The following is a 60,948-nucleotide window of genomic DNA, read 5'->3' as shown; positions in this document are numbered from 1 at the left end:
GCATAGAAATCCTGGAGAGTCTGCCATTCAGTATACCTCTCCTTATACTGTCTGAGCAGATCCTGATCCTCCAGTAGGGAGCAGTTTAACCTCCACACTCCCCTCCCCATTGTTATATCTAGTTCAAGGGAAATTTTAACAGTTAACATCAGATGGTCAGAAAAAAAGACTGGCATCAAAGTGGCCTCTACTGGTGAAAAGTCTCTAACAAAGATATAATCAATTCTAGAGGCCCTGTCACCGTTTCCACTATACCAAGTAAAACCCTCCTCCATTGGATGAACCGTTGGAAAACAATCTATCAATTTAAAGTCTCTGACTAAACCTTGTAGTAAAAGTGACGTCTTATCAATCTTCACATCTTGTGTGGCTCTTTTTCTATCTTTCCTGTTTAAAATACAGTTAAAATCCCCTCCAAACACTAAAGGCGCTTTTCCCAACAAGTGGGGTTGCAAAGCCTCTAAAAGATCATATCTTTCGTGTTTGTCATTTGGGCCATAAATGTTCAAGAGCTTAAATTCCTTTTCCATATAAATAAGGTTAACAACAAGTGCTCTTCCATCACTTACTACAGTACTTCCCTTCACCGACACCAGAGGGTTTTTCACCAATATGGCTACTCCATTTTTATTTTCATTTGATCCACTCCAGATGGACATTTGTGGCCACATATCCTGCCACTGACCATATGCTTTTAGGAAAGGTATAGCACATTCCTGTATTAAAATAACATCTGATGTTACACTATTCAAGAAGGATAGAACACTTTGGGCTCTTACTTTAGACCTAACACTCCTGACATTTATGGATGAGAAGGTCAGAGCCATGAAGATTAATACAGAACACAAGCTAGTCATTATGAAACTAAGGAAAGATTGTTCTCTTCAAAGGCTCAACCCAAACTTTGGGGGGGCATACCATCAATTTATTTCTTGTGAGTGTAACTCTTCCTTCACCTCTCCGGGTTCCGAAGGGGGGACCGCCACTCTATTCCCTTTTCGTACTCTAGGTGACGGCCTTTGTCGCAGAGCTGCATTTACCATCCGCTCCTTTGGCGTTGACTGCAGAACTATGTTAAGGAAGGAAACCTCATTTGGTGAGTCAGAGGGGAAGACCCTGGAGTCCTCCCCTGAGGAACTCCCTGAAGGTGTTTCATGCCTCCCTCTCTTTCCTGAAACAATTGTCCCAGAAGACAGTTCTGCTGCAGTCCTCTTTGCCACCTGTGAATCAGGAAGGCCAGGGGGGACGGGGGGGGGGGCAGGGGGGGGCTGCCCTTGAGCATTTTCACTTTCACCACTTACTCCTTTCTGAACTCCACTCTCCTCCTGCCCTCTCTCCCCCTCCTCTGAGGGTTCTGGTTGGGCAGGTCTTCCATGCTCCTCCCCTTTTCCCTCCTCCTCCTGTTCCTCCCCTTCGTCTTCAGGTGCTGGGAACTGATTTAAAATATCTGTCCCAGCTGCATCAATCAAGACATCCTCGTTTACCATTGCAATCAGGTTTCCCTCATTAATCTGGTTTCCTTTTTTAAGTTTATTTGCAAAGGACCGCGGACAGTCCCTAAAGAGGTGACCTTCCCCTCCACACAAGTTACACTTACGGTCATTTTTACAATCAGCATACATATGCCCTTTCTCTTTACATTTCCCACAGACTATTTCCTCGCATGCCTCTATCAAATGCCCATGCTCCCCACACCTCCGGCAGAGCTTTGGTTGGCCCTGGTAATGGATATAGCCTCTATTATCTCCCAAAACTATCATGGACGGGATATGTTTTAAACCCCGGAACCCTTGGGGATCTTCCCATTGCTGTATTGGTACTTTCCATACACAATTCCATATTCCATCCACATCTCTCACCTTCCTCGGCTGACCCTTCACCGTACAATATCTCCCCAACCACACACAAATGTCTTGGGCATTCACCGTTTCATTAAACATTTTAACTATTACTGTTTTCATAGTATTGTCTGTCAGTTTCTCCACATTGAAAATTTCAAATTGTGGTCTCAAATTTTCGAATCTTCTCCAAAACTCTTCCAACAATTCGCTTGAGCTGAAACTTACATCAAAACCCCTGTTAAAAGGGAGGGTCAAAATGCAATTCAAGTCATTTGGTGAAAATCCCAACACCTGTTGAATCAATTTCCTGGAGAAATCCAGCCTGGACATCTTTGGCACTTCTCCAACATTTTCAAGCGCACACAGTGGTGCCTCCGCATACTGGCATACCCAGCCATTGCGGAGGCACCAAAGGTTTAGAAAAAACACCTGCTACAAACACACAACAGAAGATTAAAAAGGAAACGTTTTCAATACAAACAAATAATTTCTATAAAAAAACCACGTACCTTTGCGCTGCAATAAATAACCAAGGTTTCACCGCCCAGACACCCAAAGGAGAGGGTCGCAGTCCTAGCCTAAGACCAAGAATCAAGTGCGAAATGATAAGAACAGATTTTTTTTTTTTACTTCTTTTATTTTCTTTCCACAACAATTCAAAAAACTTTTTCCATTTCCATTACAAAGACATATTTACATTTCATTTCTTTCCCACATTCATTCATCGCAAACCAATCATTTTCATGTAACATATTCATATAACTTATTGCTTTTCATTGCTCCTTTTCCCTTTCTCCCTTCCTTACTCTTTACCTACCACCACTTTTTAGGTGCCTTCGCAGTAAAGAAGGAAGGGAAATCTTTCCATCTATCCTTGATCGTGTCTATTCCCCATTTTTGTAGTTCATGCCAGTATGTCTTTTCAAATTCCCTCTCTACAGCTTTAGTCGTACCTATTTCCCCCTCTTTATATCCTCCCGTTATACAACTCTGTCTTGCCTTCCACAATTTCATTTTTACAATTGTTAACAACATACAACGTATTTTGTATCTCTCTTTTTCTATGCTGTTAGCCCTGAAAAGGGTAATCTCTTCATAAGTCACCGTGCCCAAACCTTTATACTTCCCCTTTACCCTTTCCCATACCTTTTTTGCGTATTCGCATCCCCAAAGTACGTGTTCTATTGTTTCCTCTTCTACGCAGTTGTCCCTCGGACACTTTTTCTGTTTTCCCAAGTTATGTGCATACATGATGATCCTCACGGGTAACCTTTTGTGTAAATGCATCCAATTAAAATCCTTCAAAACATTTTTAAAGGTCTTATCCTGTGCACATTTCCACACTTCTGGACTCACCGGTACCTGGTTATAATTAGCTTTCCATACCATTTTCTTATATAAAAGTTTATGGTTTAGTACGGTATCCACCTCTTTACATTCAGCATGTTTCTTTCCCCATCCCAGCATCCTCTGAAAATATTTTGGTCTAGTTTCCGCCTTTGGTCCCTTATTTTCCCACCCTATCAAAAAACGGTATGGAATCGCTAACCAAAACCATAACAATATTTGACATTTGTGGACATAGTTCTGTTTCAATAGCTTGCATACATTTGCATAAAACATTGTATCTAACTTCAAAGGGACATTTGGTACCCCTTTCCCACCATCTTCAATTTCTTGATACATTTGCGTTCTTTTGACATACTCATAACCCCCCCAAATAAATTTAAATATCGCTCTGGTTATTTGCGCTCTGTAGATCTGAGGCATCGAAAACACATAGGCCAGATGTAATAACTTCGGCACCACCTCACTCTTTATAATCAGAACCTTCCCCGTAATTGTTAATTTCCTTGCTTTCCAAAGGCCTAGCTTCTTTTCTACCGCACTTAACCTTTTTTTCCAATTGCTAAGCTCATCTCCTTCCTTATTTCCAAAGGTGATTCCTAAAATATTCATTGGGCCTTGGCACAAAGTAAAATCACAGATATTGTCTCTTCTACCCTCCCATGTCCCCAAATATTTATACATCGACTTCTCTTTATTTATCTTTGATCCAGTCGCTTTTTCATAAATATCTAAAATTTCTATCGCACCCTTTAAACTATCATCATCTGCCAGATATAATACTGTATCGTCCGCATACTGCGATATCTTTAAAACTTCCCCCCGCGGCATCGGAATCCCTTTTACTCTCTGGCTTTCCCTTATTGCGCAAGCCAAAGGTTCAACATACAGTACATAAAGAACAACAGATAATGGACATCCTTGCCTCAAACCCTTTGTTTGATACACTTTTTCTGTAAGGAATCCATTTACTTTTATTTTCAGACTTATGCCGTTGTATAAATTTTTTACCCATTTTTTAAATTTCTCTCCCATGCCCATACACTGCATTACCCTCCACAAAAAATCATAATCTACCCTATCAAAGGCCTTTTGTTGATCTAGGCTCACACATAGTGCTGGCAAATTTCTATCTCTAACGTATGTGAGTATGTCTCTGTGTAGTTGCACGTTCCAAGACATTTGCCTCCCCCTAACCCCACACGTCTGATCCTTCTCCACTATTTGCATCATTACTCCCGCGAGTCTATTTGCCAATATCCTACTCAGGATCTTATAATCCACACATAGCATAGTTAACGGTCTATAATTATCAAGTTGTTGTGGGTTACCTTTCTTGAATAGAATAGAAACCACACCCGTCTTCATACTCTCTGTCATCTCCTTTCCCTCCATGATTTCCTTAAAAACTCCCAACAAATGTATCCCCACCATTCCCCAGAAAGTTTCGTAAAATTCCTTTGTTAATCCATCTATCCCTGGCACTTTGTTTGCCTTCATTCCTTTTAATACTTTATATGCCTCCCCTATTGTAACTTCCCCTTCTAAACTGTCGGCTTCTTCTCCCGTTAATCTCTTTTTTATTTTCTTTAAGAAAAAATCCCCTTTTTCTCCCTCTAATTTTTCTTTTCTAAACAAGACCTCATAATACTCCTTCGCCGTTTTAAGCATATTTTCCTTCCCTTCTATCATTTTCCCATCCTTCTCTAATTTTATTATAACTCCCTTTTTTTCCTTACTTTTCATCTTTTTAAAGAAAAAGGCCGAACATTTCTCGTTCTCCTCATACTCCTCCTGCTTTATCTTATATGTTTCAGCCCTTGCCTTCCTTTCAAGTAGTTCTTCCTGCTTCAATCTTAAACTTTCCATTTTCTCGTCCATGTTTTTGTTGTTTCCTTTTTCATTTTGTAGTGTATAAGTATATTCTATTTCTTTTTGCAATATACGAAATTCCTCTTTCCTTACGCTGGACCTTTCCGTACAGTAATCCACCGTGAACTTTTTTATTTTGTTTTTTACATCCTCCCACCAATCCAATTTATTTATATATAAGCTTTCCATCTCCTCCCATAAAGGGAAGAGCTCTGCAAACCTTTCCTTATATTCTTTTTCCATAAGTACTTCGTTATTCAGTTTCCAGTATCCTTTTCCATAATCTATTCCTTCTATCTCCAAATCCACCACTATCATTTGATGATCTGTGAACAAAGCCGGTATTATTTTCCCTTGTTTTATTTTACACTTTTTCTCTATCAAGATGTAATCTAATCTACTTTCCATCCCTCTTGTGTTCTTCCATGTGTACCCCACTCTTTTCCCTTGTAATGTGGCCATTACATCTATTAAACCGTATTTTTTTATAAAGGTCTTAAAAGGGAGCGAAGTTTTTATTTTCTCCAGTGAACAATTGAAATCCCCTCCCACAAAAATATTTTTCCTTGTCATAAAACAAGTGTCCATTTTTGAAAGAAGTTCTCTTCTTAATTTGGGATCCACATATGCATACACATTTATTATACGGTTTTGTGTCCCACTTTTTTCCACATCTACAACCATAACCCTTCCCTGTATTAAAGTATAACTGTCCTTTATTCGTATACTTTTATTCCCACATAACACTCCTACCCCAGTCCCATGTACTCCCCCTATACTCCAGACCGATTCACCTCCTCTCCATTCCTTCGTAAAGAGGTCAACATCCCCCTCATCTTTTAAATGTACTTCCTGCAACAAGCAGACATCAAAATTATAATACAACAAAAATTCATAAACCATTTTTCTTTTCCGAGCATTCCTAAGTCCCCTTACATTTAATGTTATTATTCGAAAGTTTCCCATGTCTTAAAACATAAATCAAATTTAAAAAAAAGGGTCTCAAAAACAAAACCAAAACAAATCAAAACCATAGGAGTTTTATTTCAGTATCCCCATTTTTAACTCTTCATATTAACCTGCGCCAATAAGTTCTTAATAAAGGAATCTTCCGATTTTTCTTCGCTTTCAGCCTCTTCCCCCGTATCCCCATCACTAGTGAAGTCACTTAAGGGGGTATGCATGCATTCAGTCTGTGTACCCCTCAAAACATGTCCCTCCGTATTTTCCACCTGCTCGATCCGTTCCTCCCTATCCTCTTTATTTTCCGTTTTTGTCTCTTCTGGAGAAGCACCTGAGCTCACCTTTCTCCGCCTCTTTGCTGATTTTCTCCGCGGCTTCGCTACTACTGCCCACACCTGTCCGTCCTCTGCTTGTTTCTCTCTCTCGGCGTCCGATTCACGTAATGTTCCTTCCTCCTTATTCCTCTGCTCTACTCCGCCTTCCTTGCTCCCAACTCTCTCCTCGTTAAGGTGATCTTCGGCAGCCGTTGACGCCTCCTGTGTTCTTTTTCCGATATCAGCTTCTGCATCCGATTTTCTGTAATGTTCATTTCCTGCCGCTTCAGAATATGACCTTGGCCTAGTACAGTCTCTTGCCATATGGGTCTCTGAATCGCACAAATGACATTTTCTAGGTTCCTTACAGTCTTTAGTTATGTGGCCTATCTTCCCGCAACTCCTGCACCTCATTTGTTCACACCTGTCCGCATTATGTCCGGTACTGCCACATTTTCTGCACGCTTGGGGCTGCCCAGCATACACTAGGAAACCCCTATCTGCTCCTATGGAGAATACCGCGGGTGGATGGCAATATCCGTCCTCGGTAGACGTATCCACATTTAATTTGACTCGGAATTGTCTTTTTCCGGTCCATAGTCCTAAGCCATCCTTTATTTTGCGCACTCCTGGTAGTACTGTGACGTACCTTCCTAAGAAGTACTTAATTGTCTCTTCCGAAACCCAAGGGTTATACATATGGATCGTTAAAATCCTATAATCATTTCTGTACAAAGGAGTTACCGTATATTTCTTTAGTTCTTCGTTTTCTTCTCCGTGAAATCTCCTTCTCACCTCCTCCGCACATTCTCCCGTGCAAAAGGTTACATCATAATGTTTACTTGCCGTACTCTGCTGGAGGCAGTAGATTTCCTCAGGCTTTATCTTTAAAGCCTCGTAAAGGATCCTTCGTCCGAAGTTAATTCTGTCATGAATCTCGTCCTCTTTCTCCATCAACTCGAATCTCAAAGTATTTCTTGTACCTTGCATCCATGTATTTCTCTCATGAAAATTGGCCGACGCCGCCGCCATCCTGCATTGCTTCTCGCCTTGTAACTGATAAGAACAGATTTTTTTTTTCTTTTTTCTTTTTACTTACAACACCATCTTACATTTCCATTTGCTCAACATTCCATTGAATACTTTTCATATTTCACAAAAACATCTTTTACATCATTCATAATAATCCTTCCACCTGTCCTTAATCGTGTCTATTCCCCATCTTTGTAATTCATGCCGATATATCCCCTCAAATTCCCTCTCTATATCCTTTATTGTTCCCATCTCTTTCCATTCATACCCCCCCCTTATATACCCCTGTCTTGCCCTCCATATCTTAAGTTTTGTAATTGATAACAACATACAACGTATTTTATTTTCCTCCTTCTTTTTATCCTTAGGCCTAAGATAAGTTATTTCCTCATATGTCAAAGCCTCTAGTCCCTTATACCTCCTCTTCATTCCAGCCCATACCTTTTTTGCATATTTGCACCCCCATAGGACGTGTTCAATCGTTTCTTCCTCTGTGCAATTATCCCTCGGACATTCTTTTAACTTCCCCAAATTATGTGCATACATCGTAGTCCTTACAGGTAATTTCCTATGTAGGTGCATCCAATTAAAATCTTTCAAAACATTCTTATAACTCTTATCCTGTGCGTATTCCCAAACTTCCGAACTCACTATCCCCTGGTTGTAGTTAGCATTCCTCACCAGTTTTTTATACAGAAGTTTATGATTTTGTATTGTATCCACCTCCCTGCACTCTATATGTCTCTTTCCCCACTTAACCATCCTCTGAAAGTATTCTGGTCTTGTCTCTGCCTTCGGCCCCTGATTTTCCCACCCAATTAAAAACCGGTATGGAATAGCTAACCAGAACCATAACAATATCTGACATTTATGAATATATGGCTTCTTTAACAGCGTACACACATTTGCATAAAAAATCGTATCTAACTTTAACGGAATGTTCGGTACCCCTTTTCCCCCATCGGCAAGCCTCGTAAAGGATCCTTCGTCCGAAGTTAATTCTGTCATGAATCTCATCCTCTTTCTCCATCAACTCGAATCTCAAAGTATTTCTTGTACCTTGCATCCATGTATTTCTCTCATGAAAATTGGCCGACGCCGCCGCCATCCTGCATTGCTTCTCGCCTTATCACTGATAAGAACAGATTTTTTTTTTTTCTTTTTTCTTTTTACTTACAACACCATCTTACATTTCCATTTGCTCAACATTCCATTGAATACTTTTCATATTTCACAAAAACATCTTTTACATCATTCATAATAATCCTTCCACCTGTCCTTAATCGTGTCTATTCCCCATCTTTGTAATTCATGCCGATATATCCCCTCAAATTCCCTCTCTATATCCTTTATTGTTCCCATCTCTTTCCATTCATACCCCCCCCTTATATACCCCTGTCTTGCCCTCCATATCTTAAGTTTTGTAATTGATAACAACATACAACGTATTTTATTTTCCTCCTTCTTTTTATCCTTAGGCCTAAGATAAGTTATTTCCTCATATGTCAAAGCCTCTAGTCCCTTATACCTCCTCTTCATTCCAGCCCATACCTTTTTTGCATATTTGCACCCCCATAAGACGTGTTCAATCGTTTCTTCCTCTGTGCAATTATCCCTCGGACATTCTTTTAACTTCCCCAAATTATGTGCATACATCGTAGTCCTTACAGGTAATTTCCTATGTAGGTGCATCCAATTAAAATCTTTCAAAACATTCTTATAACTCTTATCCTGTGCGTATTCCCAAACTTCCGAACTCACTATCCCCTGGTTGTAGTTAGCATTCCTCACCAGTTTTTTATACAGGAGTTTATGATTTTGTATTGTATCCACCTCCCTGCACTCTATATGTCTCTTTCCCCACTTAACCATCCTCTGAAAGTATTCTGGTCTTGTCTCTGCCTTCGGCCCCTGATTTTCCCACCCAATTAAAAACCGGTATGGAATAGCTAACCAGAACCATAACAATATCTGACATTTATGAATATATGTCTTCTTTAACAGCGTACACACATTTGCATAAAAAATCGTATCTAACTTTAACGGAATGTTCGGTACCCCTTTTCCCCCATCGGCAACCTCCTGATACATTTGTACTCTCTTTACGTACTCGTAACCTCCCCATATAAAGTTAAATATTCCCCTCATTATTTGTGCTCTAAATACTTGTGGCATCGGGAACACATAGCCTAGATACAATAATTTCGGCACCACCTCACTCTTTATCACTAACACCTTCCCAGTAATTGTAAGCTTCCTCATTTTCCATAGTCGTAATTTCCTTTCCACCTCTGCCATCTTCCCCTTCCAGTTCCAAATAGCATCACCCTCCTTATTCCCAAAAGAAATTCCTAGAATGTCCATAGGACCTTCACACAAAGTATAATCACAAATATTTTCCCTTCTACCTTCCCACATCCCCAAGTACTTATATTTTGTCTTTTCCTTATTTATTTTTGATCCTGTAACTTCTTCATATATTTTTAATATTTCCACAACTTCTCTTAAACTGTCGTCGTCCGCTAAATATAGTATAGTATCATCCGCATATTGAGATATTTTCAAACATTCCCCCCCCGGCATCATTATCCCCCTCACTCTTTTATTCTCCCGAATTGCACAAGCCAATGGTTCAACATATAATACATAGAGTACCACCGATAACGGGCACCCTTGTCTCAACCCCCTCGCTTGATGAACTTTTTCCGTGAGGAACCCGTTCAATTTGATTTTTGAATATATCTCTTTATAAAGGATCCTCACCCACCTTATAAATTGTTTTCCCAAGCCCATCTTAGTCATTACCTCCCACAAAATTTCGTAATCTAGCCTATCAAATGCCTTTTGTTGGTCTAAACTTACACAGATTGCCGCCATTTTTCTATCCTTTACATATGCAAGTATGTCTCTATGTAATTGTATATTCCATGAAATTTGTCTCCCCTTCACCCCACACGTTTGATCACTTCCCACTATATCCGACATTACCCCTACCAATCTATTTGCAATTATCTTACTTAAAATCTTATAATCTACACATAACATAGTGAGAGGTCTATAATTATCAAGTAAATGAGGATTCCCTTTCTTAAATAATAACGAAATCACACCCGTCCTCATACTCTCCGCCATCTCTTCCCCCTCTAATATTTCTTTAAAGACCTCCAACAAATGTAACCCTATCACTCCCCAAAATACCTCATAAAATTCTTTCGTTAATCCATCTATTCCTGGTACCCTATTTACCTTCATTCCCTTTACCACCTTATATGCCTCTTCCATCGTTATTTCCCTTTCCAGAAACTCCCTATCTTCCTCTACTAATCTCCTCTTTAATGACCCCAAAAGAACATCTCTTTTTTCTGTCCCTACTTTTTCTTTTCTAAATAAATCCTCGTAATATTCTTTTACTACCCCCAACATGCTTTCCCTCCCTATAATCTCCTTCCCATCCTTTTCCAATTTCTCTATAACCCCCCTTTTATCCCTACTTTTCATCTTTTTAAAAAAATATGCGGAACACCTTTCATCTTCCTCATACTCTTTCTGTTTTAATTTATATGTTTCTGCTCTTGCCTTCCTCTCTAATAACTCTTCTTGCCTCACCTTTAAGTCTTCAATTTTCAAATCTACATTTTTTTCCTTCCCCTCCTTTTGTATAACATAAATATGTTCTATCTCTTTTTGTAACATATTAAATTCTTCTTTTCTACGTTTAGATCTATCTGTACAATATTCTATCGTAAATTTTTTTATCTTGCATTTTACATCCTCCCACCAATCCCCTTTTTTTCCATAAAGTTCTTTTACTTTCACCCATAAAGGGAAGATCTCTAAAAATTTATCCCTATAATCTTTTTCCTTTAACACCTCATTATTTAATTTCCAATATCCCTTCCCGTATTCCATCCCTTCTATCTCCAAATCCACCTCTACCGCCTGGTGATCCGTGAGTAGAACCGGAATCGTTTTTCCCCCTTTAATTTTACACTTTTTATCTATCAAAATATAGTCCAACCTACTCTGTACCCCCCTTGTATTCCTCCATGTATACCCTACTTTTTTCCCCAGAAGTCTGCCCATAACATCCGTTAACCCGTATTGTCTTATAAATGTCTTTAATGGGAGAGAAAATTTTTCTTTTTCTAAAGATACATTAAAATCCCCTCCCACTATAATATTTTTCCTTGTAATAAAACAAGTGTCCATCGACAAAAGGAGTTCTCTTCTTTGTTTTGGATCCACATGTGCATACACATTTATTATCCGGCTTTGAACCCCGTTTTTTTCTACATCTACCACCATCACTCTTCCCTGTATCACCGTATAACTTTCTTTTATTTTTATACTTTTATTTCCACACAACACTCCCACCCCTGTCCCATATACTCCTCCTATACTCCATGCCGATTCACCCCCCCTCCACTGCTCCGAAAAAATAACAACATCCTTCTCGTCCTTCAAATGTACCTCCTGTAATAAACATACATCAAAATTATAAAACAACAGAAATTCATATACCATTTGTCTTTTTCTGGCATTTTTTAACCCCCTTACATTTAACGTAATTATTCGGAACCTCACCATTTTGTAGTAAAAAAAGGGGTATCTATACACCTAAGCAGAGGGCACTTAATCATTTTATAACAAAGAAACAAAAGAAAAAACAGATACCATCTCCTAGTTGTCTTTTTGATCTTCATCTCCCCTAAAAAAAAGGAAAACTTTACAAAATTAGAGCCGAAAAAGAAAAAAAAGAAAAACCTCTGTCGTCCATTTTCCCCTCCCTTATTAGTCCATGTTGACTTGCGCCAGCAAATTTTTTATAAATGAATCTTCCGATTTTTCTTCACTTTCTACTTCTTCTTCTTCAACGTCTCCATCACTCGTTAAATCACTCATTGGTGTGTGCATACATTCAGTCTGCGTCCCTCTCAACACATACGCTCCCATCTCCCCTCCCTCTTCCATCCGCTCTCCTTTACCTTCTTTCAAATTAGTCTCTCCTGGAGGAACTCCCGAGCTCACTTTCCTACGCCTTTTGGCCGACTTTCTTCGTGGCTTAGCTGCCACTTCCCATATTTGTCCTTCTTCGCACTGCTTCTCCCCATTTTTCTCCCCCATCTTATCGCCTTCTTCTTTTCCTTGTTCGGCCCCATCCTCTCCCCCCCCCCCTTCTTCCTCATTAGTCTGATTCCTTTCTGCTGGTGGCGCCTCTTGTGCGCTTTCCCCAATATTTGTTCCTATATCCGTTTCTTCATACCGCTCTACCTCGGTCCCTGCTTTAGCTGCTTCCGAATATGATCTGGGCCTAGTGCAATCTCTTGCCATATGTGTATCTGAGCCACATAAGTGACACCTTCTAGGCTCTTTGCAGTCTCTTGTGATATGGCCATTTTTCCCGCAGCTCCTACACCTCACCTGCTCACAATTGTCTGCATTATGTCCCGTACTGCCGCATTTTCTGCATGCTTGTGGCTGTCCTGCATAAACCAAAAAACCTCTGTCTGCTCCGATGGAAAACACTGCAGGCGGGTGGCAGTATCCATCTTCCGTTGTCATATCCATTTTAAGTTTTACCCGAAACTGTCTTTTTCCAGTCCATAGGCCTAGCCCGTCCTTTATTTTTCGTACCCCTGGGAGCACTGTAACGTACCGCCCCAGGAAGTACTTAATGGTCTCTTCTGTAACCCAGGGATTATACATGTGCACCGTTAAAATCCTATAATCGTTCCTGTATAACGGGGTTACCATATATTTTTTTAGTTCTTCGTTTTCTTCTGTACCACATCTCTTTCTCACCTCCTCCGCGTACTCTCCCGTGCAAAAAGTCACGTCATAGTGCTTACTTGCCGTGCTTTGCTGGAGGCAGTAGATTTCCTCTGGTTGTACCTTCAATGCATCATAAAGAATCCTTCGTCCGAAATTAATTCTGTCATGGAAATCCTTTTCTTTATCCATTAGTTCGAATCTCAAGGTATTCCTCGTTCCATACGACCATGTATTCCTCTCCGAAAAATTGGCCGACGCCGCCGCCATCCTACATTGCTTCTCGCCTTGTAACTGATAAGAACAGATACTACACTTGATCTTAGCCAAAAGGCCGAGAAGCGATGGCCTCCCGCAGGTTCCTGGCTGAGCCGCCTTCTCGGGACACTTCTCGCTTGTGACGGTGCGCTCTTTCACTTGGCTCACAGGGAGGGAGCCGCTTCAAATCTCCGCCCACCTACAGTACTTCAGAGGCCTGCGGAGCTTCCTGGAACTGTGCGTGTAGCTGAGATATAATATACTGAGTGTGAACATTCTCAAAACTGTATTGTATATAGTTGATTTATTTTTTATTGTGTAAATTTAATTTATGTAAAACTAAGGTTCCACGTGTCACTGTTGAAGTGGGGCATTAATCAGTGTGACGCCACTTGTAAACATGTTGCGTGTGTGGGGTTTCCCAGCCAGAGCTGCATGGACTCCACACTGGTGAGGCACACTTTCTGTAGCTCCTCTCCCTGTACTAAATTATACATTTAAATTTGGTGTATTTTTCTTTGCTAACTATTAGTTCTCATGGCTAAAAGCTCCCAAAGTGTTTTTGATTGCTTTGAACGAGAAAAATAGTAATTGGAACTGCGTTTTATCTGTTACACCATCCGTTTATGTGGTCCTTACTTGTGCTAAACAGGGATGAGGAGAGGCCTGCTGTTGCTGTGTGACACTGATTTTGCTGCTGCACTTTGTCTTCTAGGTATGTGTAAATGTATAGGTTATGTTTTATGTGTATAATGAGTTCATCACCTGAGGCTGCACACTGCATAGTATTTTCAGCCATGTTGAGAAAAGTTAAAGTTGTTTGAATATGTATTGTGTAATTGATCCATCTTAGTGGGGATTTAAATATTACAAGTTATTATTAGTGGCTTCATATTTGTCTCTGTTTTACCCCACTATAACATTTGACTTTAAAGTGGCTGTTGGGAGAATCGTTGTTTTGATAAATTGTATTTTCTTTTATATATTGTAAGCAGAGCTGCATGGACTCCACACTGGGATGAGGAGAGGCCTGCTGTTGCTGTGTGACACTGATTTTGCTGCTGCACTTTGTCTTTTAGAAATAAATCCAGTTTCCAGCCAGTCTGTCGTCACAACGCAGTCAACCATTTGAAATCTGCTACACGCGCTTTCTTCTATTTCTTCTTTTGAACAACGAGGAGAGGGGCCAGCCAGACGGCAGACCCTGCCAAAAATAGGTGCAACTCCTTAGCCTCACTCTCCACGGAAGTCTTTAGTAAAAGGCGAAAGACTTGTACGTTTTGAAGAGAAGCCAGAGTGTGTGTTTCTTTGGCCTCGCAGGAAGCCGCAGTGACTCCTCGTCCCGGCTTCCGGCGTCACGGTAGGCCCTGTTTGCTTGGCTGAAGGGGCAGATCTCAGGCCCCGCCTGCTCTGCTCCAGAGTTCCACTTTGACAGGAAAGGGGTGACTGGAGAGGAGCACATATGTTACTGTAATACATCACATCCAATTTCAAAGGGATGTATGGGACATCCCTCCCACCTTTTGATATTGTCTGATACATAGTTGTTCTTTTACATATTCATACCCCCCCCCCCCCCCCCATATTAATTTAAAAATTCCCCGTGTTAGCACCTTCCTATGAGTCTGTGGCATTGGAAAGACATATGCCAAATGGAGTAGGGCAGGTAAGATGTCAGCTTTTACGGCCAAAACTTTGCCAGTTATAGTGAGCTTTCTTTTTGACCACATCCCCAATTTCTTTAAGATCTTCGCTATCTTCAAATCCCAGTTGTAATTTGCTGGATTTCCAAAATCAATGCCCAGGACCTGCATGGACCCTTCACACAAAGAAAGCCCGCAAAGCGTCTGTCTCCTACCTGCCCATCGTCCCAAAAATGTATATTTTGATTTCTCCTCATTGACCTTTGACCCCGCAGCGCTCTCAAAGGTCTGTATTGTTCGTATCATCTCCCTCACACTTCCATCATCTTCCAAGTAAAGAACTGTGTCGTCAGCGTACTGGGAGATCTTCAACACCTCCCCCCTGGCAAGGGCACTCCTCTAATTTTCTCGTTTCCTCTTATTGCACATGCTAAAGGTTCTACATATATAACATAGAGTAGGGCGGACAGGGGGCAACCCTGCCGTAGCCCTCTCGTTTGTTGTACTTCCTCTGTTAAGTGTCCATTTATCTTTATCTTGCAGATTATGTCAGTATACATCATACTTATCCAATTCAAAAATTTACCTCCTATATCAAAATTTCTCATCACCCTCCATAAGAAATCATGATTGACCCTATCAAAAGCTTTTTCCTGATCAAGTGTTACGCATATTGTTGTCAAGTTCCTCTCTTCGATGTATGTAAGCACATCTCTATGTAATTGTAAGTTCCAACCAATCTGCCTGCCCTTTACCCCGCATGTCTGGTCTGCATTAATAATAGCAGGCAAGACTCGGGCCAGGCGTCTTGCTAGAGTTCGACTCAAAATTTTGTAGTCCACGCAGACCATTGAAAGAGGCCTATAATTTGAAAGCACAGCAGGTGAGCCTTTCTTATGTAGAAAACTTATCACACCCGTCCTCATACTCTTTGGCATTCTACCCGTTTCACACATTTCTTCAAATACCTCCAACAAGTGGTCTCCGATGACATCCCAAAAGGTGATGTAAAACTCCTTTGTGAGTCCATCTATCCCAGGTACCTTGTTATTCTTCATTGTCTTTATCGCCTCGTATAGTTCGTGGTTTGTTATGCTCCTTTCCAAAAGCTTCCTTGCGTCCTCTGGTAACCTCTCTTTCAGAAAACCTAAAACCATTTCTTGAGCCCCTCTATCTACTTCTTCCACACCAAACAATGAACTGTAGTACTCCTCTACCATCTTCAAAATATTATCCCGTCCAGTAACCGATTTCCCTTCCCTTTTTCCTCTTTCTTTTTCATTTGAGCAAAAAAATAGGCCGAGCACTTCTCCTGTTGCATATACTCCTCCTGCATAAATTTAAACATTCATGTTTTTGCCCTCTCCTGAAACAAAACCTCCTGTTCCTTTAATAATATATTCAGTTCCTCGCTATCTTCCCAGTTTTTTTCCTTATTTCTCTGAGCTTCTATCCCTGCACTTTCGCCGCTTGCGGCTGCTTTCTGGCTCTTGGTTTGGCCGACCTTACTTTGTTTGGCTTTCTTGCTTTTGCACAAAGTCAGCAAAGGGGGCACCGTTCCCGGAGGCGCTGCAATACCGGGTCGATGCGTGGAGCGAACGGAGCGAGCCCCTTATTCGGCTCCCTGTTCTAAAAATGCATTTAATACGTTGCCCCCAAATCGGGGGCGTATCAGATATTAAACTGATAAGAACAGATTTTTTTTTTTTTTTTTTACTTCTTTTATTTTCTTTCCACAACAATTCAAAAAACTTTTTCCATTTCCATTACAAAGACATATTTACATTTCATTTCTTTCCCACATTCATTCATCGCAAACCAATCATTTTCATGTAACATATTCATATAACTTATTGCTTTTCATTGCTCCTTTTCCCTTTCTCCCTTCCTTACTCTTTACCTACCACCACTTTTTAGGTGCCTTCGCAGTAAAGAAGGAAGGGAAATCTTTCCATCTATCCTTGATCGTGTCTATTCCCCATTTTTGTAGTTCATGCCAGTATGTCTTTTCAAATTCCCTCTCTACAGCTTTAGTCGTACCTATTTCCCCCTCTTTATATCCTCCCGTTATACAACTCTGTCTTGCCTTCCACAATTTCATTTTTACAATTGTTAACAACATACAACGTATTTTGTATCTCTCTTTTTCTATGCTGTTAGCCCTGAAAACGGTAATCTCTTCATAAGTCACCGTGCCCAAACCTTTATACTTCCCCTTTACCCTTTCCCATACCTTTTTTGCGTATTCGCATCCCCAAAGTACGTGTTCTATTGTTTCCTCTTCTACGCAGTTGTCCCTCGGACACTTTTTCTGTTTTCCCAAGTTATGTGCATACATGATGATCCTCACGGGTAACCTTTTGTGTAAATGCATCCAATTAAAATCCTTCAAAACATTTTTAAAGGTCTTATCCTGTGCACATTTCCACACTTCTGGACTCACCGGTACCTGGTTATAATTAGCTTTCCATACCATTTTCTTATATAAAAGTTTATGGTTTAGTACGGTATCCACCTCTTTACATTCAGCATGTTTCTTTCCCCATCCCAGCATCCTCTGAAAATATTTTGGTCTAGTTTCCGCCTTTGGTCCCTTATTTTCCCACCCTATCAAAAAACGGTATGGAATCGCTAACCAAAACCATAACAATATTTGACATTTGTGGACATAGTTCTGTTTCAATAGCTTGCATACATTTGCATAAAACATTGTATCTAACTTCAAAGGGACATTTGGTACCCCTTTCCCACCATCTTCAATTTCTTGATACATTTGCGTTCTTTTGACATACTCATAACCCCCCCAAATAAATTTAAATATCGCTCTGGTTATTTGCGCTCTGTAGATCTGAGGCATCGAAAACACATAGGCCAGATGTAATAACTTCGGCACCACCTCACTCTTTATAATCAGAACCTTCCCCGTAATTGTTAATTTCCTTGCTTTCCAAAGGCCTAGCTTCTTTTCTACCGCACTTAACCTTTTTTTCCAATTGCTAAGCTCATCTCCTTCCTTATTTCCAAAGGTGATTCCTAAAATATTCATTGGGCCTTGGCACAAAGTAAAATCACAGATATTGTCTCTTCTACCCTCCCATGTCCCCAAATATTTATACATCGACTTCTCTTTATTTATCTTTGATCCAGTCGCTTTTTCATAAATATCTAAAATTTCTATCGCACCCTTTAAACTATCATCATCTGCCAGATATAATACTGTATCGTCCGCATACTGCGATATCTTTAAAACTTCCCCCCGCGGCATCGGAATCCCTTTTACTCTCTGGCTTTCCCTTATTGCGCAAGCCAAAGGTTCAACATACAGTACATAAAGAACAACAGATAATGGACATCCTTGCCTCAAACCCTTTGTTTGATACACTTTTTCTGTAAGGAATCCATTTACTTTTATTTTCAGACTTATGCTGTTGTATAAATTTTTTACCCATTTTTTAAATTTCTCTCCCATGCCCATACACTGCATTACCCTCCACAAAAAATCATAATCTACCCTATCAAAGGCCTTTTGTTGATCTAGGCTCACACATAGTGCTGGCAAATTTCTATCTCTAACGTATGTGAGTATGTCTCTGCGTAGTTGCACGTTCCAAGACATTTGCCTCCCCCTAACCCCACGTCTGATCCTTCTCCACTATTTGCATCATTACTCCCGCGAGTCTATTTGCCAATATCCTACTCAGGATCTTATAATCCACACATAGCATAGTTAACGGTCTATAATTATCAAGTTGTTGTGGGTTACCTTTCTTGAATAGAATAGAAACCACACCCGTCTTCATACTCTCTGTCATCTCCTTTCCCTCCATGATTTCCTTAAAAACTCCCAACAAATGTATCCCCACCATTCCCCAGAAAGTTTCGTAAAATTCCTTTGTTAATCCATCTATCCCTGGCACTTTGTTTGCCTTCATTCCTTTTAATACTTTATATGCCTCCCCTATTGTAACTTCCCCTTCTAAACTGTCGGCTTCTTCTCCCGTTAATCTCTTTTTTATTTTCTTTAAGAAAAAATCCCCTTTTTCTCCCTCTAATTTTTCTTTTCTAAACAAGACCTCATAATACTCCTTCGCCGTTTTAAGCATATTTTCCTTCCCTTCTATCATTTTCCCATCCTTCTCTAATTTTATTATAACTCCCTTTTTTTCCTTACTTTTCATCTTTTTAAAGAAAAAGGCCGAACATTTCTCGTTCTCCTCATACTCCTCCTGCTTTATCTTATATGTTTCAGCCCTTGCCTTCCTTTCAAGTAGTTCTTCCTGCTTCAATCTTAAACTTTCCATTTTCTCGTCCATGTTTTTGTTGTTTCCTTTTTCATTTTGTAGTGTATAAGTATATTCTATTTCTTTTTGCAATATACGAAATTCCTCTTTCCTTACGCTGGACCTTTCCGTACAGTAATCCACCGTGAACTTTTTTATTTTGTTTTTTACATCCTCCCACCAATCCAATTTATTTATATATAAGCTTTCCATCTCCTCCCATAAAGGGAAGAGCTCTGCAAACCTTTCCTTATATTCTTTTTCCATAAGTACTTCGTTATTCAGTTTCCAGTATCCTTTTCCATAATCTATTCCTTCTATCTCCAAATCCACCACTATCATTTGATGATCTGTGAACAAAGCCGGTATTATTTTCCCTTGTTTTATTTTACACTTTTTCTCTATCAAGATGTAATCTAATCTACTTTCCATCCCTCTTGTGTTCTTCCATGTGTACCCCACTCTTTTCCCTTGTAATGTGGCCATTACATCTATTAAACCGTATTTTTTTATAAAGGTCTTAAAAGGGAGCGAAGTTTTTATTTTCTCCAGTGAACAATTGAAATCCCCTCCCACAAAAATATTTTTCCTTGTCATAAAACAAGTGTCCATTTTTGAAAGAAGTTCTCTTCTTAATTTGGGATCCACATATGCATACACATTTATTATACGGTTTTGTGTCCCACTTTTTTCCACATCTACAACCATAACCCTTCCCTGTATTAAAGTATAACTGTCCTTTATTCGTATACTTTTATTCCCACATAACACTCCTACCCCAGTCCCATGTACTCCCCCTATACTCCAGACCGATTCACCTCCTCTCCATTCCTTCGTAAAGAGGTCAACATCCCCCTCATCTTTTAAATGTACTTCCTGCAACAAGCAGACATCAAAATTATAATACAACAAAAATTCATAAACCATTTTTCTTTTCCGAGCATTCCTAAGTCCCCTTACATTTAATGTTATTATTCGAAAGTTTCCCATGTCTTAAAACATAAATCAAATAAAAAAAAAAGGGTCTCAAAAACAAAACCAAAACAAATCAAAACCATAGGAGTTTTATTTCAGTATCCCCATTTTTAACTCTTCATATTAACCTGCGCCAATAAGTTCTTAATAAAGGAATCTTCCGATTTTTCTTCGCTTTCAGCCTCTTCCCCCGTATCCCCATCACTAGTGAAGTCACTTAAGGGGGTATGCATGCATTCAGTCTGTGTACCCCTCAAAACATGTCCCTCCGTATTTTCCACCTGCTCGATCCGTTCCTCCCTATCCTCTTTATTTTCCGTTTTTGTCTCTTCTGGAGAAGCACCTGAGCTCACCTTTCTCCGCCTCTTTGCTGATTTTCTCCGCGGCTTCGCTACTACTGCCCACACCTGTCCGTCCTCTGCTTGTTTCTCTCTCTCGGCGTCCGATTCACGTAATGTTCCTTCCTCCTTATTCCTCTGCTCTACTCCGCCTTCCTTGCTCCCAACTCTCTCCTCGTTAAGGTGATCTTCGGCAGCCGTTGACGCCTCCTGTGTTCTTTTTCCGATATCAGCTTCTGCATCCGATTTTCTGTAATGTTCATTTCCTGCCGCTTCAGAATATGACCTTGGCCTAGTACAGTCTCTTGCCATATGGGTCTCTGAATCGCACAAATGACATTTTCTAGGTTCCTTACAGTCTTTAGTTATGTGGCCTATCTTCCCGCAACTCCTGCACCTCATTTGTTCACACCTGTCCGCATTATGTCCGGTACTGCCACATTTTCTGCACGCTTGGGGCTGCCCAGCATACACTAGGAAACCCCTATCTGCTCCTATGGAGAATACCGCGGGTGGATGGCAATATCCGTCCTCGGTAGACGTATCCACATTTAATTTGACTCGGAATTGTCTTTTTCCGGTCCATAGTCCTAAGCCATCCTTTATTTTGCGCACTCCTGGTAGTACTGTGACGTACCTTCCTAAGAAGTACTTAATTGTCTCTTCCGAAACCCAAGGGTTATACATATGGATCGTTAAAATCCTATAATCATTTCTGTACAAAGGAGTTACCGTATATTTCTTTAGTTCTTCGTTTTCTTCTCCGTGAAATCTCCTTCTCACCTCCTCCGCACATTCTCCCGTGCAAAAGGTTACATCATAATGTTTACTTGCCGTACTCTGCTGGAGGCAGTAGATTTCCTCAGGCTTTATCTTTAAAGCCTCGTAAAGGATCCTTCGTCCGAAGTTAATTCTGTCATGAATCTCGTCCTCTTTCTCCATCAACTCGAATCTCAAAGTATTTCTTGTACCTTGCATCCATGTATTTCTCTCATGAAAATTGGCCGACGCCGCCGCCATCCTGCATTGCTTCTCGCCTTGTAACTGATAAGAACAGATACTACACTTGATCTTAGCCAAAAGGCCGAGAAGCGATGGCCTCCCGCAGGTTCCTGGCTGAGCCGCCTTCTCGGGACACTTCTCGCTTGTGACGGTGCGCTCTTTCACTTGGCTCACAGGGAGGGAGCCGCTTCAAATCTCCGCCCACCTACAGTACTTCAGAGGCCTGCGGAGCTTCCTGGAACTGTGCGTGTAGCTGAGATATAATATACTGAGTGTGAACATTCTCAAAACTGTATTGTATATAGTTGATTTATTTTTTATTGTGTAAATTTAATTTATGTAAAACTAAGGTTCCACGTGTCACTGTTGAAGTGGGGCATTAATCAGTGTGACGCCACTTGTAAACATGTTGCGTGTGTGGGGTTTCCCAGCCAGAGCTGCATGGACTCCACACTGGTGAGGCACACTTTCTGTAGCTCCTCTCCCTGTACTAAATTATACATTTAAATTTGGTGTATTTTTCTTTGCTAACTATTAGTTCTCATGGCTAAAAGCTCCCAAAGTGTTTTTGATTGCTTTGAACGAGAAAAATAGTAATTGGAACTGCGTTTTATCTGTTACACCATCCGTTTATGTGGTCCTTACTTGTGCTAAACAGGGATGAGGAGAGGCCTGCTGTTGCTGTGTGACACTGATTTTGCTGCTGCACTTTGTCTTCTAGGTATGTGTAAATGTATAGGTTATGTTTTATGTGTATAATGAGTTCATCACCTGAGGCTGCACACTGCATAGTATTTTCAGCCATGTTGAGAAAAGTTAAAGTTGTTTGAATATGTATTGTGTAATTGATCCATCTTAGTGGGGATTTAAATATTACAAGTTATTATTAGTGGCTTCATATTTGTCTCTGTTTTACCCCACTATAACATTTGACTTTAAAGTGGCTGTTGGGAGAATCGTTGTTTTGATAAATTGTATTTTCTTTTATATATTGTAAGCAGAGCTGCATGGACTCCACACTGGGATGAGGAGAGGCCTGCTGTTGCTGTGTGACACTGATTTTGCTGCTGCACTTTGTCTTTTAGAAATAAATCCAGTTTCCAGCCAGTCTGTCGTCACAACGCAGTCAACCATTTGAAATCTGCTACACGCGCTTTCTTCTATTTCTTCTTTTGAACAACGAGGAGAGGGGCCAGCCAGACGGCAGACCCTGCCAAAAATAGGTGCAACTCCTTAGCCTCACTCTCCACGGAAGTCTTTAGTAAAAGGCGAAAGACTTGTACGTTTTGAAGAGAAGCCAGAGTGTGTGTTTCTTTGGCCTCGCAGGAAGCCGCAGTGACTCCTCGTCCCGGCTTCCGGCGTCACGGTAGGCCCTGTTTGCTTGGCTGAAGGGGCAGATCTCAGGCCCCGCCTGCTCTGCTCCAGAGTTCCACTTTGACAGGAAAGGGGTGACTGGAGAGGAGCACATATGTTACTGTAATACATCACATCCAATTTCAAAGGGATGTATGGGACATCCCTCCCACCTTTTGATATTGTCTGATACATAGTTGTTCTTTTACATATTCATACCCCCCCCCCCCCCCCCCCCCCATATTAATTTAAAAATTCCCCGTGTTAGCACCTTCCTATGAGTCTGTGGCATTGGAAAGACATATGCCAAATGGAGTAGGGCAGGTAAGATGTCAGCTTTTACGGCCAAAACTTTGCCAGTTATAGTGAGCTTTCTTTTTGACCACATCCCCAATTTCTTTAAGATCTTCGCTATCTTCAAATCCCAGTTGTAATTTGCTGGATTTCCAAAATCAATGCCCAGGACCTGCATGGACCCTTCACACAAAGAAAGCCCGCAAAGCGTCTGTCTCCTACCTGCCCATCGTCCCAAAAATGTATATTTTGATTTCTCCTCATTGACCTTTGACCCCGCAGCGCTCTCAAAGGTCTGTATTGTTCGTATCATCTCCCTCACACTTCCATCATCTTCCAAGTAAAGAACTGTGTCGTCAGCGTACTGGGAGATCTTCAACACCTCCCCCCTGGCAAGGGCACTCCTCTAATTTTCTCGTTTCCTCTTATTGCACATGCTAAAGGTTCTACATATATAACATAGAGTAGGGCGGACAGGGGGCAACCCTGCCGTAGCCCTCTCGTTTGTTGTACTTCCTCTGTTAAGTGTCCATTTATCTTTATCTTGCAGATTATGTCAGTATACATCATACTTATCCAATTCAAAAATTTACCTCCTATATCAAAATTTCTCATCACCCTCCATAAGAAATCATGATTGACCCTATCAAAAGCTTTTTCCTGATCAAGTGTTACGCATATTGTTGTCAAGTTCCTCTCTTCGATGTATGTAAGCACATCTCTATGTAATTGTAAGTTCCAACCAATCTGCCTGCCCTTTACCCCGCATGTCTGGTCTGCATTAATAATAGCAGGCAAGACTCGGGCCAGGCGTCTTGCTAGAGTTCGACTCAAAATTTTGTAGTCCACGCAGACCATTGAAAGAGGCCTATAATTTGAAAGCACAGCAGGTGAGCCTTTCTTATGTAGAAAACTTATCACACCCGTCCTCATACTCTTTGGCATTCTACCCGTTTCACACATTTCTTCAAATACCTCCAACAAGTGGTCTCCGATGACATCCCAAAAGGTGATGTAAAACTCCTTTGTGAGTCCATCTATCCCAGGTACCTTGTTATTCTTCATTGTCTTTATCGCCTCGTATAGTTCGTGGTTTGTTATGCTCCTTTCCAAAAGCTTCCTTGCGTCCTCTGGTAACCTCTCTTTCAGAAAACCTAAAACCATTTCTTGAGCCCCTCTATCTACTTCTTCCACACCAAACAATGAACTGTAGTACTCCTCTACCATCTTCAAAATATTATCCCGTCCAGTAACCGATTTCCCTTCCCTTTTTCCTCTTTCTTTTTCATTTGAGCAAAAAAATAGGCCGAGCACTTCTCCTGTTGCATATACTCCTCCTGCATAAATTTAAACATTCATGTTTTTGCCCTCTCCTGAAACAAAACCTCCTGTTCCTTTAATAATATATTCAGTTCCTCGCTATCTTCCCAGTTTTTTTCCTTATTTCTCTGAGCTTCTATCCCTGCACTTTCGCCGCTTGCGGCTGCTTTCTGGCTCTTGGTTTGGCCGACCTTACTTTGTTTGGCTTTCTTGCTTTTGCACAAAGTCAGCAAAGGGGGCACCGTTCCCGGAGGCGCTGCAATACCGGGTCGATGCGTGGAGCGAACGGAGCGAGCCCCTTATTCGGCTCCCTGTTCTAAAAATGCATTTAATACGTTGCCCCCAAATCGGGGGCGTATCAGATATTAAACTGATAAGAACAGATTTTTTTTTTTTTTTTTTACTTCTTTTATTTTCTTTCCACAACAATTCAAAAAACTTTTTCCATTTCCATTACAAAGACATATTTACATTTCATTTCTTTCCCACATTCATTCATCGCAAACCAATCATTTTCATGTAACATATTCATATAACTTATTGCTTTTCATTGCTCCTTTTCCCTTTCTCCCTTCCTTACTCTTTACCTACCACCACTTTTTAGGTGCCTTCGCAGTAAAGAAGGAAGGGAAATCTTTCCATCTATCCTTGATCGTGTCTATTCCCCATTTTTGTAGTTCATGCCAGTATGTCTTTTCAAATTCCCTCTCTACAGCTTTAGTCGTACCTATTTCCCCCTCTTTATATCCTCCCGTTATACAACTCTGTCTTGCCTTCCACAATTTCATTTTTACAATTGTTAACAACATACAACGTATTTTGTATCTCTCTTTTTCTATGCTGTTAGCCCTGAAAACGGTAATCTCTTCATAAGTCACCGTGCCCAAACCTTTATACTTCCCCTTTACCCTTTCCCATACCTTTTTTGCGTATTCGCATCCCCAAAGTACGTGTTCTATTGTTTCCTCTTCTACGCAGTTGTCCCTCGGACACTTTTTCTGTTTTCCCAAGTTATGTGCATACATGATGATCCTCACGGGTAACCTTTTGTGTAAATGCATCCAATTAAAATCCTTCAAAACATTTTTAAAGGTCTTATCCTGTGCACATTTCCACACTTCTGGACTCACCGGTACCTGGTTATAATTAGCTTTCCATACCATTTTCTTATATAAAAGTTTATGGTTTAGTACGGTATCCACCTCTTTACATTCAGCATGTTTCTTTCCCCATCCCAGCATCCTCTGAAAATATTTTGGTCTAGTTTCCGCCTTTGGTCCCTTATTTTCCCACCCTATCAAAAAACGGTATGGAATCGCTAACCAAAACCATAACAATATTTGACATTTGTGGACATAGTTCTGTTTCAATAGCTTGCATACATTTGCATAAAACATTGTATCTAACTTCAAAGGGACATTTGGTACCCCTTTCCCACCATCTTCAATTTCTTGATACATTTGCGTTCTTTTGACATACTCATAACCCCCCCAAATAAATTTAAATATCGCTCTGGTTATTTGCGCTCTGTAGATCTGAGGCATCGAAAACACATAGGCCAGATGTAATAACTTCGGCACCACCTCACTCTTTATAATCAGAACCTTCCCCGTAATTGTTAATTTCCTTGCTTTCCAAAGGCCTAGCTTCTTTTCTACCGCACTTAACCTTTTTTTCCAATTGCTAAGCTCATCTCCTTCCTTATTTCCAAAGGTGATTCCTAAAATATTCATTGGGCCTTGGCACAAAGTAAAATCACAGATATTGTCTCTTCTACCCTCCCATGTCCCCAAATATTTATACATCGACTTCTCTTTATTTATCTTTGATCCAGTCGCTTTTTCATAAATATCTAAAATTTCTATCGCACCCTTTAAACTATCATCATCTGCCAGATATAATACTGTATCGTCCGCATACTGCGATATCTTTAAAACTTCCCCCCGCGGCATCGGAATCCCTTTTACTCTCTGGCTTTCCCTTATTGCGCAAGCCAAAGGTTCAACATACAGTACATAAAGAACAACAGATAATGGACATCCTTGCCTCAAACCCTTTGTTTGATACACTTTTTCTGTAAGGAATCCATTTACTTTTATTTTCAGACTTATGCTGTTGTATAAATTTTTTACCCATTTTTTAAATTTCTCTCCCATGCCCATACACTGCATTACCCTCCACAAAAAATCATAATCTACCCTATCAAAGGCCTTTTGTTGATCTAGGCTCACACATAGTGCTGGCAAATTTCTATCTCTAACGTATGTGAGTATGTCTCTGTGTAGTTGCACGTTCCAAGACATTTGCCTCCCCCTAACCCCACGTCTGATCCTTCTCCACTATTTGCATCATTACTCCCGCGAGTCTATTTGCCAATATCCTACTCAGGATCTTATAATCCACACATAGCATAGTTAACGGTCTATAATTATCAAGTTGTTGTGGGTTACCTTTCTTGAATAGAATAGAAACCACACCCGTCTTCATACTCTCTGTCATCTCCTTTCCCTCCATGATTTCCTTAAAAACTCCCAACAAATGTATCCCCACCATTCCCCAGAAAGTTTCGTAAAATTCCTTTGTTAATCCATCTATCCCTGGCACTTTGTTTGCCTTCATTCCTTTTAATACTTTATATGCCTCCCCTATTGTAACTTCCCCTTCTAAACTGTCGGCTTCTTCTCCCGTTAATCTCTTTTTTATTTTCTTTAAGAAAAAATCCCCTTTTTCTCCCTCTAATTTTTCTTTTCTAAACAAGACCTCATAATACTCCTTCGCCGTTTTAAGCATATTTTCCTTCCCTTCTATCATTTTCCCATCCTTCTCTAATTTTATTATAACTCCCTTTTTTTCCTTACTTTTCATCTTTTTAAAGAAAAAGGCCGAACATTTCTCGTTCTCCTCATACTCCTCCTGCTTTATCTTATATGTTTCAGCCCTTGCCTTCCTTTCAAGTAGTTCTTCCTGCTTCAATCTTAAACTTTCCATTTTCTCGTCCATGTTTTTGTTGTTTCCTTTTTCATTTTGTAGTGTATAAGTATATTCTATTTCTTTTTGCAATATACGAAATTCCTCTTTCCTTACGCTGGACCTTTCCGTACAGTAATCCACCGTGAACTTTTTTATTTTGTTTTTTACATCCTCCCACCAATCCAATTTATTTATATATAAGCTTTCCATCTCCTCCCATAAAGGGAAGAGCTCTGCAAACCTTTCCTTATATTCTTTTTCCATAAGTACTTCGTTATTCAGTTTCCAGTATCCTTTTCCATAATCTATTCCTTCTATCTCCAAATCCACCACTATCATTTGATGATCTGTGAACAAAGCCGGTATTATTTTCCCTTGTTTTATTTTACACTTTTTCTCTATCAAGATGTAATCTAATCTACTTTCCATCCCTCTTGTGTTCTTCCATGTGTACCCCACTCTTTTCCCTTGTAATGTGGCCATTACATCTATTAAACCGTATTTTTTTATAAAGGTCTTAAAAGGGAGCGAAGTTTTTATTTTCTCCAGTGAACAATTGAAATCCCCTCCCACAAAAATATTTTTCCTTGTCATAAAACAAGTGTCCATTTTTGAAAGAAGTTCTCTTCTTAATTTGGGATCCACATATGCATACACATTTATTATACGGTTTTGTGTCCCACTTTTTTCCACATCTACAACCATAACCCTTCCCTGTATTAAAGTATAACTGTCCTTTATTCGTATACTTTTATTCCCACATAACACTCCTACCCCAGTCCCATGTACTCCCCCTATACTCCAGACCGATTCACCTCCTCTCCATTCCTTCGTAAAGAGGTCAACATCCCCCTCATCTTTTAAATGTACTTCCTGCAACAAGCAGACATCAAAATTATAATACAACAAAAATTCATAAACCATTTTTCTTTTCCGAGCATTCCTAAGTCCCCTTACATTTAATGTTATTATTCGAAAGTTTCCCATGTCTTAAAACATAAATCAAATAAAAAAAAAAGGGTCTCAAAAACAAAACCAAAACAAATCAAAACCATAGGAGTTTTATTTCAGTATCCCCATTTTTAACTCTTCATATTAACCTGCGCCAATAAGTTCTTAATAAAGGAATCTTCCGATTTTTCTTCGCTTTCAGCCTCTTCCCCCGTATCCCCATCACTAGTGAAGTCACTTAAGGGGGTATGCATGCATTCAGTCTGTGTACCCCTCAAAACATGTCCCTCCGTATTTTCCACCTGCTCGATCCGTTCCTCCCTATCCTCTTTATTTTCCGTTTTTGTCTCTTCTGGAGAAGCACCTGAGCTCACCTTTCTCCGCCTCTTTGCTGATTTTCTCCGCGGCTTCGCTACTACTGCCCACACCTGTCCGTCCTCTGCTTGTTTCTCTCTCTCGGCGTCCGATTCACGTAATGTTCCTTCCTCCTTATTCCTCTGCTCTACTCCGCCTTCCTTGCTCCCAACTCTCTCCTCGTTAAGGTGATCTTCGGCAGCCGTTGACGCCTCCTGTGTTCTTTTTCCGATATCAGCTTCTGCATCCGATTTTCTGTAATGTTCATTTCCTGCCGCTTCAGAATATGACCTTGGCCTAGTACAGTCTCTTGCCATATGGGTCTCTGAATCGCACAAATGACATTTTCTAGGTTCCTTACAGTCTTTAGTTATGTGGCCTATCTTCCCGCAACTCCTGCACCTCATTTGTTCACACCTGTCCGCATTATGTCCGGTACTGCCACATTTTCTGCACGCTTGGGGCTGCCCAGCATACACTAGGAAACCCCTATCTGCTCCTATGGAGAATACCGCGGGTGGATGGCAATATCCGTCCTCGGTAGACGTATCCACATTTAATTTGACTCGGAATTGTCTTTTTCCGGTCCATAGTCCTAAGCCATCCTTTATTTTGCGCACTCCTGGTAGTACTGTGACGTACCTTCCTAAGAAGTACTTAATTGTCTCTTCCGAAACCCAAGGGTTATACATATGGATCGTTAAAATCCTATAATCATTTCTGTACAAAGGAGTTACCGTATATTTCTTTAGTTCTTCGTTTTCTTCTCCGTGAAATCTCCTTCTCACCTCCTCCGCACATTCTCCCGTGCAAAAGGTTACATCATAATGTTTACTTGCCGTACTCTGCTGGAGGCAGTAGATTTCCTCAGGCTTTATCTTTAAAGCCTCGTAAAGGATCCTTCGTCCGAAGTTAATTCTGTCATGAATCTCGTCCTCTTTCTCCATCAACTCGAATCTCAAAGTATTTCTTGTACCTTGCATCCATGTATTTCTCTCATGAAAATTGGCCGACGCCGCCGCCATCCTGCATTGCTTCTCGCCTTGTAACTGATAAGAACAGATACTACACTTGATCTTAGCCAAAAGGCCGAGAAGCGATGGCCTCCCGCAGGTTCCTGGCTGAGCCGCCTTCTCGGGACACTTCTCGCTTGTGACGGTGCGCTCTTTCACTTGGCTCACAGGGAGGGAGCCGCTTCAAATCTCCGCCCACCTACAGTACTTCAGAGGCCTGCGGAGCTTCCTGGAACTGTGCGTGTAGCTGAGATATAATATACTGAGTGTGAACATTCTCAAAACTGTATTGTATATAGTTGATTTATTTTTTATTGTGTAAATTTAATTTATGTAAAACTAAGGTTCCACGTGTCACTGTTGAAGTGGGGCATTAATCAGTGTGACGCCACTTGTAAACATGTTGCGTGTGTGGGGTTTCCCAGCCAGAGCTGCATGGACTCCACACTGGTGAGGCACACTTTCTGTAGCTCCTCTCCCTGTACTAAATTATACATTTAAATTTGGTGTATTTTTCTTTGCTAACTATTAGTTCTCATGGCTAAAAGCTCCCAAAGTGTTTTTGATTGCTTTGAACGAGAAAAATAGTAATTGGAACTGCGTTTTATCTGTTACACCATCCGTTTATGTGGTCCTTACTTGTGCTAAACAGGGATGAGGAGAGGCCTGCTGTTGCTGTGTGACACTGATTTTGCTGCTGCACTTTGTCTTCTAGGTATGTGTAAATGTATAGGTTATGTTTTATGTGTATAATGAGTTCATCACCTGAGGCTGCACACTGCATAGTATTTTCAGCCATGTTGAGAAAAGTTAAAGTTGTTTGAATATGTATTGTGTAATTGATCCATCTTAGTGGGGATTTAAATATTACAAGTTATTATTAGTGGCTTCATATTTGTCTCTGTTTTACCCCACTATAACATTTGACTTTAAAGTGGCTGTTGGGAGAATCGTTGTTTTGATAAATTGTATTTTCTTTTATATATTGTAAGCAGAGCTGCATGGACTCCACACTGGGATGAGGAGAGGCCTGCTGTTGCTGTGTGACACTGATTTTGCTGCTGCACTTTGTCTTTTAGAAATAAATCCAGTTTCCAGCCAGTCTGTCGTCACAACGCAGTCAACCATTTGAAATCTGCTACACGCGCTTTCTTCTATTTCTTCTTTTGAACAACGAGGAGAGGGGCCAGCCAGACGGCAGACCCTGCCAAAAATAGGTGCAACTCCTTAGCCTCACTCTCCACGGAAGTCTTTAGTAAAAGGCGAAAGACTTGTACGTTTTGAAGAGAAGCCAGAGTGTGTGTTTCTTTGGCCTCGCAGGAAGCCGCAGTGACTCCTCGTCCCGGCTTCCGGCGTCACGGTAGGCCCTGTTTGCTTGGCTGAAGGGGCAGATCTCAGGCCCCGCCTGCTCTGCTCCAGAGTTCCACTTTGACAGGAAAGGGGTGACTGGAGAGGAGCACATATGTTACTGTAATACATCACATCCAATTTCAAAGGGATGTATGGGACATCCCTCCCACCTTTTGATATTGTCTGATACATAGTTGTTCTTTTACATATTCATACCCCCCCCCCCCCCCCCCCCCCCATATTAATTTAAAAATTCCCCGTGTTAGCACCTTCCTATGAGTCTGTGGCATTGGAAAGACATATGCCAAATGGAGTAGGGCAGGTAAGATGTCAGCTTTTACGGCCAAAACTTTGCCAGTTATAGTGAGCTTTCTTTTTGACCACATCCCCAATTTCTTTAAGATCTTCGCTATCTTCAAATCCCAGTTGTAATTTGCTGGATTTCCAAAATCAATGCCCAGGACCTGCATGGACCCTTCACACAAAGAAAGCCCGCAAAGCGTCTGTCTCCTACCTGCCCATCGTCCCAAAAATGTATATTTTGATTTCTCCTCATTGACCTTTGACCCCGCAGCGCTCTCAAAGGTCTGTATTGTTCGTATCATCTCCCTCACACTTCCATCATCTTCCAAGTAAAGAACTGTGTCGTCAGCGTACTGGGAGATCTTCAACACCTCCCCCCTGGCAAGGGCACTCCTCTAATTTTCTCGTTTCCTCTTATTGCACATGCTAAAGGTTCTACATATATAACATAGAGTAGGGCGGACAGGGGGCAACCCTGCCGTAGCCCTCTCGTTTGTTGTACTTCCTCTGTTAAGTGTCCATTTATCTTTATCTTGCAGATTATGTCAGTATACATCATACTTATCCAATTCAAAAATTTACCTCCTATATCAAAATTTCTCATCACCCTCCATAAGAAATCATGATTGACCCTATCAAAAGCTTTTTCCTGATCAAGTGTTACGCATATTGTTGTCAAGTTCCTCTCTTCGATGTATGTAAGCACATCTCTATGTAATTGTAAGTTCCAACCAATCTGCCTGCCCTTTACCCCGCATGTCTGGTCTGCATTAATAATAGCAGGCAAGACTCGGGCCAGGCGTCTTGCTAGAGTTCGACTCAAAATTTTGTAGTCCACGCAGACCATTGAAAGAGGCCTATAATTTGAAAGCACAGCAGGTGAGCCTTTCTTATGTAGAAAACTTATCACACCCGTCCTCATACTCTTTGGCATTCTACCCGTTTCACACATTTCTTCAAATACCTCCAACAAGTGGTCTCCGATGACATCCCAAAAGGTGATGTAAAACTCCTTTGTGAGTCCATCTATCCCAGGTACCTTGTTATTCTTCATTGTCTTTATCGCCTCGTATAGTTCGTGGTTTGTTATGCTCCTTTCCAAAAGCTTCCTTGCGTCCTCTGGTAACCTCTCTTTCAGAAAACCTAAAACCATTTCTTGAGCCCCTCTATCTACTTCTTCCACACCAAACAATGAACTGTAGTACTCCTCTACCATCTTCAAAATATTATCCCGTCCAGTAACCGATTTCCCTTCCCTTTTTCCTCTTTCTTTTTCATTTGAGCAAAAAAATAGGCCGAGCACTTCTCCTGTTGCATATACTCCTCCTGCATAAATTTAAACATTCATGTTTTTGCCCTCTCCTGAAACAAAACCTCCTGTTCCTTTAATAATATATTCAGTTCCTCGCTATCTTCCCAGTTTTTTTCCTTATTTCTCTGAGCTTCTATCCCTGCACTTTCGCCGCTTGCGGCTGCTTTCTGGCTCTTGGTTTGGCCGACCTTACTTTGTTTGGCTTTCTTGCTTTTGCACAAAGTCAGCAAAGGGGGCACCGTTCCCGGAGGCGCTGCAATACCGGGTCGATGCGTGGAGCGAACGGAGCGAGCCCCTTATTCGGCTCCCTGTTCTAAAAATGCATTTAATACGTTGCCCCCAAATCGGGGGCGTATCAGATATTAAACTGATAAGAACAGATTTTTTTTTTTTTTTTTACTTCTTTTATTTTCTTTCCACAACAATTCAAAAAACTTTTTCCATTTCCATTACAAAGACATATTTACATTTCATTTCTTTCCCACATTCATTCATCGCAAACCAATCATTTTCATGTAACATATTCATATAACTTATTGCTTTTCATTGCTCCTTTTCCCTTTCTCCCTTCCTTACTCTTTACCTACCACCACTTTTTAGGTGCCTTCGCAGTAAAGAAGGAAGGGAAATCTTTCCATCTATCCTTGATCGTGTCTATTCCCCATTTTTGTAGTTCATGCCAGTATGTCTTTTCAAATTCCCTCTCTACAGCTTTAGTCGTACCTATTTCCCCCTCTTTATATCCTCCCGTTATACAACTCTGTCTTGCCTTCCACAATTTCATTTTTACAATTGTTAACAACATACAACGTATTTTGTATCTCTCTTTTTCTATGCTGTTAGCCCTGAAAAGGGTAATCTCTTCATAAGTCACCGTGCCCAAACCTTTATACTTCCCCTTTACCCTTTCCCATACCTTTTTTGCGTATTCGCATCCCCAAAGTACGTGTTCTATTGTTTCCTCTTCTACGCAGTTGTCCCTCGGACACTTTTTCTGTTTTCCCAAGTTATGTGCATACATGATGATCCTCACGGGTAACCTTTTGTGTAAATGCATCCAATTAAAATCCTTCAAAACATTTTTAAAGGTCTTATCCTGTGCACATTTCCACACTTCTGGACTCACCGGTACCTGGTTATAATTAGCTTTCCATACCATTTTCTTATATAAAAGTTTATGGTTTAGTACGGTATCCACCTCTTTACATTCAGCATGTTTCTTTCCCCATCCCAGCATCCTCTGAAAATATTTTGGTCTAGTTTCCGCCTTTGGTCCCTTATTTTCCCACCCTATCAAAAAACGGTATGGAATCGCTAACCAAAACCATAACAATATTTGACATTTGTGGACATAGTTCTGTTTCAATAGCTTGCATACATTTGCATAAAACATTGTATCTAACTTCAAAGGGACATTTGGTACCCCTTTCCCACCATCTTCAATTTCTTGATACATTTGCGTTCTTTTGACATACTCATAACCCCCCCAAATAAATTTAAATATCGCTCTGGTTATTTGCGCTCTGTAGATCTGAGGCATCGAAAACACATAGGCCAGATGTAATAACTTCGGCACCACCTCACTCTTTATAATCAGAACCTTCCCCGTAATTGTTAATTTCCTTGCTTTCCAAAGGCCTAGCTTCTTTTCTACCGCACTTAACCTTTTTTTCCAATTGCTAAGCTCATCTCCTTCCTTATTTCCAAAGGTGATTCCTAAAATATTCATTGGGCCTTGGCACAAAGTAAAATCACAGATATTGTCTCTTCTACCCTCCCATGTCCCCAAATATTTATACATCGACTTCTCTTTATTTATCTTTGATCCAGTCGCTTTTTCATAAATATCTAAAATTTCTATCGCACCCTTTAAACTATCATCATCTGCCAGATATAATACTGTATCGTCCGCATACTGCGATATCTTTAAAACTTCCCCCCGCGGCATCGGAATCCCTTTTACTCTCTGGCTTTCCCTTATTGCGCAAGCCAAAGGTTCAACATACAGTACATAAAGAACAACAGATAATGGACATCCTTGCCTCAAACCCTTTGTTTGATACACTTTTTCTGTAAGGAATCCATTTACTTTTATTTTCAGACTTATGCTGTTGTATAAATTTTTTACCCATTTTTTAAATTTCTCTCCCATGCCCATACACTGCATTACCCTCCACAAAAAATCATAATCTACCCTATCAAAGGCCTTTTGTTGATCTAGGCTCACACATAGTGCTGGCAAATTTCTATCTCTAACGTATGTGAGTATGTCTCTGTGTAGTTGCACGTTCCAAGACATTTGCCTCCCCCTAACCCCACGTCTGATCCTTCTCCACTATTTGCATCATTACTCCCGCGAGTCTATTTGCCAATATCCTACTCAGGATCTTATAATCCACACATAGCATAGTTAACGGTCTATAATTATCAAGTTGTTGTGGGTTACCTTTCTTGAATAGAATAGAAACCACACCCGTCTTCATACTCTCTGTCATCTCCTTTCCCTCCATGATTTCCTTAAAAACTCCCAACAAATGTATCCCCACCATTCCCCAGAAAGTTTCGTAAAATTCCTTTGTTAATCCATCTATCCCTGGCACTTTGTTTGCCTTCATTCCTTTTAATACTTTATATGCCTCCCCTATTGTAACTTCCCCTTCTAAACTGTCGGCTTCTTCTCCCGTTAATCTCTTTTTTATTTTCTTTAAGAAAAAATCCCCTTTTTCTCCCTCTAATTTTTCTTTTCTAAACAAGACCTCATAATACTCCTTCGCCGTTTTAAGCATATTTTCCTTCCCTTCTATCATTTTCCCATCCTTCTCTAATTTTATTATAACTCCCTTTTTTTCCTTACTTTTCATCTTTTTAAAGAAAAAGGCCGAACATTTCTCGTTCTCCTCATACTCCTCCTGCTTTATCTTATATGTTTCAGCCCTTGCCTTCCTTTCAAGTAGTTCTTCCTGCTTCAATCTTAAACTTTCCATTTTCTCGTCCATGTTTTTGTTGTTTCCTTTTTCATTTTGTAGTGTATAAGTATATTCTATTTCTTTTTGCAATATACGAAATTCCTCTTTCCTTACGCTGGACCTTTCCGTACAGTAATCCACCGTGAACTTTTTTATTTTGTTTTTTACATCCTCCCACCAATCCAATTTATTTATATATAAGCTTTCCATCTCCTCCCATAAAGGGAAGAGCTCTGCAAACCTTTCCTTATATTCTTTTTCCATAAGTACTTCGTTATTCAGTTTCCAGTATCCTTTTCCATAATCTATTCCTTCTATCTCCAAATCCACCACTATCATTTGATGATCTGTGAACAAAGCCGGTATTATTTTCCCTTGTTTTATTTTACACTTTTTCTCTATCAAGATGTAATCTAATCTACTTTCCATCCCTCTTGTGTTCTTCCATGTGTACCCCACTCTTTTCCCTTGTAATGTGGCCATTACATCTATTAAACCGTATTTTTTTATAAAGGTCTTAAAAGGGAGCGAAGTTTTTATTTTCTCCAGTGAACAATTGAAATCCCCTCCCACAAAAATATTTTTCCTTGTCATAAAACAAGTGTCCATTTTTGAAAGAAGTTCTCTTCTTAATTTGGGATCCACATATGCATACACATTTATTATACGGTTTTGTGTCCCACTTTTTTCCACATCTACAACCATAACCCTTCCCTGTATTAAAGTATAACTGTCCTTTATTCGTATACTTTTATTCCCACATAACACTCCTACCCCAGTCCCATGTACTCCCCCTATACTCCAGACCGATTCACCTCCTCTCCATTCCTTCGTAAAGAGGTCAACATCCCCCTCATCTTTTAAATGTACTTCCTGCAACAAGCAGACATCAAAATTATAATACAACAAAAATTCATAAACCATTTTTCTTTTCCGAGCATTCCTAAGTCCCCTTACATTTAATGTTATTATTCGAAAGTTTCCCATGTCTTAAAACATAAATCAAATAAAAAAAAAAGGGTCTCAAAAACAAAACCAAAACAAATCAAAACCATAGGAGTTTTATTTCAGTATCCCCATTTTTAACTCTTCATATTAACCTGCGCCAATAAGTTCTTAATAAAGGAATCTTCCGATTTTTCTTCGCTTTCAGCCTCTTCCCCCGTATCCCCATCACTAGTGAAGTCACTTAAGGGGGTATATGCATGCATTCAGTCTGTGTACCCCTCAAAACATGTCCCTCCGTATTTTCCACCTGCTCGATCCGTTCCTCCCTATCCTCTTTATTTTCCGTTTTTGTCTCTTCTGGAGAAGCACCTGAGCTCACCTTTCTCCGCCTCTTTGCTGATTTTCTCCGCGGCTTCGCTACTACTGCCCACACCTGTCCGTCCTCTGCTTGTTTCTCTCTCTCGGCGTCCGATTCACGTAATGTTCCTTCCTCCTTATTCCTCTGCTCTACTCCGCCTTCCTTGCTCCCAACTCTCTCCTCGTTAAGGTGATCTTCGGCAGCCGTTGACGCCTCCTGTGTTCTTTTTCCGATATCAGCTTCTGCATCCGATTTTCTGTAATGTTCATTTCCTGCCGCTTCAGAATATGACCTTGGCCTAGTACAGTCTCTTGCCATATGGGTCTCTGAATCGCACAAATGACATTTTCTAGGTTCCTTACAGTCTTTAGTTATGTGGCCTATCTTCCCGCAACTCCTGCACCTCATTTGTTCACACCTGTCCGCATTATGTCCGGTACTGCCACATTTTCTGCACGCTTGGGGCTGCCCAGCATACACTAGGAAACCCCTATCTGCTCCTATGGAGAATACCGCGGGTGGATGGCAATATCCGTCCTCGGTAGACGTATCCACATTTAATTTGACTCGGAATTGTCTTTTTCCGGTCCATAGTCCTAAGCCATCCTTTATTTTGCGCACTCCTGGTAGTACTGTGACGTACCTTCCTAAGAAGTACTTAATTGTCTCTTCCGAAACCCAAGGGTTATACATATGGATCGTTAAAATCCTATAATCATTTCTGTACAAAGGAGTTACCGTATATTTCTTTAGTTCTTCGTTTTCTTCTCCGTGAAATCTCCTTCTCACCTCCTCCGCACATTCTCCCGTGCAAAAGGTTACATCATAATGTTTACTTGCCGTACTCTGCTGGAGGCAGTAGATTTCCTCAGGCTTTATCTTTAAAGCCTCGTAAAGGATCCTTCGTCCGAAGTTAATTCTGTCATGAATCTCGTCCTCTTTCTCCATCAACTCGAATCTCAAAGTATTTCTTGTACCTTGCATCCATGTATTTCTCTCATGAAAATTGGCCGACGCCGCCGCCATCCTGCATTGCTTCTCGCCTTGTAACTGATAAGAACAGATTTTTTTTTTTCTTTTTTCTTTTTACTTACAACACCATCTTACATTTCCATTTGCTCAACATTCCATTAAATACTTTTCATATTTCACAAAAACATCTTTTACATCATTCATAGTAATCCTTCCACCTGTCCTTAATCGTGTCTATTCCCCATCTTTGTAATTCATGCCGATATATCCCCTCAAATTCCCTCTCTATATCCTTTATTGTTCCCATCTCTTTCCATTCATGCCCCCCCTTATATACCCCTGTCTTGCCCTCCATATCTTAAGTTTTATAATTGATAACAACATACAACGTATTTTATTTTCCTCCTTCTTTTTATCCTTAGGCCTAAGATAAGTTATTTCCTCATATGTCAAAGCCTCTAGTCCCTTATACCTCCTCTTCATTCCAGCCCATACCTTTTTTGCATATTTGCACCCCCATAGGACGTGTTCAATCGTTTCTTCCTCTGTGCAATTATCCCTCGGACATTCTTTTAACTTCCCCAAATTATGTGCATACATCGTAGTCCTTACAGGTAATTTCCTATGTAGGTGCATCCAATTAAAATCTTTCAAAACATTCTTATAACTCTTATCCTGTGCGTATTCCCAAACTTCCGAACTCACTATCCCCTGGTTGTAGTTAGCATTCCTCACCAGTTTTTTATACAGAAGTTTATGATTTTGTATTGTATCCACCTCCCTGCACTCTATATGTCTCTTTCCCCACTTAACCATCCTCTGAAAGTATTCTGGTCTTGTCTCTGCCTTCGGCCCCTGATTTTCCCACCCAATTAAAAACCGGTATGGAATAGCTAACCAGAACCATAACAATATCTGACATTTATGAATATATGGCTTCTTTAACAGCGTACACACATTTGCATAAAAAATCGTATCTAACTTTAACGGAATGTTCGGTACCCCTTTTCCCCCATCAGCAACCTCCTGATACATTTGTACTCTCTTTACGTACTCGTAACCTCCCCATATAAAGTTAAATATTCCCCTCATTATTTGTGCTCTAAATACTTGTGGCATCGGGAACACATAGCCTAGATACAATAATTTCGGCACCACCTCACTCTTTATCACTAACACCTTCCCAGTAATTGTAAGCTTCCTCATTTTCCATAATCGTAATTTCCTTTCCACCTCTGCCATCTTCCCCTTCCAGTTCCAAATAGCATCGCCCTCCTTATTCCCAAAAGAAATTCCTAGAATGTCCATAGGACCTTCACACAAAGTATAATCACAAATTTTTTCCCTTCTACCTTCCCACGTCCCCAAGTACTTATATTTTGTCTTTTCCTTATTTATTTTTGATCCTGTAACTTCTTCATATATTTTTAATATTTCCACAACTTCTCTTAAACTGTCGTCGTCCGCTAAATATAGTATAATATCATCCGCATATTGAGATATTTTCAAACATTCCCCCCCCGGCATCATTATCCCACTCACTCTTTTATTCTCCCGAATCGCACAAGCCAATGGTTCAACATATAATACATAGAGTACCACCGATAACGGGCACCCTTGTCTCAACCCCCTCGCTTGATGAACTTTTTCCGTGAGGAACCCGTTCAATTTGATTTTTGAATATATCTCTTTATAAAGGATCCTCACCCACCTTATAAATTGTTTTCCCAAGCCCATCTTAGTCATTACCTCCCACAAAATTTCGTAATCTAGCCTATCAAATGCCTTTTGTTGGTCTAAACTTACACAGATTGCCGCCATTTTTCTATCCTTTACATATGCAAGTATGTCTCTATGTAATTGTATATTCCATGAAATTCGTCTCCCCTTCACCCCACACGTTTGATCACTTCCCACTATATCCGACATTACCCCTACCAATCTATTTGCAATTATCTTACTTAAAATCTTGTAATCTACACATAACATAGTGAGAGGTCTATAATTATCAAGTAAATGAGGATTCCCTTTCTTAAATAATAACGAAATCACACCCGTCCTCATACTCTCCACCATCTCTTCCCCCTCTAATATTTCTTTAAAGACCTCCAACAAATGTAACCCTATCACTCCCCAAAATACCTCATAAAATTCTTTCGTTAATCCATCTATTCCTGGTACCCTATTTACCTTCATTCCCTTTACCACCTTATATGCCTCTTCCATCGTTATTTCCCTTTCCAGAAACTCCCTATCTTCCTCTACTAATCTCCTCTTTAATGACCCCAAAAGAACATCTCTTTTTTCTGTCCCTACTTTTTGTTTTCTAAATAAATCCTCGTAATATTCTTTTACTACCCCCAACATGCTTTCCCTCCCTATAATCTCCTTCCCATCCTTTTCCAATTTCTCTATAACCCCCCTTTTATCCCTACTTTTCATCTTTTTAAAAAAATATGCGGAACACCTTTCATCTTCCTCATACTCTTTCTGTTTTAATTTATATGTTTCTGCTCTTGCCTTCCTCTCTAATAACTCTTCTTGCCTCACCTTTAAGTCTTCAATTTTCAAATCTACATTTTTTTCCTTCCCCTCCTTTTGTATAACATAAATATGTTCTATCTCTTTTTGTAACATATTGAATTCTTCTTTTCTACGTTTAGATCTATCTGTACAATATTCTATCGTAAATTTTTTTATCTTGCATTTTACATCCTCCCACCAATCCCCTTTTTTTCCATAAAGTTCTTTTACTTTCACCCATAAAGGGAAGATCTCTAAAAATTTATCCCTATAATCTTTTTCCTTTAACACCTCATTATTTAATTTCCAATATGCCTTCCCGTATTCCATCCCTTCTATCTCCAAATCCACCTCTACCGCCTGGTGATCCGTGAGTAGAACCGGAATCGTTTTTCCCCCTTTAATTTTACACTTTTTATCTATCAAAATATAGTCCAACCTACTCCGTACCCCCCTTGTATTCCTCCATGTATACCCTACTTTTTTCCCCAGAAGTCTGCCCATAACATCCGTTAACCCGTATTGTCTTATAAATGTCTTTAGTGGGAGAGAAAATTTTTCTTTTTCTAAAGATACATTAAAATCCCCTCCCACTATAATATTTTTCCTTGTAATAAAACAAGTATCCATCGACAAAAGGAGTTCTCTTCTTTGTTTTGGATCCACATGTGCATACACATTTATTATCCGGCTTTGGACCCCGTTTTTTTCTACATCTACCACCATCACTCTTCCCTGTATCACCGTATAACTTTCTTTTATTTTTATACTTTTATTTCCACACAACACTCCCACCCCTGTCCCATATACTCCTCCTATACTCCATGCCGATTCACCCCCCCTCCACTGCTCCGAAAAAATAACAACATCCTTCTCGTCCTTCAAATGTACCTCCTGTAATAAACATACATCAAAATTATAAAACAACAGAAATTCATATACCATTTGTCTTTTTCTGGCATTTTTTAACCCCCTTACATTTAACGTAATTATTCGGAACCTCACCATTTTGTAGTAAAAAAAGAGGTATCTATACACCTAAGCAGAGGGCACTTAATAATTTTATAACAAAGAAACAAAAAAAAAAAAACAGATACCATCTCCTAGTTGTCTTTTTGATCTTCATATCCCCTGAAAAAAAGGAAAACTTTACAAAATTAGAGCCGAAAAAGAAAAAAAAGAAAAAACCTCTGTCGTCCATTTTCCCCTCCCTTATTAGTCCATGTTGACTTGCGCCAGCAAATTTTTTATAAATGAATCTTCCGATTTTTCTTCACTTTCTACTTCTTCTTCTTCAACGTCTCCATCACTCGTTAAATCACTCATTGGTGTGTGCATACATTCAGTCTGCGTCCCTCTCAACACATACGCTCCCATCTCCCCTCCCTCTTCCATCCGCTCTCCTTTACCTTCTTTCAAATTAGTCTCTCCTGGAGGGACTCCCGAGCTCACTTTCCTACGCCTTTTGGCCGACTTTCTTCGTGGCTTAGCTGCCACTTCCCATATTTGTCCTTCTTCGCACTGCTTCTCCCCATTTTTCTCCCCCATCTTATCGCCTTCTTCTTTTCCTTGTTCGGCCCCATCCTCTCCCCCCCCCCCTTCTTCCTCATTAGTCTGATTCCTTTCTGCTGGTGGCGCCTCTTGTGCGCTTTCCCCAATATTTGTTCCTATATCCGTTTCTTCATACCGCTCTACCTCGGTCCCTGCTTTAGCTGCTTCCGAATATGATCTGGGCCTAGTGCAATCTCTTGCCATATGTGTATCTGAGCCACATAAGTGACACCTTCTAGGCTCTTTGCAGTCTCTTGTGATATGGCCATTTTTCCCGCAGCTCCTACACCTCACCTGCTCACAATTGTCTGCATTATGTCCCGTACTGCCGCATTTTCTGCATGCTTGTGGCTGTCCTGCATACACCAAAAAACCTCTGTCTGCTCCGATGGAAAACACTGCAGGCGGGTGGCAGTATCCATCTTCCGTTGTCATATCCATTTTAAGTTTTACCCGAAACTGTCTTTTTCCAGTCCATAGGCCTAGCCCGTCCTTTATTTTTCGTACCCCTGGGAGCACTGTAACGTACCGCCCCAGGAAGTACTTAATGGTCTCTTCTGTAACCCAGGGATTATACATGTGCACCGTTAAAATCCTATAATCGTTCCTGTATAACGGGGTTACCATATATTTTTTTAGTTCTTCGTTTTCTTCTGTACCACATCTCTTTCTCACCTCCTCCGCGTACTCTCCCGTGCAAAAAGTCACGTCATAGTGCTTACTTGCCGTGCTTTGCTGGAGGCAGTAGATTTCCTCTGGTTGTACCTTCAATGCATCATAAAGAATCCTTCGTCCGAAATTAATTCTGTCATGGAAATCCTTTTCTTTATCCATTAGTTCGAATCTCAAGGTATTCCTCGTTCCATACGACCATGTATTCCTCTCCGAAAAATTGGCCGACGCCGCCGCCATCCTACATTGCTTCTCGCCTTGTAACTGATAAGAACAGATACTACACTTGATCTTAGCCAAAAGGCCGAGAAGCGATGGCCTCCCGCAGGTTCCTGGCTGAGCCGCCTTCTCGGGACACTTCTCGCTTGTGACGGTGCGCTCTTTCACTTGGCTCACAGGGAGGGAGCCGCTTCAAATCTCCGCCCACCTACAGTACTTCAGAGGCCTGCGGAGCTTCCTGGAACTGTGCGTGTAGCTGAGATATAATATACTGAGTGTGAACATTCTCAAAACTGTATTGTATATAGTTGATTTATTTTTTATTGTGTAAATTTAATTTATGTAAAACTAAGGTTCCACGTGTCACTGTTGAAGTGGGGCATTAATCAGTGTGACGCCACTTGTAAACATGTTGCGTGTGTGGGGTTTCCCAGCCAGAGCTGCATGGACTCCACACTGGTGAGGCACACTTTCTGTAGCTCCTCTCCCTGTACTAAATTATACATTTAAATTTGGTGTATTTTTCTTTGCTAACTATTAGTTCTCATGGCTAAAAGCTCCCAAAGTGTTTTTGATTGCTTTGAACGAGAAAAATAGTAATTGGAACTGCGTTTTATCTGTTACACCATCCGTTTATGTGGTCCTTACTTGTGCTAAACAGGGATGAGGAGAGGCCTGCTGTTGCTGTGTGACACTGATTTTGCTGCTGCACTTTGTCTTCTAGGTATGTGTAAATGTATAGGTTATGTTTTATGTGTATAATGAGTTCATCACCTGAGGCTGCACACTGCATAGTATTTTCAGCCATGTTGAGAAAAGTTAAAGTTGTTTGAATATGTATTGTGTAATTGATCCATCTTAGTGGGGATTTAAATATTACAAGTTATTATTAGTGGCTTCATATTTGTCTCTGTTTTACCCCACTATAACATTTGACTTTAAAGTGGCTGTTGGGAGAATCGTTGTTTTGATAAATTGTATTTTCTTTTATATATTGTAAGCAGAGCTGCATGGACTCCACACTGGGATGAGGAGAGGCCTGCTGTTGCTGTGTGACACTGATTTTGCTGCTGCACTTTGTCTTTTAGAAATAAATCCAGTTTCCAGCCAGTCTGTCGTCACAACGCAGTCAACCATTTGAAATCTGCTACACGCGCTTTCTTCTATTTCTTCTTTTGAACAACGAGGAGAGGGGCCAGCCAGACGGCAGACCCTGCCAAAAATAGGTGCAACTCCTTAGCCTCACTCTCCACGGAAGTCTTTAGTAAAAGGCGAAAGACTTGTACGTTTTGAAGAGAAGCCAGAGTGTGTGTTTCTTTGGCCTCGCAGGAAGCCGCAGTGACTCCTCGTCCCGGCTTCCGGCGTCACGGTAGGCCCTGTTTGCTTGGCTGAAGGGGCAGATCTCAGGCCCCGCCTGCTCTGCTCCAGAGTTCCACTTTGACAGGAAAGGGGTGACTGGAGAGGAGCACATATGTTACTGTAATACATCACATCCAATTTCAAAGGGATGTATGGGACATCCCTCCCACCTTTTGATATTGTCTGATACATAGTTGTTCTTTTACATATTCATACCCCCCCCCCCCCCCCCCCCATATTAATTTAAAAATTCCCCGTGTTAGCACCTTCCTATGAGTCTGTGGCATTGGAAAGACATATGCCAAATGGAGTAGGGCAGGTAAGATGTCAGCTTTTACGGCCAAAACTTTGCCAGTTATAGTGAGCTTTCTTTTTGACCACATCCCCAATTTCTTTAAGATCTTCGCTATCTTCAAATCCCAGTTGTAATTTGCTGGATTTCCAAAATCAATGCCCAGGACCTGCATGGACCCTTCACACAAAGAAAGCCCGCAAAGCGTCTGTCTCCTACCTGCCCATCGTCCCAAAAATGTATATTTTGATTTCTCCTCATTGACCTTTGACCCCGCAGCGCTCTCAAAGGTCTGTATTGTTCGTATCATCTCCCTCACACTTCCATCATCTTCCAAGTAAAGAACTGTGTCGTCAGCGTACTGGGAGATCTTCAACACCTCCCCCCTGGCAAGGGCACTCCTCTAATTTTCTCGTTTCCTCTTATTGCACATGCTAAAGGTTCTACATATATAACATAGAGTAGGGCGGACAGGGGGCAACCCTGCCGTAGCCCTCTCGTTTGTTGTACTTCCTCTGTTAAGTGTCCATTTATCTTTATCTTGCAGATTATGTCAGTATACATCATACTTATCCAATTCAAAAATTTACCTCCTATATCAAAATTTCTCATCACCCTCCATAAGAAATCATGATTGACCCTATCAAAAGCTTTTTCCTGATCAAGTGTTACGCATATTGTTGTCAAGTTCCTCTCTTCGATGTATGTAAGCACATCTCTATGTAATTGTAAGTTCCAACCAATCTGCCTGCCCTTTACCCCGCATGTCTGGTCTGCATTAATAATAGCAGGCAAGACTCGGGCCAGGCGTCTTGCTAGAGTTCGACTCAAAATTTTGTAGTCCACGCAGACCATTGAAAGAGGCCTATAATTTGAAAGCACAGCAGGTGAGCCTTTCTTATGTAGAAAACTTATCACACCCGTCCTCATACTCTTTGGCATTCTACCCGTTTCACACATTTCTTCAAATACCTCCAACAAGTGGTCTCCGATGACATCCCAAAAGGTGATGTAAAACTCCTTTGTGAGTCCATCTATCCCAGGTACCTTGTTATTCTTCATTGTCTTTATCGCCTCGTATAGTTCGTGGTTTGTTATGCTCCTTTCCAAAAGCTTCCTTGCGTCCTCTGGTAACCTCTCTTTCAGAAAACCTAAAACCATTTCTTGAGCCCCTCTATCTACTTCTTCCACACCAAACAATGAACTGTAGTACTCCTCTACCATCTTCAAAATATTATCCCGTCCAGTAACCGATTTCCCTTCCCTTTTTCCTCTTTCTTTTTCATTTGAGCAAAAAAATAGGCCGAGCACTTCTCCTGTTGCATATACTCCTCCTGCATAAATTTAAACATTCATGTTTTTGCCCTCTCCTGAAACAAAACCTCCTGTTCCTTTAATAATATATTCAGTTCCTCGCTATCTTCCCAGTTTTTTTCCTTATTTCTCTGAGCTTCTATCCCTGCACTTTCGCCGCTTGCGGCTGCTTTCTGGCTCTTGGTTTGGCCGACCTTACTTTGTTTGGCTTTCTTGCTTTTGCACAAAGTCAGCAAAGGGGGCACCGTTCCCGGAGGCGCTGCAATACCGGGTCGATGCGTGGAGCGAACGGAGCGAGCCCCTTATTCGGCTCCCTGTTCTAAAAATGCGTTTAATACGTTGCCCCCAAATCGGGGGCATATCAGATATTAAACTGATAAGAACAGATTTTTTTTTTTTTTTTTTTTTTTTTTTTTTTTTTTTTTTTACTTACAACACCATCTTACATTTCCATTTGCTCAACATTCCATTGAATACTTTTCATATTTCACAAAAACATCTTTTACATCATTCATAATAATCCTTCCACCTGTCCTTAATCGTGTCTATTCCCCATCTTTGTAATTCATGCCGATATATCCCCTCAAATTCCCTCTCTATATCCTTTATTGTTCCCATCTCTTTCCATTCATACCCCCCCCTTATATACCCCTGTCTTGCCCTCCATATCTTAAGTTTTGTAATTGATAACAACATACAACGTATTTTATTTTCCTCCTTCTTTTTATCCTTAGGCCTAAGATAAGTTATTTCCTCATATGTCAAAGCCTCTAGTCCCTTATACCTCCTCTTCATTCCAGCCCATACCTTTTTTGCATATTTGCACCCCCATAGGACGTGTTCAATCGTTTCTTCCTCTGTGCAATTATCCCTCGGACATTCTTTTAACTTCCCCAAATTATGTGCATACATCGTAGTCCTTACAGGTAATTTCCTATGTAGGTGCATCCAATTAAAATCTTTCAAGACATTCTTATAACTCTTATCCTGTGCGTATTCCCAAACTTCCGAACTCACTATCCCCTGGTTGTAGTTAGCATTCCTCACCAGTTTTTTATACAGAAGTTTATGATTTTGTATTGTATCCACCTCCCTGCACTCTATATGTCTCTTTCCCCACTTAACCATCCTCTGAAAGTATTCTGGTCTTGTCTCTGCCTTCGGCCCCTGATTTTCCCACCCAATTAAAAACCGGTATGGAATAGCTAACCAGAACCATAACAATATCTGACATTTATGAATATATGGCTTCTTTAACAGCGTACACACATTTGCATAAAAAATCGTATCTAACTTTAACGGAATGTTCGGTACCCCTTTTCCCCCATCGGCAACCTCCTGATACATTTGTACTCTCTTTACGTACTCGTAACCTCCCCATATAAAGTTAAATATTCCCCTCATTATTTGTGCTCTAAATACTTGTGGCATCGGGAACACATAGCCTAGATACAATAATTTCGGCACCACCTCACTCTTTATCACTAACACCTTCCCAGTAATTGTAAGCTTCCTCATTTTCCATAGTCGTAATTTCCTTTCCACCTCTGCCATCTTCCCCTTCCAGTTCCAAATAGCATCGCCCTCCTTATTCCCAAAAGAAATTCCTAGAATGTCCATAGGACCTTCACACAAAGTATAATCACAAATATTTTCCCTTCTACCTTCCCACGTCCCCAAGTACTTATATTTTGTCTTTTCCTTATTTATTTTTGATCCTGTAACTTCTTCATATATTTTTAATATTTCCACAACTTCTCTTAAACTGTCGTCGTCCGCTAAATATAGTATAGTATCATCCGCATATTGAGATATTTTCAAACATTCCCCCCCCGGCATCATTATCCCCCTCACTCTTTTATTCTCCCGAATCGCACAAGCCAATGGTTCAACATATAATACATAGAGTACCACCGATAACGGGCACCCTTGTCTCAACCCCCTCGCTTGATGAACTTTTTCCGTGAGGAACCCGTTCAATTTGATTTTTGAATATATCTCTTTATAAAGGATCCTCACCCACCTTATAAATTGTTTTCCCAAGCCCATCTTAGTCATTACCTCCCACAAAATTTCGTAATCTAGCCTATCAAATGCCTTTTGTTGGTCTAAACTTACACAGATTGCCGCCATTTTTCTATCCTTTACATATGCAAGTATGTCTCTATGTAATTGTATATTCCATGAAATTTGTCTCCCCTTCACCCCACACGTTTGATCACTTCCCACTATATCCGACATTACCCCTACCAATCTATTTGCAATTATCTTACTTAAAATCTTATAATCTACACATAACATAGTGAGCGGTCTATAATTATCAAGTAAATGAGGATTCCCTTTCTTAAATAATAACGAAATCACACCCGTCCTCATACTCTCCGCCATCTCTTCCCCCTCTAATATTTCTTTAAAGACCTCCAACAAATGTAACCCTATCACTCCCCAAAATCCCTCATAAAATTCTTTCGTTAATCCATCTATTCCTGGTACCCTATTTACCTTCATTCCCTTTACCACCTTATATGCCTCTTCCATCGTTATTTCCCTTTCCAGAAACTCCCTATCTTCCTCTACTAATCTCCTCTTTAATGACCCCAAAAGAACATCTCTTTTTTCTGTCCCTACTTTTTCTTTTCTAAATAAATCCTCGTAATATTCTTTTACTACCCCCAACATGCTTTCCCTCCCTATAATCTCCTTCCCATCCTTTTCCAATTTCTCTATAACCCCCCTTTTATCCCTACTTTTCATCTTTTTAAAAAAATATGCGGAACACCTTTCATCTTCCTCATACTCTTTCTGTTTTAATTTATATGTTTCTGCTCTTGCCTTCCTCTCTAATAACTCTTCTTGCCTCACCTTTAAGTCTTCAATTTTCAAATCTACATTTTTTTCCTTCCCCTCCTTTTGTATAACATAAATATGTTCTATCTCTTTTTGTAACATATTAAATTCTTCTTTTCTACGTTTAGATCTATCTGTACAATATTCTATCGTAAATTTTTTTATCTTGCATTTTACATCCTCCCACCAATCCCCTTTTTTTCCATAAAGTTCTTTTACTTTCACCCATAAAGGGAAGATCTCTAAAAATTTATCCCTATAATCTTTTTCCTTTAACACCTCATTATTTAATTTCCAATATCCCTTCCCGTATTCCATCCCTTCTATCTCCAAATCCACCTCTACCGCCTGGTGATCCGTGAGTAGAACCGGAATCGTTTTTCCCCCTTTAATTTTACACTTTTTATCTATCAAAATATAGTCCAACCTACTCTGTACCCCCCTTGTATTCCTCCATGTATACCCTACTTTTTTCCCCAGAAGTCTGCCCATAACATCCGTTAACCCGTATTGTCTTATAAATGTCTTTAATGGGAGAGAAAATTTTTCTTTTTCTAAAGATACATTAAAATCCCCTCCCACTATAATATTTTTCCTTGTAATAAAACAAGTGTCCATCGACAAAAGGAGTTCTCTTCTTTGTTTTGGATCCACATGTGCATACACATTTATTATCCGGCTTTGGACCCCGTTTTTTTCTACATCTACCACCATCACTCTTCCCTGTATCACCGTATAACTTTCTTTTATTTTTATACTTTTATTTCCACACAACACACCCACCCCTGTCCCATATACTCCTCCTATACTCCATGCCGATTCACCCCCCCTCCACTGCTCCGAAAAAATAACAACATCCTTCTCGTCCTTCAAATGTACCTCCTGTAATAAACATACATCAAAATTATAAAACAACAGAAATTCATATACCATTTGTCTTTTTCTGGCATTTTTTATCCCCCTTACATTTAACGTAATTATTCGGAACCTCACCATTTTGTAGTAAAAAAAGGGGTATCTATACACCTAAGCAGAGGGCACTTAATAATTTTATAACAAAGAAACAAAAGAAAAAACAGATACCATCTCCTAGTTGTCTTTTTGATCTTCATATCCCCTGAAAAAAAGGAAAACTTTACAAAATTAGAGCCGAAAAAGAAAAAAAAAGAAAAACCTCTGTCGTCCATTTTCCCCTTCCTTATTAGTCCATGTTGACTTGCGCCAGCAAATTTTTTATAAATGAATCTTCCGATTTTTCTTCACTTTCTACTTCTTCTTCTTCAACGTCTTCATCACTCGTTAAATCACTCATTGGTGTGTGCATACATTCAGTCTGCGTCCCTCTCAACACATACGCTCCCATCTCCCCTCCCTCTTCCATCCGCTCTCCTTTACCTTCTTTCAAATTAGTCTCTCCTGGAGGGACTCCCGAGCTCACTTTCCTACGCCTTTTGGCCGACTTTCTTCGTGGCTTAGCTGCCACTTCCCATATTTGTCCTTCTTCGCACTGCTTCTCCCCATTTTTCTCCCCCATCTTATCGCCTTCTTCTTTTCCTTGTTCGGCCCCATCCTCTCCCCCCCCCCCTTCTTCCTCATTAGTCTGATTCCTTTCTGCTGGTGGCGCCTCTTGTGCGCTTTCCCCAATATTTGTTCCTATATCCGTTTCTTCATACCGCTCTACCTCGGTCCCTGCTTTAGCTGCTTCCGAATATGATCTGGGCCTAGTGCAATCTCTTGCCATATGTGTATCTGAGCCACATAAGTGACACCTTCTAGGCTCTTTGCAGTCTCTTGTGATATGGCCATTTTTCCCGCAGCTCCTACACCTCACCTGCTCACAATTGTCTGCATTATGTCCCGTACTGCCGCATTTTCTGCATGCTTGTGGCTGTCCTGCATACACCAAAAAACCTCTGTCTGCTCCGATGGAAAACACTGCAGGCGGGTGGCAGTATCCATCTTCCGTTGTCATATCCATTTTAAGTTTTACCCGAAACTGTCTTTTTCCAGTCCATAGGCCTAGCCCGTCCTTTATTTTTCGTACCCCTGGGAGCACTGTAACGTACCGCCCCAGGAAGTACTTAATGGTCTCTTCTGTAACCCAGGGATTATACATGTGCACCGTTAAAATCCTATAATCGTTCCTGTATAACGGGGTTACCATATATTTTTTTAGTTCTTCATTTTCTTCTGTACCACATCTCTTTCTCACCTCCTCCGCGTACTCTCCCGTGCAAAAAGTCACGTCATAGTGCTTACTTGCCGTGCTTTGCTGGAGGCAGTAGATTTCCTCTGGTTGTACCTTCAATGCATCATAAAGAATCCTTCGTCCGAAATTAATTCTGTCATGGAAATCCTTTTCTTTATCCATTAGTTCGAATCTCAAGGTATTCCTCGTTCCATACGACCATGTATTCCTCTCCGAAAAATTGGCCGACGTCGCCGCCATCCTACATTGCTTCTCGCCTTGTAACTGATAAGAACAGATTTTTTTTTTTTTTTTTTTTTTCTTTTTTCTTTTTACTTACAACACCATCTTACATTTCCATTTGCTCAACATTCCATTGAATACTTTTCATATTTCACAAAAACATCTTTTACATCATTCATAATAATCCTTCCACCTGTCCTTAATCGTGTCTATTCCCCATCTTTGTAATTCATGCCGATATATCCCCTCAAATTCCCTCTCTATATCCTTTATTGTTCCCATCTCTTTCCATTCATACCCCCCCCTTATATACCCCTGTCTTGCCCTCCATATCTTAAGTTTTGTAATTGATAACAACATACAACGTATTTTATTTTCCTCCTTCTTTTTATCCTTAGGCCTAAGATAAGTTATTTCCTCATATGTCAAAGCCTCTAGTCCCTTATACCTCCTCTTCATTCCAGCCCATACCTTTTTTGCATATTTGCACCCCCATAGGACGTGTTCAATCGTTTCTTCCTCTGTGCAATTATCCCTCGGACATTCTTTTAACTTCCCCAAATTATGTGCATACATCGTAGTCCTTACAGGTAGTTTCCTATGTAGGTGCATCCAATTAAAATCTTTCAAAACATTCTTATAACTCTTATCCTGTGCGTATTCCCAAACTTCCGAACTCACTATCCCCTGGTTGTAGTTAGCATTCCTCACCAGTTTTTTATACAGAAGTTTATGATTTTGTATTGTATCCACCTCCCTGCACTCTATATGTCTCTTTCCCCACTTAACCATCCTCTGAAAGTATTCTGGTCTTGTCTCTGCCTTCGGCCCCTGATTTTCCCACCCAATTAAAAACCGGTATGGAATAGCTAACCAGAACCATAACAATATCTGACATTTATGAATATATGTCTTCTTTAACAGCGTACACACATTTGCATAAAAAATCGTATCTAACTTTAACGGAATGTTCGGTACCCCTTTTCCCCCATCGGCAACCTCCTGATACATTTGTACTCTCTTTACGTACTCGTAACCTCCCCATATAAAGTTAAATATTCCCCTCATTATTTGTGCTCTAAATACTTGTGGCATCGGGAACACATAGCCTAGATACAATAATTTCGGCACCACCTCACTCTTTATCACTAACACCTTCCCAGTAATTGTAAGCTTCCTCATTTTCCATAGTCGTAATTTCCTTTCCACCTCTGCCATCTTCCCCTTCCAGTTCCAAATAGCATCACCCTCCTTATTCCCAAAAGAGATTCCTAGAATGTCCATAGGACCTTCACACAAAGTATAATCACAAATATTTTCCCTTCTACCTTCCCACGTCCCCAACTGATAAGAACAGATACTACACTTGATCTTAGCCAAAAGGCCGAGAAGCGATGGCCTCCCGCAGGTTCCTGGCTGAGCCGCCTTCTCGGGACACTTCTCGCTTGTGACGGTGCGCTCTTTCACTTGGCTCACAGGGAGGGAGCCGCTTCAAATCTCCGCCCACCTACAGTACCTCAGAGGCCTGCGGAGCTTCCTGGAACTGTGCGTGTAGCTGAGATATAATATATTGAGTGTGAACATTCTCAAAACTGTATTGTATATAGTTTATTTATTTTTTATTGTGTAAATTTAATTTATGTAAAACTAAGGTTCCACGTGTCACTGTTGAAGTGGGGCATTAATCAGTGTGACGCCACTTGTAAACATGTTGCGTGTGTGGGGTTTCCCAGCCAGAGCTGCATGGACTCCACACTGGTGAGGCACACCAGTGTGCCTCTCCCTGTACTAAATTATACATTTAAATTTGGTGTATTTTTCTTTGCTAACTATTAGTTCTCATGGCTAAAAGCTCCCAAAGTGTTTTTGATTGCTTTGAACGAGAAAAATAGTAATTGGAATTGCGTTTTATCTGTTACACCATCCGTTTATGTGGTCCTTACTTGTGCTAAACAGGGATGAGGAGAGGCCTGCTGTTGCTGTGTGACACTGATTTTGCTGCTGCACTTTGTCTTTTAGAAATAAATCCAGTTTCCAGCCAGTCTGTCGTCACAACGCAGTCAACCATTTGAAATCTGCTACACGCGCTTTCTTCTATTTCTTCTTTTGAACAACGAGGAGAGGGGCCAGCCAGACGGCAGACCCTGCCAAAAATAGGTGCAACTCCTTAGCTTCACTCTCCACGGAAGTCTTTAGTAAAAGGCGAAAGACTTGTACGTTTTGAAGAGAAGCCAGAGTGTGTGTTTCTTTGGCCTCGCAGGAAGCCGCAGTGACTCCTCGTCCCGGCTTCCGGCGTCACGGTAGGCCCTGTTTGCTTGGCTGAAGGGGCAGATCTCAGGCCCCGCCTGCTCTGCTCCAGAGTTCCACTTTGACAGGAAAGGGGTGACTGGAGAGGAGCACATATGTTACTGTAATACATCACATCCAATTTCAAAGGGATGTATTGGACATCCCTCCCACCTTTTGATATTGTCTGATACATAGTTGTTCTTTTACATATTCATACCCCCCCCCCCCCCATATTAATTTAAAAATTCCCCGTGTTAGCACCTTCCTATGAGTCTGTGGCATTGGAAAGACATATGCCAAATGGAGTAGGGCAGGTAAGATGTCAGCTTTTACGGCCAAAACTTTGCCAGTTATAGTGAGCTTTCTTTTTGACCACATCCCCAATTTCTTTAAGATCTTCGCTATCTTCAAATCCCAGTTGTAATTTGCTGGATTTCCAAAATCAATGCCCAGGACCTGCATGGACACTTCACACAAAGAAAGCCCGCAAAGCGTCTGTCTCCTACCTGCCCATCGTCCCAAAAATGTATATTTTGATTTCTCCTCATTGACCTTTGACCCCGCAGCGCTCTCAAAGGTCTGTATTGTTCGTATCATCTCCCTCACACTTCCATCATCTTCCAAGTAAAGAACTGTGTCGTCAGCGTACTGGGAGATCTTCAACACCTCCCCCCTGGCAAGGGCACTCCTCTAATTTTCTCGTTTCCTCTTATTGCACATGCTAAAGGTTCTACATATATAACATAGAGTAGGGCGGACAGGGGGCAACCCTGCCGTAGCCCTCTCGTTTGTTGTACTTCCTCTGTTAAGTGTCCATTTATCTTTATCTTGCAGATTATGTCAGTATACATCATACTTATCCAATTCAAAAATTTACCTCCTATATCAAAATTTCTCATCACCCTCCATAAGAAATCATGATTGACCCTATCAAAAGCTTTTTCCTGATCAAGTGTTACGCATATTGTTGTCAAGTTCCTCTCTTCGATGTATGTAAGCACATCTCTATGTAATTGTAAGTTCCAACCAATCTGCCTGCCCTTTACCCCGCATGTCTGGTCTGCATTAATAATAGCAGGCAAGACTCGGGCCAGGCGTCTTGCTAGAGTTCGACTCAAAATTTTGTAGTCCACGCAGACCATTGAAAGAGGCCTATAATTTGAAAGCACAGCAGGTGAGCCTTTCTTATGTAGAAAACTTATCACACCCGTCCTCATACTCTTTGGCATTCTACCCGTTTCACACATTTCTTCAAATACCTCCAACAAGTGGTCTCCGATGACATCCCAAAAGGTGATGTAAAACTCCTTTGTGAGTCCATCTATCCCAGGTACCTTGTTATTCTTCATTGTCTTTATCGCCTCGTATAGTTCGTGGTTTGTTATGCTCCTTTCCAAAAGCTTCCTTGCGTCCTCTGGTAACCTCTCTTTCAGAAAACCTAAAACCATTTCTTGAGCCCCTCTATCTACTTCTTCCACACCAAACAATGAACTGTAGTACTCCTCTACCATCTTCAAAATATTATCCCGTCCAGTAACCGATTTCCCTTCCCTTTCCAGTTCCATAATTGCCCCTTTTTCCTCTTTCTTTTTCATTTGAGCAAAAATGAGCAAAGACGTCAAGACCAAGATCCTGTGCCGCGAGTGCCGAGTGCACGTGTGTACAAACTGCGCCGTCACGTACTGTCCCAACTGCGCCGCTTCTTCCCGCGCCGCCGCTCCCCAGACGCCACCGACGCCGTGATAACACAAGCGCCCCACGGTGGTCCTAGCGACCCCCCCCCCCACCCTATCATCATCATCATCATCATCATCATAACACACATATGCCCCGAGGGGGGTCCTAGCGACCCCCACCCTAATCACCATAACACACATATGCCCCGAGGGGGTCCTAGCGACCCCCCCCCCCACCCTATCATCATCATCATCATCATCATCATCATCATCATAACACATATATGCCCCGAGGGGGTCCTAGCGACCCCCACCCTATCATCATCATCATCATCATATTTTTTGTAATTTTGAATTCCAGTTCTTAATTCTCATATTTTCTCCTATTTCCACCCCTAAAATTTTCAACGTTTCTGATTTTTCTTGCAATCCCCATTTTTCTTTAATCTTCCGCCACTTAAAATAAATCACCTCACTCTTCTCTTTATTCATTTTCATCCCTGAGGCTGCTGAAAAAGCTTCACAAACTGCCAAACTTACTTCAATCGACTTATTGTCCGTAAGCAGCAGAGTTATATCGTCCATATACATGGAAAATTTAATTTCCAACCCTCCGCTACCCGGTGGGGTCAACCCTTTAATTAGCTCATTAGCTCGTAATGCACACGCTAATGGCTCCATCACCAATATAAATAAGGTGGGAGACAACGGGCATCCCTGCCTTACTCCAGCTTTCACTGCAACTGTAGTAGTCTGTACACCATTCACATTCACAACACTACTACAACCAGAATACAACACCTCAATCCATCTCTGAAAGACTTCTCCAAATCCTAATTTATCTAGGACTTTCATCAGAAAGGCATGACTGACATTGTCAAAGGCTTTTTCTAAATCCAAGCTTAACCCACAAAGGGGGATATTCCGCTCATGGCTATAAAGGTAGCTATCCCTTATAATCACTAAACTATCTGTCATCTTACGTCCTTGTATCCCACATGTTTGTTCCACTCCAACTAACTTAGGTACTACTGTCTGTAAACGAAAAAAAAGGGCTTTTGCTAAAATCTTAATATCTACCCCTAACAATGTCAGGGGTCTCCAATTTCTCAAATCTTTTTTAGAACCCCTTTTCCATAACAGGGAAATCACTCCTGTATTCATGGACGTTGACCATACACCTTTATCCCATGCTTCTTTATAAACCTTGCACAACGACGGGCTAAGTTGTTCCCAAAAGGCCTGATAGTATTTCTTAGGTAAGCCATCCATACCTGGTGACTTGATATCTTGCATACTTTCCATGGCTCTTGTGATTTTCTCTAGTGTTATACCTTCATCTAAATTTATACCATCTTCTGGATCCAATTTTTGTGTTAACTTTGAGATAAAGGATTCTACAATCGCCTCATCAATACTTTGTTCTTTGTACAAGTTGATATAAAAGGAATATACTACCTTTAAAATTTCTTGGGTACTTTTCACTTCTTTCCCTTCTTCATTAATCAGGCTGTCAATAGCAGGTTTAGATTTATACAATTTTAAAAAAATATATCTCGTACATTTTTCATTTTCTTCCACATGTTTTACCCTACTCCATATTAATACTCCCTTGCTTTTGTCATTTAAAACTACCATCATTTCTTTTTTCAGATTTGTAATCTCTTCACTAACATCAAAGCCCAAATTCAGGAGGTTGTAAAACCTTTGTAATTTTCTTGCTTTCTCAATAACCTCCTCTTTGCCCGCCTTTTCCCTTCAAGACTAAAAAATACTTGGGTCCTAATCTTTATACTCTCCCACCATTCCCCTACAGATTCATATAGTGGTTGTAGAGAGACCCATTGTTGTAATTTAAGTTTATACCTTCCCGTAACCTTTCCGTCCTTCAATAGATTCAGGTTTAGTTTCCATGGCCCTGGGGCCGACTGAAAAGAAGATTGAATACTAAATCCACACATGACCTTATGGTGATCAGAAAAAGGTACTGGTTCCACTTTACATGACAGGGGTATTAAGCCTTCACTGGCAAACAAAAAATCAATCCGTGAAGAGGACTTATTATTAGACCAGGTATATCCAGGGTCTGACGGGTTAAGAAATCTAAACACGTCTTTCAAATTACCGTCTTTAATCAAATTATCTAATGCACAAGTACTTGAATCTTTCTTCACTGTTGAAGCCGCCCCCTGGATTCCACTTGTTTCTGGTGTACAGTTAAAATCCCCACCCATTATTATCGGTCTTCTATTACAAAGAAATGGTTGTAATATTTGAAATAATGCCGTCCGTTCTTTCAACTCTGTATGTCCATAGACATTAATAATCCTGAGTTTACTCCCATTTTTTTCTACATCTATACATAAAGCTCTTCCGTCCACCACTACCTCCACTTTTTCTATATTAACAGTTTTATTGTTAATCAAAAAACCTACACCAGACATCCGATTTTGGTTATCCCCTGACCAAAAGGATTGGCCATATGTCCATCGTTTTGCAAACTTCGTGTAGTTGTTGTTACGAGTTCAAAATTGGGGATGGATACAAGAGGAAAAACCACAATAACAACACTGGTCCGGCCGGGTTAAGTCAAACGATGATTTTAATAGTCACACGCGTGGGAGATGGACACTGTATGCAGACAGCCTCAGATCTCAAAATGGTGGAGCATTGATCAAACTCTTATAGCCTCTGGTGTCCCCACCTTATCATAAAAGCCTAAACATTCACATGCTTTCTCTCACACGGCGCCTAAGCTACGACCTTGGCTCCCTGTTTATCTGCTCCTGCTGAGATGGGGCAGAAAACTCCAGCATGTTCCGTTCTCTTCTAATCAGACAAATAAGGCGATGACTTTCTGCAAACAGTATTTCTTATAACATCATAAAACAACATCATTCATCCACAATAAATCAGCAGTCTAATGTAATGCAAATCAGTTTAACAAATGCAATAGTTATCAGCTTCTTCTAATTCAGGAGAATAATGCAAACTAAAACTACATAATAATTCACAACCTTTAATTAGGGGTCTAACATGGCATAAAATAATATTATAATCTAACACTTCCCCTGATGAGCTCGTTAGAATAATGAGCTCACCTACACCCTGTACTCCAGTGTGGCCGGGTTCATTTCTTCTTACTCCTGAGGTCCTTTGTCCCCCTGATGGGCGAACCACATGTGAGATGACCTCTGAGTTTGCGCAGTTCAGATGTAAGAAAAACTATTATTACAACAGTAGCCGGTACAGATGACACTCCCCAGTTCTCCCACAGCTTTATTTGGTGCTACCTTATACCCTTCAGACGTACTCAGACTAGAACCTCTGTCCAAGGAGCTTTTAGCCTTTATTTTATTGCTGCAGCTACCAGTGTCGTCCAGTTGGGTGATCCTCTGCTCTTCTTTCTTCAACCTCAGGGGTTAGACAACCCTTCAGTCGTGGCACAGATCAGGGGATTGTTCTGCCTCGATTTCAAACGACGATCTGTGTATCCTCGGGTCCTGTGTGTCCTGTGTATCCTCCAGAAAAAGAACAGGAACGCGTCCCCCTTTTGCCCAAGAGCCTCTCGAACCTCGTTGGTCTGGTGTTCCCGGATTTCCGCCAACCCCTTCATGGTTATTGCTGTGTTTATGGGATCCATCCTTTTGAGGTGACTAGCTGGAGCCCAAACGCCATGACACTTGCACCCAGCTGGCGTCTCGGCAGTCACTGTGTCCGTCTCTGCTGCGAAGGATCCTCGCCTATCTGTGACCTCGTCTGGTGTCTGTTCCTTTCTCTGTAAGAGACAGAAAACCAAAACACCTCTCTTCCTAACCCTAATAACCTAATGTTGTTATCTACTGACCTTCTAGTGATTCAGAATTGGTTTAGAATATTCAGAATGTCCCAGGGACTTATTCTAATCATATCCTATGTGTGTGTAAGCGTGTTTGCATTTAGCCCTCTGCACTCAAGGCATTTCCTACACTTTATCAGTCCGGACCATCACGCCGAACGAAGCTTATGACCTTCAAAAGACTGAGTGCCAACTCATTATAAGCACATTTGCAAAGTGTGTCTGAAAATTACTAAAGCCACTCATATTAAGAAAAGACATCAAAAACAAATTAGCCATTTTTAATCCTAACATTTGCCCCCCAAAAATCATGTGTTTGCTTCTGCCTACTGTCCCTTATGGAGACACAATATTGCAGCTACAAGGTCTCCCAGGTTGTCAAGTTGATCTGCATGTGATTCTCTGACTCAGGTATATAATATTAAATGAATCTCGTGTAATTAACTGCCACTACTTAAAACTTAACTTAAAGATATAATTGAATAAAAGATCACAGAGAATAACATGATATCAGTGTTATGTAAGCGCGTGCGGCCTTCCATGCTCGAAGCCTTTCCCCTCCATAGATCAGCCAGACATCGTGCTGACTGTAGCTTTTAACCCTTATTAACTTGAGCACAACTCTATAATGAGCAACAAACTGCAATATGTATAAAAATGTTTTGATTAGCGCCAGTTATAGTTTTAGTAGTGTTTTGCAAAAATTAAGTGTCACCAAATCCCAGCTCCATCATATCAGTCATGCTCTTCTGCTTATCCTTGGGTATTGAGACTATTAACTCTTGCAGCACCGGGTGCTCCTAATTTTGGTTCAAGTGAATTGATAAACTTTTTGAAGGCGATTGACTCACACAGTTATATAGGTGTCCCCGTCCTGTTGTCTCGGGATGCATCACGCTGCCTTATCTGGGGTTAGCTGTTTTCTGGGGATGCGGGTTGAGTGGGGGAGCTCTTCAAGGAGGGGGAGTGTGCTCCCCCTGATGAGCTCTTCAAGGTAAGCTAGGTTAGCCTTCTTGTGTGAGCTTTTCAAGTGCCCTTCAAGGTTTGTGGGATTTTTAGTTTTATAAATGTCCCTCATAACCTCCTGATGACCCAGTACTTCATTTTTGCGCACTAGTACACATTTAGTTTTTGCTTGTAGCTCTCATACTCTACTTACCACTCATCTAAGTCCTGATGTTTCTTAGAGAGGACAACAGTACCTTTAAAATTATATCAAATGTGTGGGGGCGTGGCCTTGCCAATTGTTTTGTTTTTTCCCCCCACCTTTTCAAAATGGCTGGCATGCCCACAAGCACATTTTATGGAAGAAAGAAAGGTAAACTTGATACAATTAAAATGTTTTGTTAAACTCAGATCTTGATTACTTTTCAAAAATAAACATCTAGTAAATAATTTGAGGGGTTCTTAAGAATTATGCTTATTTAGTTTCACAGAGGAAATGACTAATTTATTAATGTGTACTCTAGTGCACGTCGGGACTTTGTACTTATATTTATTTCACTTTTTCCTAGTAGACAACTCTTTAACAAAGGCAGAGAAAATTCTCAACAGAATAATTGAGCGAGATTCAAACATAGATTTTTCAGAAGATGAGAGTCATGTGAGCCAGATAGGAGAGGGTGAGAACCCAGGAGGAGCCACACAAAGATTATCGAGATTCAGTGGCAGATGTAATAGAGAAAAACACAGGGCCACCTGAAATCTGTCGTCCTATCTGGTCCAAAACCAACATGTAGGAGAATCTGGAATTTTTGATTTTGAGTTAAAAATAAAATATGGGTAAAATGCAGAAATGTTTTCCAGTAAGGTAAAAAATAAGAGTCGCATTTATAGCTA

The 60,948-nt window shown here is 40.7% G+C and overlaps 5 non-coding genes and 9 pseudogenes across 5 annotated transcripts; all 14 read right to left on the bottom strand.

Annotated features, from left to right (window-relative positions):
• Nucleotides 1–13,383: 13,383 nt before the first annotated feature.
• On the bottom strand, nucleotides 13,384–13,484 carry LOC112433275 (U2 spliceosomal RNA; annotated as a pseudogene).
• Nucleotides 13,485–14,583: 1,099 nt separating this feature from the next.
• LOC112433271 (U5 spliceosomal RNA) lies at nucleotides 14,584–14,696 on the bottom strand. Its single transcript, XR_003023443.1, has one exon. It is a non-coding gene; the product is annotated as a U5 spliceosomal RNA (small nuclear RNA).
• Nucleotides 14,697–16,583: 1,887 nt separating this feature from the next.
• Nucleotides 16,584–16,794, bottom strand: LOC112433274 (U2 spliceosomal RNA; annotated as a pseudogene).
• A 4,793-nt stretch (nucleotides 16,795–21,587) lies between these two features.
• Nucleotides 21,588–21,728, bottom strand: LOC112433267 (U2 spliceosomal RNA; annotated as a pseudogene).
• A 1,099-nt stretch (nucleotides 21,729–22,827) lies between these two features.
• LOC112433270 (U5 spliceosomal RNA) lies at nucleotides 22,828–22,940 on the bottom strand. Its single transcript, XR_003023442.1, has one exon. It is a non-coding gene; the product is annotated as a U5 spliceosomal RNA (small nuclear RNA).
• Nucleotides 22,941–24,832: 1,892 nt separating this feature from the next.
• Nucleotides 24,833–25,043, bottom strand: LOC112433273 (U2 spliceosomal RNA; annotated as a pseudogene).
• Nucleotides 25,044–29,836: 4,793 nt separating this feature from the next.
• Nucleotides 29,837–29,977, bottom strand: LOC112433276 (U2 spliceosomal RNA; annotated as a pseudogene).
• A 1,099-nt stretch (nucleotides 29,978–31,076) lies between these two features.
• On the bottom strand, nucleotides 31,077–31,189 carry LOC112433269 (U5 spliceosomal RNA). The gene has a single exon (XR_003023441.1). It is a non-coding gene; the product is annotated as a U5 spliceosomal RNA (small nuclear RNA).
• Nucleotides 31,190–33,082: 1,893 nt separating this feature from the next.
• Nucleotides 33,083–33,292, bottom strand: LOC112433266 (U2 spliceosomal RNA; annotated as a pseudogene).
• Nucleotides 33,293–43,059: 9,767 nt separating this feature from the next.
• Nucleotides 43,060–43,160, bottom strand: LOC112433268 (U2 spliceosomal RNA; annotated as a pseudogene).
• Nucleotides 43,161–44,259: 1,099 nt separating this feature from the next.
• On the bottom strand, nucleotides 44,260–44,372 carry LOC112433393 (U5 spliceosomal RNA). The gene has a single exon (XR_003023500.1). It is a non-coding gene; the product is annotated as a U5 spliceosomal RNA (small nuclear RNA).
• A 1,890-nt stretch (nucleotides 44,373–46,262) lies between these two features.
• LOC112434367 (U2 spliceosomal RNA) lies at nucleotides 46,263–46,433 on the bottom strand (annotated as a pseudogene).
• A 6,135-nt stretch (nucleotides 46,434–52,568) lies between these two features.
• LOC112434368 (U2 spliceosomal RNA) lies at nucleotides 52,569–52,702 on the bottom strand (annotated as a pseudogene).
• Nucleotides 52,703–53,433: 731 nt separating this feature from the next.
• On the bottom strand, nucleotides 53,434–53,546 carry LOC112434369 (U5 spliceosomal RNA). Its single transcript, XR_003023713.1, has one exon. It is a non-coding gene; the product is annotated as a U5 spliceosomal RNA (small nuclear RNA).
• Nucleotides 53,547–60,948: the final 7,402 nt, after the last annotated feature.

This window comes from Maylandia zebra, linkage group LG14, assembly GCF_041146795.1.
Source record: "Maylandia zebra isolate NMK-2024a linkage group LG14, Mzebra_GT3a, whole genome shotgun sequence".
Taxonomy (NCBI): Eukaryota; Metazoa; Chordata; class Actinopteri; order Cichliformes; family Cichlidae; genus Maylandia; species Maylandia zebra.
The sequence above is the reverse complement of the archived record's forward strand: the minus strand, read 5'-3'. Positions and strand labels throughout refer to the sequence as shown.